Here is a 72,089-nt window from a genome sequence, read left to right as displayed (position 1 = left end):
TTCACTGGGAACTCCTCTTCAGTGGGAACTCCTCTTCAGTGGGACTCGTCTTCAGTGGGGACTCGTCTTCAGTGGGGACTCTCTTCAGTGGGGACTCTCTTCAGTGGGGACTCTCTTCAGTGGGAACTCCTCTTCAGTGGGAACTCCTCTTCAGTGGGACTCGTCTTCAGTGGGGACTCACTTCAGTGGGGACTCTCTTCAGTGCGGACTCTCTTCAGTGGGGACACATCTTCAGTGGGGACTCTCTTCAGTGGGAACTCCTCTTCAGTAGGACTCGTCTTCAGTGGGCTCTTCAGTGGGGACTCTCTTCAGTGGGGACTCCTCTTCAGTGAGACTCGTCTTCAGTGGGGACTCTCTTCAGTAGGACTCCTCTTCAGTGGGGACTCTCTTCAGTGGGCCACTGAAGATTTACATGCAGAAGTTTGATATCATTTTCTCCTAAACTCAAATTTTGCAAATCTAATAAGCTATTCATTTTTACTCAGCACAAGGTTTCAAGAACAGATCTAAAATTATCTCACTTCTCACAACATACTTGCAAATTGAAAGCAGCACGAATGAGCACATGTTTCTTAAGCCTAAAAGGAAAATGGGGGACTGAACAGAAACAGTAATGAACACGAAGTATTAAACCCATGGACACAGGAAGGGCCTTTGCCTTTGTACTTAGAATCATGCGTTAATATTAATTTAATTATTTCAGCATTTTGCACAAACGGCCAGCATTATCTATTTAATGGATTTAATTTTATTTCTGGCCAAATCGGGTCCTTTAATTAGAAAACATGTGGGTATCATTTTCATTACAGCATAAAAGCCTTTAATCTCAGCACCAGACTAATAACATGGTGCTGTTATTGGTGCAACATTCAAAATTCATCTGCAGACAAAGCATGCAGCTGAAATCTGCCACAGTATTAGGAAGTCTAAAGGAAGCACCTGAAATTATCAGAAATTATTTCAACTTAGTCTTTTTGGTATATTCACTTAGAGTTGAATTTGCTAAGAAATGGTGCAAGGAAGACTGGTGTCATAGTTTCAATCTCCATAGGCAAGATTTAGTTTCTCTGAATTAAAGAAAAGTCAAGCCCAGTGCTATAGCCATGTTGTAGCTTCAGAGGAAAAAAAAAAACTGAAGAAAATTTGTGCCTAATTTCACTTCTGTTTCTAATTAGGCTTTACTTCTCCCCGGTGGAAAACAAAAGAAGCAGTTGTTTCTGTAGAGGGCAGTTGACTTTGTCTTATTTGGGGACATTTGCAAGTGGCTTAGAGCTGTATCTAATAGAAAAAAATAATAGAGCTCTAATTTAGAAAAGCAATTTGTCTAACACTTTGGTGTACACAATAATTTTCAAAATACTTCATTGACTTTATATACTAACATTCTTAGTACCTCAAACCATTACTACAGTTTGGGTAAATGATGTCTAAAAATATACTGATATATTTTCAATCAAGCATCTCCTTTGCTGTGATTAATATCCTAAGTATGAAAGTTACTTTTATCAGAATGAGCAACCATGAAGTTCTCAGCACGACAACTCCATCACACTTGCTTCCCTCCAGGTTCAGAGACTGTCTTAGAAGAGGAGGTGGAAAGATGCTGGAAGACACATGTGCAGTGTCTTCTGGACATGACAGGACCTTTGCTTCCTTAAATCATAGCAGCTATAGCACAAGATCAAGAATGTCAACGTGCCAGCATGGAGTGGAGAGAAACGCATGATCCCCCCACCCCTAGCTATGGAATTATTAGCTGTTGGTTGCTGGGAGAAAAAGAGTTTTCTCCATAGATCAATCATATGCCAGTGTGTGGCCCCACATCCAAATTCATATGGGCAACACAAATTGAACTCAGTGGGTTAAAAAATAAAAAGAGGAGGATATGAAATTGAGGGGAATAACTCAGAGAGGAGTCGGAGAGAGCAAGAGGATGGTTGGAAAAGGTAGATGTGATCAAATACATTGTATATGTAGATGAAAGCATCTAGGAATAATAAATTATTCATTTTTCTTAACAATATCAAATCAGAATAAACATCTTTGTTGTAATGACAGTTTCTATCATTGCAACATATTAAGATTTAAAAGCCCACTATTTTCAAGATTCATACCAAGAAGTGGGATGGGGAATCCAGCTCAGTCCTATAGACTGTCAGCATCATGGCTATGTAAACACAGGAGCAGCACCAAGAATTTTCACATCAGAAGTGTGCATGAGCCAACATGAGAATGGTAACAAAGATAATTTGTGGTCCATAATCTTTGTTCATCCTAAAGCTACAGCATATTTCTGCTATAATACACTTAATTTTTTAATTAAGTCACTTGCTTGCCTTTTGTTAACATAAACTTATCTCAAAATGGAAACATTTCTCTCTGAAAATGGGAAATCAAACATTAGGTAGGCACATAGGAGTGAATGTGTGGGAAGTTATCACTGTTCATCTCTGATGGACCTAAGGTTGTCCCCTTTTCTGCGTTTTAAAAGTCACTTTACTAAGTAAACATCATTGCTTAAATAAGAATTCAAAGCAAGGTTTCAGCCACAGCAAGAAAAATTCATAATGAGTGACTACTCATTAAGTTCTTGGCCATGGTCAGGTGCATCTGCCTAGAAGTCATCCTTCAGGCTGTGTCTGCAGGGCTTTATTTTTCTGACTGGTCCTCAGTCTACAAGTGGAAGGTAATCCCTGTCATCCAGAATACACAAGCTTGGCTTTCACGGCCAAACTGCTTAGGAAGATTGCTGCCCAGGTCCAGCACACTCTCCTTTTCCTTATTCATTAATATTTATAATCTTTAAAAATACTTTCCCTATAGCAATTTTAAAATGACACTTAAAAATTTTGGTGTGCTAGTCTTTTATTTTCTAAGAATATGTGCATGTCAATTAACATTGCTTTTTTCTAGTATTTAACTTTGTTTTAGTTTTAACTTTATAAATTCAGTAGTTTACCAAGCTGACTAATAAATTAATACCCATGAAAAATGTCATTAACTGTATTGTGTATGTCTTCAATACTGCCTGATGCCTTGATTTCACTTTTCAGTTTAGTTCATGCTCTGTCTTCCATGTAATTATTGCATGTAATTCCTTACATTTAACAACAGTTTCCCTTATGGATACTTGGGTAGGCACCTTGACCCGCATTGCAATTGAAAACAGAAACAATTAGAACAAAAGAGGTTATTTTTATAAATATCTACTGTGCTATATTCAGGGATGGCTGAGCATTACTGTCTGTTTTCTTCCCGTTCTTCTCTAAACTTCAGCTGGACAAGTTTTCATCCCAAGTGCTACATTGAAACCTGCTGTCATTAAGTGCTCTGGAAATCTCCCTGGCTTAAAATTAGATGGAAGAGCCTCGTTTCTCTTCTTTCCTAACCAGCAGCAACACTCCACAGTTAAATGCTTTTTCATTTGCTGTGCACTGTTTCCACTTAGCCTCAGACCAATCACTCTCCACATTTCCCCACTCCTGCCTCACTTCTCTTTCTCCTTTTCTGGCTCTATTTCCCCTCCCAGCCATCTAAAGTTTGAGTCTATGTGACTGAGTTCACACATACCCATTTTCTTCCCAGATTAAATGCTTTTAATAGGTGTGGTGAGGGGTGTGTGTGTGTGTGTGTGTGTGTGTGTGTGTGTGTGTGTGTGTGTGTGCAGTCTATTACTCACTGGCTTCCTAATTGCTCTCCTTGCTTCCACTCTTCCCTTTTTGCCTCACATAGTGAAATTTAAAAAAAAAAAAAAAGAACACAAATGAAATCACTTTATGCCACATCTGTGGTCTTCCTTTACACGAGAATGAAATCTGGAGTCTTTGCATGTGTCATGATGACTCTGTGGTCTCACTTTCCTTCCACCCATCTCTAAGTCACTCTGCTCTACCTGTACTGGCTTCGTTGCTGTTCTAGATAAACTGATTCTGGGCTTCAGTGCTTGTCACTCTTCTGCTTGGAAGCATCTCCCTCACCACCATGGCCCTTTTACTCAGGACTCTGCTGAATGTCCTATCACTTTAATCATCCAACTAAAATATTTCCCACACTGCCATGATTCATGACTCTTACCCATGGGCCTTTTCCACTACCCTGAGTCATTCATTGTCATTTACTTGCCCTGGCTCTCCTTTGTAGAACATCAGTTCCTCAAAAACAGGGGTTACTACTGACTCATAGTCACGTCCTCATGTCTAAGCACACTAAATGACAAACAGTGGTCAGTAGATAGATACCTGTGAGTGGGTGTTTGAAACAAAACTGAATAAAATCAGTATAATTACTACTAATCCTGTCTTTAGCCAATTCTGATAAATAAAACCTTTCTGGGTTTTATTTTCATGCCTACTTAATTAATTTAATTTTTAGTAATAGGTTTCTTGCTCCAATTGATTAATTTTCATCAAACACATTTGTGGCCCATGTTCATTCTATAAAATTAGTGTTCTCCCTTAGCATCAAAACTACTTATGTTGGGAACTTTTAGCATTATCTTTACCTTGTAAGAATAAATTTCCCACCGGGCATTGGTGTTGCATGCCTATAATCCCAGCACTTGGAAGGCAGAGGCAGGTGAATCTCTGTGAGTTCGAGGCCAGCCTGGTCTCCAGAGTGAGTGCCAGGATAGACTCTAAAGCTACAGAGAAACCCTGTCTCGAAAAACCAAAAAAAAAAAAAAGAAAGAAAAGAAAAAAGGATTCCCTTGTCAAGAATGCATTGTTCAACAAAATTGAGATTTGAGTTTAGCTTCCTAATTTCCACTTTAGAATGTTTTACATACATCAAATACAAGTTTATTCTATGTTTTCATTTTATGAAAAGCTTTTCAGAATTTTTGAGCTCAAGTAACATTGTTTTAAACTTTGCAGTTGCTTTATAGAAATGTCTTAGGCTCTCTTGAGACCGTTGGGTAACTGAATCTATATTGAGTGAGCTCACTGAATGTGCATCCAATAATTTCACTAGATGCCTCTGAATGTCTAAAACTCAGATCTAGCTGCAGAGATTTTTAAAGAATCAAATCTGAATTTATCCTAATTCAGTATACTTAGCTTATATCTGAAGCCTTAGTCTAAGCGGTCTATGGGGGCTGAGACCAAAGACAAACACAGCTTTTGCCTCAGCAATCTCATTACCCTGGAGAATTTTATAGTAAGCAAAAGAACACGTAAAAATGAGTATTTTTATGCTTCAAAATTTAACCTTTGTCTTTTTCTGTTATATACCTGATATCATAGAATATGGATCTTTTTGTAATCTGGTTTTATTGTCCCATTTATTAGCTTCTATTATTTTATATTCTTCCCAACTCTCTTCATAGTTGCTACTAAAGACAAAAGCAGCAAACACTCTTGCTAAGAGTATCCCAGGAAAATCTTCATGTTTATGATTCTAGGTCCATTTCAGTGAAATGAACTACTAGTAATCTAAAGCTATTTATATTAGTCATGAAACATTACATGTAATTTAAAATATCTACCTATTTAAATTCATGGTACCAACCCTTTCTTTCACTAGGCAGTACCCTTTCCAGATCACTGGATCTGATTTGGAATTTAAAAAACATAAAACAAACAAACAGACAAACAAAACACAGATGGCACTGAGAATTGGTCCAGATGTTGCACTATACAATATCAGTCAGTGAACAAACCACATTTTATGCTGCTGATCTTGGGTAGGCAGTCAAACTCAGCTTTTAAAGCTAGAATATGTAAAAGCCCTTGAACTTGAGTCCCGCTTAGTACATTCTGCTCAAGCATCCTTGTGATTTGGGAATTTGGTTTTCATTATGGAAGCCCTATTTTCCTTTCTATAAGCATGCTCTAAATTTTATTTAAAGAAAGCTACCCGTAGCTCGGTGGATACTGACAAGAGCACTTTGAATACAATCTCCATTATTAGCCTTTGTGCTGTATGCCTCTAAATGAAGCATAGCATGACATAACAGGCAGATCAGCCACAATTAAGCCCCTGATTTAAAGGCAAGAAATGAGACGTTTTGACAGCTCGGAACATTATGTTTCATGGGCTCAGTACACAGTGTGGTAACACAGGTGTTCCTGTAATTGCAATACAAAGGGAAGATTTGGAGCTCTGTGGCCTTTTGGAGTCTCCTGCGTGATGATTTGTTATGATCAGGTGCTGGTATTGTATCTTTGTCATTAAGGGAAACACAACTGAAAACAGAGGTTGCGCTGACCTGATCTAAACCAAGGGTACCTTTGGGGCTTCTTTTCTGTGGGGCCCAAATATCTGTATATGTACCTGTCTTTCCACAAACATCAGTTAAAAAATATTTAGTGGCCTTTCAAACAAAAGATTCAAAAAATGTTTTAAAACATCTTCTTTGTATATTTGCCCCTCTCATATTAAAATGTATCCAGATTCTGTCGTTTTCTTAGCTAGTCTATGAAAAACGGTTTCCAGTGATGGCCCTGGCATGAGAAGGAACCTATTCCTTTCAGTAGAAGGAAAAAGAGGAGGCAGTGGAGGAGGAGAGGAAATGCGGCCTTTTGCAGCACATTGTGATCATTTTGCTTATAAACTACACGCCATTTGATGTTCCGTGATAGAAAGCAGTGGCTGTTCAGGGATCTCTGGGAATATGTTGGATCCCAAGAGCAGGGTTCTGGAAAGTACTGAGAAAACAGCAGATGAAAGTTAAATCTGTCGGGAGAATGCAAACGACACTCACAAAGTGCAGATGTGCACAATCCTGTCATCTACTGAGAGCGTCCATGTATAAACCGGGCAGAGATCTGCCTCTGAGCACAGAAGATCTGCCTCTGAGCACAGAAAGGCATCGAAGGAGCCCCAGAGCTGCCTCCACTTCCAGCTGTTCCTGCTGGAGGAAATGTGCAGTCAGGATTCACGGAACTGTCTTCATCTGCCCAGCACAGTGGCAGGCACACCAAGGACTAACTCTGTGCAAGAGTCCCTTGGCTTCTATGAGCCATAAACACAAGTGTTAGGGTAGCATTTTTAGTCCATACAGGAGAGTAATAACCTCAACTATACGCAACAGTTTTTTAAAGTCGTTGGCAATGTATCCACTGGTTATTTATGAGAATATACAAGACATTCCCATGTAATCTGGAACCACCCAGGTGTTCCTGTCTGTGGCTTGTATTTCTTGGGGATAGTTACAGGCTATGATGAAATCAGCACATTGTTGAGATAAGACAGACTGGCCATCACAATCCATATTCTTAAGTCACCCCCAACTCCTCCAACAGGTTATCTATCCATCAGCACTCGAGCCCTATGATTCACATAGCGCTCGTTCATATCAATCCAGGTAATGTTTGTAAGAGGAGTAAGCCTGGTGAGAACATCTACCCATTCTTATGGAGGGAAATTACCAATACGGAGCCAGGTAGAAATACAAGGGATTTTAATAGAGAAAAAGCCTTACTTACAGAGCGACCTGGCCAGCCCGGGCAGCAACAGTCTGTACAGCAAGCGGAAAACGAAACCGAAAGTGACCAGCCACCTGACAGCCTCCCACTCTACTTCACCCTGACCACGCCCTAGAGGACCTGTAGTCAGCCCCTAAGCAGGCGTGGCTACCGGTTCCCCTACAATTCCCCTTTTAGTCTAAAAAAGGTTTAAAACTTAACAGTGTAAAGTATCCAAAATTATGGTTATAGTTTTCTTCAGTTATTATAAAAGATAAGTTATCTTTCTGTTTATTTAGACAGAAAAGAGGAGATGATGGGGGAAGTACTTCTGTGTACGTTTATCTTACTAATTGTTTAATAAAGTTCTGTTTGGCCAATGAGGCAGCAAGTTAGACGGGACTAGGAGTCAAAGAGGATTCTGGGAAATGTAGTAGAGAAGTGGTGTTCCAGGCAGGAAATGACTTAGCAAGGAGACTCATATTTAAGCAAGGAGAAACAGGAAGTACCCTTTCTCCTTCGCCTCCTCCAACAGCAGGATGTGAGCCACCGGCAAGAGAGGGCGCCAGCAAAAGTCATCCTCTATAAGATAAGTCTTATAAAATATATAGATTTATGATAATGAAGACTGAACTAACAGATGAGAATCCTAGTCATTGGCCAAGCAACTTTGTACCTAATATGTCTCTGTATTATTTTGTCCATCCACACAGTGGGCAGAAATCGGGTTGCTGGCAGAGACCACCCACGTGGCAGTAGGGCTCGGGCGGCTTTGGCAGAAAGATTTATCATAACACATTCTGCTCAGTTTGTTTTAACCTTGAAATAATCTCCCTAATAAAAACAAAGCTTATGTTAACCACTGATGTATAGTAAGCCTATTTTATTAACTTACTGTGTGTGTGGTGATGGAAGGGTCTCTACTGATGTGAATTCAGACGAGTTTTTCACTTTCAGAGTGAATCTCAATTACAGAACATGAGGTACGCAGCAACAGGCTTCAATTAAACCATAAGGCACAGCAACATTTTACAACTGTTTCTTATGAATTGGAAAAGAGCCTTTATCGGACTCTTTAAGGGACTCTATATGAAGAAGACATTGTCTGCCCCTTATGGCAGTATTATCCTTTAAGGGGAACTTAAGCATGCCTCTCTGTCATTTCTACAGATGCTACCATTGTTCTGCACGGCTTCTCTGCCCCACAGGCATCATCTATGTACTTGGTATGCAAGTTGTCTATGGAATCTCTTTTTTTTTCACACAGAGACTTTGACAATGACCTAAACAGTAAGGATTTGGTGCATGTGAAATGATCAATGGAAGGTAGTTGTTATTAACAACCAATGCTAATTAAGCCTATTGAAACTTTTAAGTCCTGTGTATTCATGGCAGACCAAAAGCAGGCTTGAGTTTCTTGGTGCCCAAGCTCAGGAGTACATCATTTTTAAAGACAAAAACCATAATTGCATCAGTGCTCAAGGGGAGGAGGAGGGAGGTGTTACATTACTGAGGGATTTAGAGTTTCCTAGGAACATCTGCTTTGCAAGGCCCAGCAGTATCTTCCAGACACTGCATAATACGTTTGGACCATGATCAAGATCATGAATAGTCCCGGAAGCATCGACAAAGGTGAATGTGGCTGTTAAGGGTGGAAGGCTGAGAAGTGACCAGGCAGGCACGAAATAATGTTGGGACAAGTATGGCATTACCTTAGTCACTTCATAAGAGACACCCTGCCCCCTCACGATAAAGATTAAATTGGTGATTTTATCATATATTTGTCTATTGGATATTCCTAATCCTGAAGAATAACTTTAGAATAATTTCTGTGGTAGAATTATTTCACTGCCAACTTTTCTCTTACTGACTATAACTGTGGCCCATAGAAGCAGCACATAGGGAAGAAAGAATGCCAGCCAGAAGGATCACCCGGTACAAGAAGTGTTGAAACCCTTCTTTAAAACCTTGTGTTTCTTCAGCCCTAGGTGGGATGTCTCCACTAAATGCCTCCCATCTTGTCCCAGAGCTCATGGAACCCTGCAGAAGATGAGGTAGAAAGAGTGTGAAAGTCAGAGAGGAGAAAAGGCACCAGGAGACAAAGACCCTCTGACTCAACTGAGCAAAGTTCATATTATCTCACTGAGACCAAAACAGCAAGCGTGGGGCCTACCTACACATGGCTGTAGAAGGTCCTCAGCATACAGTTGATGGCTTCTAGTTTAGTGTTTTCATAGGATTCCTGAGTGTGTGAATGAGTGGAGCTCTGATTCTTGAGCCTTGTATTGGGGTCTTTTTCTTCTGTTGGGTTATGGTGTCCAACTTTGATATGATAGTGTTTGTTTTGCCTTAGCATAAAGAATGAGTGAATGAATGAAAATCTAGTCGCTAGGATAAAGTTAATAACTAAACTGTCATTTGTATCTGCTGAGAGAGGAAAATATTTTTGTTTGTTTTCCAATAGAGTGACACTGGATATATCCAGCACTCCAGGGCATCGCCCATGTTTGGGAGTAGTTGATGAACATAAAAGGGACTCCAGTTATTTTGTGTGTTTTTGTTTGGTTTGTGGGGGTGGTGTTTAGGCTGTTTGGGTATTGTCTTCTTGGTTTTGTCTTCTTGGTTGAAAGGATTGTATTGGGTTTTTGTTTTTATGAGAAAGAACTTAAAATTCGGTGTGTAAAGTGAGGAAGAATCTGGAAGGACTAGGGGGAGGGGACAAATATGATCAAAACACGTTTAAACTTAAAAATCGTTTTTTAGGTAACTAAAAATGTAATTAAAAATCAAACAGAAACACTCGTGACTTATCCATCAGCTTGGAGTTCAACAAACAGAGTAGTCAGAAGACACGTGGTGACATAAAAGCAATGGAATTCGTTCTGCTTCTCCACTGTCATCAGTAGCAGCTGAAAGCCAGAGTAAGCATCGCCCATCATAGCTTCACATCGCCCTAGGATAGCTACGCAGCGCCGCAGCTCAGCCCCTTAGGAGTCACCCATAGAGCACCTGACTGACCACTCTGCACTACTCTGCGCATGCCCAGGAGGAGGAAGTCACAACTGAGTTCTCCTGGTTTTGTCTCTTTCATGGAAGGAAGGCTCCTTCACAAAGTGGCATGAGTTTTCTCATCCCCTTACTAATTCCTTTTTCCACAGTAAGTGATACTTTAATTATTGAAATAAACAGGAGAAACAATCCACCTACAGTTTAGCTCCTTTTGGTCTAAATGCAGACACACGTATATAACCCTTTTTTTTAAATTCCATATCATTACTTTTCAGGATTTTGGTACTACATGGAGCAACAGTGAAGTTAGGTAGCTTAGAGTGGGACAGTTCCCTTTGATGACTCATTTCAAGATGCTAGTTTTACCTACAGTAGGGGTGTTTTTGTTCCTCTATTCCTTGAGGGTCTCATTCTTCATTTGGCTCAGAACACACAGAAAGATCAAGATTTCTATTTTGGTGGCACCTCAAAGACCACAAAACTATACTTGCTAAAAACTTTATGCTCCAACAGTTTCTGCCATCTGGAAGGTACTTCCCGGTTTTTCTCACCTTTTTCAGTATATGTGTATCAGTCAGGCTGGTTTCCTGGGGTTGTTTCTTGTTTTTTTGTTTGTTTGTTTTTTTTTTTTGAGTCTTAATTTCAACCATGGAATGTTTCACAGAGCAGCTGTGATATTTAAATAATGTAATATGTGTGAAAGCATTGTGCATGGAGCCAGAGCCATCAGCACAGTCTAGTTGTGACTTTCCTTTTTCCATTTTAGTCACTCAGGTCTACATTAATCTTCACTATACACTGCTTTCTTGAACATAAAGTAGTACAGATTTCTAGAAACCATTGTGATGGTATAGTTAACACTCATACAACTAACCATGCCCTTTGAGACAAAAATTTTCTTCTGAGAATCAATGCAGACGTTAAACCTAAACTTACAAATATTTACACACCCAGGTAGGTGTTATAAGATGGTTAATAAAGAAATGACTAAGAAAATTGTGGTATAACCACAGACTAAATCATTTCATACACAAAAAATCATACCACAGAGTTTTTAAAGATGACTCCAAGTCTGTCTATATCTCTCCATGATCTGACCTCAGGGTGACAAATTCTTTTCTTGCAAAGTAATGTGCGACTCTTTCTGCTGCTCCGGCTTGTGCTTTCCTAAATATCTCATTTTCCATTATCCAATTTAGGACTTTAAGATGTTTTCTGTCATCATAGTCCTCACTCATTATTGTCATCATCTTCAGCGTATTGCACATGCTGCTACATGCACAGGGATTGCTCTGTGAAGCTTTCCTCTAGACTTTACAACTCAAGGAATGAAGCCAATGAGTCTGCAGTGTGATTGAATTACTGTCCTGATATAGTGTGTAGAACAAAGGTCTAGCTGTCAAATTCATGCTTGCACACTGTCTAAATAAAGAAATGGACAACTAATAAATGACCTCCATTCAAGCTATATCTAAATCATCTATTTTTTGTTTCTCTCTAATCTAGGAGACCACAGTTCTCTGGATAACTTCCCCAATGTTTCTGATACTTTTGTTCCAGGAACTCATCACTCTCTCCCCACTTGGGAAGACTATGACATTATTTGTTCTAAAACTCTGAAGCAATGAATCTGAGGAGATGGCTCCGTGGCTAGAGTGATTGTTGTACAAGCAAGCAAACCCAAGTTGGAATCCCCAGAGCACACATGTGTCTATAATGTCAGCAGCATGTGTCTATAATGCCATTGATGATGAGATGAAGACAAGAAAATCTCTGGGGCTTGCTGTTCTAGTTTAAACAGAGAGCTCCAGTGAAAACCCCTGTCTCAAAAAAAGAAATAATGAAAGAAAGAAAAACAGAAAGAAAGAAAGAAAGAAAGAAAGAAAGAAAGAAAGAAAGAAAGAAAGAATGTAGAGAAAAATTTGAGTAGACACCTTTTGAGTAGACACATGATGTTAACTGTTAGCTTCCACATAGCTATACAAATATATGTTCACATATGGGGAGGAGGGAGCAGACTACCAGGAAATTATCAGGCCATGGGCAGGGAGATATTTCAGTGTAGCTGTGCTCACCATTTGTATTGACATAACACAAAACATTTCCTTTCCTTTGATGCCCATTCTGAAACCAACAAATGTCTTCTAAAATTTTACACACATCCATGCTCAAGATAAAGTGCTAAACAGTCAGATAATCAGCATCTATTTTTCTTTAGCATTAGCACGAACAAAATCGGTTACCCCAAGAAGTCGATGCTCAGGAATATAATGAGACATGTATTTGAAAACTAAAGGGATACGTCTTACAGTGTTGAGAAGGCTAAATAAATTAGCCTTAAAGTAGAAAACTTTAAAATCTTAATGATTCATTTCATCTATAGTGATACCATATTGAAATTAATTCTAGAACATTTTCAGTTTCTGTATATGTATCTACACATTGCCAACATGCATAATTAAACTATACAGAACAAAGCATAGAGTACAACAAATTGCATTAATTTTATTAACTATGAGCTATTATCTTTTTAAATCCTACTTGAGCCTCTTTCTATTATTGTTACACATATTCAAATCTAAAAAAATGTTGCAAAATACTATGATGATCACTAACACATAGGTTAGATCTGAGGTCTGTAGGGATAAGCCTGAGCAATTTTCTGCTTTCAGGTCAGACTCACCTTACTCTACAGCTAACCTTGCATTTATCATCATTTCTTTCAGAGAACTCTATTACTCATGAATGTTCAGGACTCTAGAAAACCTTTAAAGGACAATTCTAGAAAGCAGAATTTAGACCAAGCTAGTATTTGCTATGTCACTAGGGGTTTGTACAGGCTTAAGTAACTGACAAGTCACGTAAATATTTGTTGTTGAATTACATGAAAATTCAGTGAATATAAAAAGCTTTTAATCTAGTGATTCTAATCTAATGAATCTATCTAATGAAATATCTTCAAAGTCAACTTCATTCTAAATCAGAGGACCTGGATGACGGCGGTGAGCTTTATATGTGTTCTAAGTATTAATGAAAATGTTAACAAGATCCTCCTGGTGAAGAGATTCTCATGACAATCATTCTTTCCAAAGCAGCGAACATTTTTGTTTTTATGTTTTTATTTTGTTTGGTGGATTTTTTGTTTATTTTTAGTAAATTTTTATTTACATTGAAAACAATCTTATTTTATATATCAGTACCAGTTCCCTCTCCCTCCCACCTCCCATGCCCACCACTAACCCCCATCCCACCTCCCATCCACTCCCCAGGGAGGGTGAGACCAACAGGGAAGAATTTTTTTGAGACAAACTTTACTCACACTTTTTATCAGACTTTAAATCTTCCAAGAAGCCACAACTTTCAGTGATCCATAAAGAACGAGCTGAGATGAAACGTCACCTTTGGAGCAGAGTAATAGTAACCAAGCCAGATGCCATTTTGTTAATTTATATCAAGAAGTCCACCTGCTAAGGAAAGCAAGTGTGTAAATCCATTATTCAGGATTTGTCTAGCTGTGGGCATATGTGTCAACAGCGAAAGACAGAGTGTTGTGAGATTGGTTGGCAAATGTGAGAGCAGAAGAAAGATGGAGAGCCCTGTGATCTTTATACTGGCTTTACAAGCAATGACTACTGTATATAAGTTTGTATAGGCTGGTTTTTGGGTTTTTGAGACAATCTTCTTTCTGGCTCACATCTTAAAGGTGTATTTGTTATTTCTGTATAATTATAATTGTATCTTACTTTGAATGTAAGTTTTTCAGGTTTCTCCTTCAGACAAAATACAATGCCATAAATCATATTTTTGCCATAAGTAATATTTTTAATTTATTTGGTTTTTGGAATTTTTGTTTAATTTTCTGTAGGCACTATCCAGTAAAGTAACTGCTTGGTATTCCCTCGTATTCTATACATTCTTATTAGTGCTGATAATGTTGAAATCTTTCTGTAGATGGCTGATTGTTTTCATTATATCATTAATTCTTAATTTAAATGTCAGATAACCTTAAGTTGCAATAGAATTACAGATATTTTTCCCAGAAAAAAATGAATACAATGCATGTAAGCCACTTAAGGTGTTTGTTGGGAAACTTAAAATTTGTTCCTCCACTGCAGATCTCTCAAACTCTACTTTGTATGCCTAACCAGATCAAACCTATACTTTTTTTCAAAATGAGACAAAATTTAAAGACTCAAGAAGTCTAATATATAATTCAACGCATAATCTACCAAACAAACTGCAACCCTATACCTGAGCAGCCTAGAAAATTGAATGTAGACTCATGTCATGTACTAAAGAATTAGTTCTGTCCCCATTAAGCATAGGGATGAGTGAGACACCAAAGGCTTGATCTGAAACTACCAGCACAGAAGAGCTCTAGTTTTGAAATTCTCCAAGTTTTATTCAAAGGAAAAGTTTGGGCGCATGATGACTCACCTATCTTGTGACCCTAAAGAACAGAAATGGCAGGCCACACCCTGCTTTTAAAAATGAGAAACTAATACACATGAGATACACTGAGATATTTTAAACAGTCCTCGGACAATACATATCCTATTCCATTGTTCAAAATATAAAGCCAACTTTTAATTTAATAATTTCTTGAGATTTTCATACATCAGTATTTTATTTATAATTTCCCCTCCTGCTGTCAAACTCTTCCCATATCCCCCATTCCTCTCAAATCAATTTATTTATTGTTTATTTATTGCCTCTTATTTATTGTTGTTGCATATATTACACACACACACACACACACACACACACACACGTATGTATATACACACAGACACACCCATGTTGCCTTCTTTGCCTCTCAGAATTTGAGCATAAGTCCACATTGCTGAAGACATTTTGGACAAAGGTCTTGGAGGAGCCCAGCTAGAACTGACACAGAAGCCTCCTTGTAACAATAAGTCTTTCCACCAAAGCCACCCAAGGACTAGCTCTCATAGTACCCTATGGTGCTATACAAACTACCAGAGGAGGAAAGAAATCAGTAGTCCTCCCTAGCTGTAAAGCCAATGAACTTCAACAATACATGACTTGGAAGACTTCTCCAAAGGAGTACCAGTATCTTATGGGTAACAAACAGCCTTCAAATTGCATGTAAGGCCCACTCTACAGGAGGGAACTCATCTCCAGTACTGTAACCATAGACAACTACCCATGATTGCAGAGGTCCTCAAACCCCAGAAGAAAACTTAATACTGCTATTCTCCTAAGCCAATACCATTTCTACCTACATCCTAGATACAGTCTTCTTTTAGAAAGAACACAAAAGTCTTTATGCATGCAGTTGAAAACCAGTAAAAGTTATTATCCCATTACCGCTGAGGAAAAAGGAGTTTCAGATCTCTGTATCCAAGCAGGAGACTTCAAATCACCCACAAAAGTGTTCCTCAGGTAAGTTGGTTTTTAATTCCACACACAGATTCCTAGTTGGAGAAATGCACGTCCAGGAAAACTCTGACCTCCTTATTTGACTTGGACATGTGCTAATGTGTTAAATAGTCAATCAAAATAGACTCTAAATAACAACTAGTATGTTTGCACTCCCGGACACACAGATTGTGGCTGTCTCATTATAGGTAGCTCAGTAACGTGTAACTCACAAAATACATGAATGGAAGCTCAAACCATGCTGAGTTTTGTTACTGTTTGTTTCATTTCAGAACAAACATAGTCATTGTAAACAAAGTTTTTTCAAGTTTTGGGAACAACTTATCTATATGCTTTTGTTCATTTTCCTTCTATTTAAAAAAATATTTGTATTGTGTGACCATATCCCATATTAATTTTTAATATCTGACTTCAAAATGGTCAAAATAGTAACTTTCAGAAACATCACCAAATAGAGAAAATTATGAAATACATATTTCTCTCCACCAAATTAAAATGCATGACACAAAACAAGAAGTTTGGCCTTGAAAATGGTGTAGAAGGCAATGAAACCCACTTGTAAATGGTCTTTAGAGGGGTCTCTGTAGGTTTCTTCTGTGCATTCCTTAGCAAACAGTCTTATTTAGAGACATCAAGTGCTTGTGTCTGTCAGTCACAGCTATAACTCCCCATGTGTTTGTTTCTAAATTCTGTTGCCACTCTTGTTTCCAGGAAGTCAGAAATCTATATTCTTCATGCTCTCCATTTCTAATGTGTCCATCTGGCTTGCCATCCCTCCTGAGTTTGACTTGCTTACATTCCTTTTAACCATCTTCTAAGAAGAATCTCAAGTTACCCAGGCATCAAATTACCTTTTATTTAGGAATGGAAGGGTTCTGTTTACCCATGTTTCTATTAGATTGAAGTAAAAGGTTTTTTTTGTTTTTACTTATTAATTTAGGTGAAATATTTACAAGTTATAATGCCTCATATACCATGTCTTACATATTCTTGGGAAAATAAAGAAAATCGTGAGACAGATATAGTCAAAATGTTTAATCCATAAGAGCATTTTCTATGCTGCCTTAGTCACTAAAGTTATTTTTAGAACACTTTGGTGTAGCTGTACAAAGAGTCTTGGATAGTAGTTCAGATAAAATCTACAGTAGACCAAAATGCTTACGTTAGGACTCCAAATATGATGCAGCATCCTTTAGACATTGCCATGTTATTTTTAAAAATTGCCCAGCCTAGTATTTATCATTGTCAATATACTTGCAGGATTACATTTTTATTCAGTCATATGCATCTACCAGTGTGAATTACATTACAATGACATTCTCAGGTGCTTGTCAATGCTCAATAAAATAAGTCAACAGTGAATTAAAGATCTGGATATATAGTAGTTATTCTAAAATGCTGCACCGCAAACATATCAAACATCGAAGCTTATCTTTATTTATGTTCAAATGTATGGATCAAATGCTCTTTAAATTCCCTTTGAATTATCTCATATTTTCAAGCTATATCAGTGCCATTGTCACCTTAAGAAATGACTGCCTAAACTTGAACAGAATAAGAACAACTAGCAACACACTGCAGTGCACTGGAAAAAGCCCAGGAAGCTTTAATCCTACACAAGGAACTACAGGCAGCTAATAAATGCTGAGACTTGGAGAAATAGTCTTTCCCAGGGAAGATCACATCGTTCATTAGCCAATAACAAATGGTCAACCCTGGAAACATACAAACAAGTAGCATTATAAAGACTAAATAGGGTATATTTATGTATTTAGGCATATAAATGTATATACATATACATAATTACAACTTTTGAAAAAGAAGGCATGAATTTGAAAGAGATAAAGGAGGGCTATATGGAAGAGTTGGGAAGAATGAAGGCAAACATGGAAATAGTATAACTATTCTATAATCTAAAAATAAAAGAAACTAATTTTTAAACTCAATTTCAAATGAAGAGGTAGAAACGCTGGCTGAATTTCTGAACACATGATCATGTCTCCCATTACCATTAGTTTCAGAGTTAGTTTCATGACTGGTATTGTGGTTCAGAGTTAATGAGCAAAATTTCAGTAAAGAATAAACTAACTTAAAGCTGAATTAAAGGGTTTGCTAAGTATGTGTGTGTGCATTCTTGTATTTGAGACTTTAATGACTGCTTCTGTTAATGCAACATTGTCATGGAGTATGGGTGGCTTTCATAGCACTCCTGTCATTGCTATAATTAATTCGCACTTGGAACAGGAGCAACATTCATCACATTTTAGATAGGGCTCCAGCATACTGTGTCAGAACAGAAGGAAGGCGGTGATTGACAAAATGTTTATGTGACGGATACACTCACCATATAAATACACATTTGATGAACTCGAAAATTAGCTTGCTGTTTGGAACACTGATGCATATTTTAAAGAGCTTAACTTCACAGAGATGCAGTTTTCCACTGCTCATTTCAGCTACAAAGAGAGCAGTAACATAAAGTTCATATACCAAAACAAAATGATTTACTTTATTCATCCATTTCAAACAACTTAGGGGAGGGAGTAGCAGGAAGCTTAAGGCCAGGCCACTTAAATTCCAATAACATGCAAGGAATAGGTTTTATTTCAATCAAAGGAGAAGCCCAAATGTTTTTGTCTGGTAATGGTATCTTTGGACACTTTTTTTATTGAATCTCAGATATGTGTGCATAGTTTCAACTGTCTTAGTCTCCAGAATTAATGAAGCACACATACTAATTAAATGAACTACATCTCCAGTATACTTGCTTCTTTGTTTCCAATCCTGAATTCTGCTCCTGTTCACCCTAGCTTCCAAGAAATTACTGCACTTTGGTTCTACCTTATACAATGCTCAGTTGTCCTGCTCCTTAACCTTCATCCTTGCTAATCAGTGCTATGTAACAGTCTCTGAAATAAGAGGTTTGCCACAATAATTTCTCATGAATCTGTAGGCTTGTTGGGCCACGTTTATTTTCTCTCTGATGAGCATAACATGTGTGTGCATATCAGCTGAGGTCTGGCTGTTCTAACATAACTCAAACCACATGGTTTTTTTTGTGTGGTTGGACTTACAGGAGTAGCTAGGCCATGTGCCTCTCAAAATCCAGCAGCATATCTGGGCTTTCCCTTAGGACAGCTTGGACATGAAGGGCAAAATTGTTTTCAGGATGTCTTGAGATCCACATCTTGAATAGGCCCAGGAAAACCATGCATCTTGTGTGACCAAATCAAGTTTCAAGACTACCTTAGATTCAAGAATGAAAGAAACAGATCCAGAGAGAAGAGGCTAAAATGTTCCCCCTAAAAATCTCCTGATTAAAAAAAAAAAGAAAGAAAGAAAGACAGGCTAGAGAGATGGCTCAGTACTTAGGAGCACTTTCTGCTCTTGCAGAAGATCCAGGTTTGGTTCCCAGTATGCACATAAGGCATCTAATAACTTCCTATAACTCTAACTCAGGGGATCCAACACTCTTTTCTGGCTTCTGTGGGTACCCACATGCATGTTGCATATACATGTGAATACAGATGAATAAAAATGAACTTGAAAAATGAATTGGGAACACATTTTTGTTTGTCATTGAACCATATCCATTCACTATTATTTCAAAAAATATCTTCTCAATTACTTTTCATTGCCTATACTCCTGAAAGCAGAATCATTTTGACTAAATTCCTACAGACAGAGAAAGACAGGCAAACAAGTCAAGGAACAGAGTCAAAAGGTAGACTAGAGGTGGTCATATTTTCTGCTTTGTATGTGTGACTTCAATGTCAAAAAGCCCCAAGTAACTAAACCCTCTCCCAGCTAGCAGCTTCAAAATGACTCCATATCCTACAATTTATTCTTTGGATCACAGTCTTGGGTCTCTGGATTTTTTATTAGAAGAAAATGGAGAGTTTTTAGAAACAATCAGTGTTTCACAAGATAGCTTTCCTTTCTAAAGGAGTCTTGTTGGTGGAATTAAACAAGTAGACAAGAATATGCAATAAGAATTTGACACCAAACAAATAGACATGCAAATTTTTACTTCTGAAATTTACTGTTATATGACTTTAGCCAAATTGCCTAAACTCTAACTTCACACTGTATTATAGACTCATTATGAGATAATCATGGGATATTTTATGTAACATGAATACACATACCAAACACCAATCAAAATTTCCTTGTGTACTAATTCACATTTTGACAAAAATGAATGAACCTAAAAGGCAGGAACCCAGAGAGTTTTGGAGAATTTTGGCACAGAGCCTGCTCATCTCAAAGAGATTTGGAGGGCCTATATTTTAATTTCCTTGAGAAATAATTATTCATTATAAGTCAGATTTTAAAAACTAATATTTTCAGTGATATTTTCAAACTCATTTTTAATGAATTTTCTTTTATGCATAAGCTGTCAAAGTAGTCTTGGTTCCAGTTATTTAATACCATCTTTAATTTGCCATAAGGAAAACTATCCTAAGGCAAACACAGAACTTTCAATGAACCTGTCTGTGAGGGAATGCAAGGTTGGCTCGATGGTTATGACCACTGGCTGCTCTTTCAGAAGAGCCAGGATCAATTCCCAGCACCCACATAGAAGCTCATAAGCATCTGTACCCCCAGTACCAGAGGCTCCAATGACCTTTGAGAGCACTGCACACACCTGGTACATACACATACATACTTGTGAAGCCAATATACATACAGGAAAAATGCCCATACACATTGTGGGAGTTTGAATGTAATTGGCCCCATAATCTCAGAGGGAATGGCACTATTAAGAGGTATGGATTTGTTGCATGGCCTTGTTGGAGGAAGTGTGTCACTGTCCTTGTTGGAGGAAGTGTGTTACTGTGACATTAGTCTTTGTGGTTTCCTATGTTCAGGATTCCCAGGGTTCAGTCAACTTCCTATTGCACACACGCTATAGGATTCTCAGCTACTACTCCAGCACCACATCTGCCTGCCTCCATGCTCCCCTTCATGATGATAATGGACTGGACCTCTCAAACTGTGAGCCACCCCAATTAAATGTTCTCTTTATAAGTGTTTCCCGTGGTCATGGTGTCTTTTCACAGCAATAAAAATCCCAACTAAGACATACATAAAATAAGTATAAATGAATATTTTTAAGCTGACTGGAAAATGTGCAGTTTGTACTTTCACATTTTTAGGATCTCTCTCTGTGAGGTATGGGCTCTTGAGTTCCTTGATAATCCATGACAAAAATATACTGACAATATGTATAGCTAAAATGAATGGATAAATAATTTAATACTTCCAAAAGATGGTTTGCTATAAGGGAGGAAAGAACCGGTCTCTCGTTTATTCAAAAGATAATTTATTTGCATCTGCTGTACCCAGAAGGCAAAACTACATCATTGTTATATAAATGTAGAATGTATCTTTCATCATTCTACAGAAGTCTCAAGACTTCACATCCCTAGAGTCACGGTTAATTCTTGTAGCTCACAGATATTTTGAACTGGTTATACCCTCTATTCTGTAAGATGTTTTTCTTTCATTTATTCCAAATTGTTAATTTACACTGTTATTTATCTCCACTGTCAAGGTCACTGATACACAGTGAGGCTCCTTCCCTCTAAGCAGAGTGAAAGTCATCCCTGGAGAAGCAGTGCTTTGGAAACCTCATTTGGGGTGCTACTTCCCAAAAGGAAAATTGTTGAGAAAGGATCAACAATCTTTAATTCTATCAGAAATTTAATCTTGTAATGAGGCCTGAAAATTCCATTTTTGTTAATAGCAAGAGAATCAGCATGAAATGTGGTGAACAAACCGTTTCCACTGGCGGCTAACACAGTCACACTGAGTCACCACAGACTCAGCATAATAAAACTGATTTAATTACACTGAGGGGAAGACAGTGGGTATGGACTGGATTTGCTCAGTCAGCCAAATACAAAGAAGACACACAACTCAAACTCTCTATGGGGAAAGCAATGTGTTTTCTGCATTGAGCAGAAATATTCCTCTCTGGCTGTTCTATCAACAGGCATCCTAACAGGTAACAAGGTTATCCTTACTGAAAATCAACAGAAAATGATTAGCTGTTGTGTTCATTTCTTTGGGCCACTTATTAACACTCTCTTATCTTAATGGTTTCATCTGTTAAAACTGAGTATGTCCCCAAGGTGATGCCATTAGGAGGTAGTGGCCTGAGGACAATTACATGAGACAGAACCACAGAGAATGGAGTTAGCAACCTTATCAAGGGAATCCATGAGAGCATGTTTGCCTCTCCCACTATAAGAGAGCACAATAATAAATCAAGAATTACAAGTTGGGAAGCATCTGATTTCACCTGAGATTTTTCAGCCATTGTTTATAAGATATCTAGGTTATACAATTGGGCTGAAATCATTCTTGTGAATTACACTACAGTATCTGTTTCTTATAAGCTCCAGAGACATTTACCAAATACACGTAGGACATCCATTTCCCTATTTTCTTTTTTATTAATTCAGTGACAAATCCATTTAAAACAAGGTATATATATATATGTATGTATGTATGTATGTATGTATGTATGTATGTATATATAATTGAGTTATCAGGAAGAAAGGGGAAAGGGGGAGTGATATTATTATGTTTTTCCTAAAAATTTAAATGAGCAAATTGCCTAAGTAGACACTGCTTGAAACAAGGTATAAAAGCGATCAATAAGTATATAAAACAATGTCCAACATGGGCTGAAGAGATGGGTCAGCAAGCAAAGGAACTTGCCACCAAGTCTGACAACCTGAGTTCAGGCCCCAGAGGACACAAGGCAGAAAGACAGAATAGACCTGAAGTCATCCTCTGCCTTCCACACCCCTGCAAAAAACAAAAGTAATTCTTGATGGTGGGCATTCTTAAAATCATTTGACGTCACCTTCCAGATCAATACAAATGAAAACTATGCTGAATATTTTGTTCCTATTAATGTGGCTAGTATTGAAAGAGAAGCAAGAGAGTGGAGAAGAGGACATACACACACTGTTGGTGGAAATGAAAATTAGTATAGTATTTATGGGAAAAATGTGATGACGCTCCCTAAAGTTGTGGAATAATCTTTTTGTTCATTGTATATTTGTGACCAAACTGGTTTAATAAAAGGCTGAATGGCCAATAGCTAGGCAGGATTTTCAGAGCAGAGAGGATGCTGGGAAGAAGGGTGGAGATGTGAGAGTCACCATCCAGAGATGCAGAACAAGCGGTATGGACAGTACATAGACAGGGTGAACGAGCCTCGGGGCAGTGCAGAGATTAAAAGAAAGAGCATAAGTTATAGGGCTAGTTAGAAACAAGCCTAAGCTATCAGCCAAGCTTTCATAATTAATAAAAAGTCTCAATGTGGTTGTTTGGGAGCTGGCAGATGAGACAGAAAAATCCACCTACAACCTAAGTTAAAAGTCAAAGTAAAATAGTAATGCTACTGTGGCGCGTATAGTGAAATGAAAAGAAAGTGTTCAGCCTGCATTCACACGTTTATTGAAGTACTATTGACGATAGCCAAAACATGGAGTCAACGAAAGCACCCACCAACAAATGAGTGGACAAAGAAAATATGGAATATATACATGATGGAATGCTGAAAAATAGGGAGCTTTGTGTCACACATGACAATGTAGATGTACCTGGAAGACATTTTGGAGCTGAAACAATCCAACACACAAAAGTAAGCATTGCCTAATTTCACTCTTGTGGAATCTTCCAAAGATAAACTAACAGAAGTACTAGAATGCTGGTGAAGGGTTACTAGTTGATGGATCAAAGTATCAGACAACAGGGACAAATTCAAGAGCTCTACCACCTCCTGTTAATATAGTTAATCTCCATACAATAAACATGTGAGCTAATAAATGTGATCCTAATCCCACATTATATGTTATATTTCAAAGAATGATATAGTTAGTATGCAGTGATTTTTGTCAAATTATGAAATTAATAAAATACATAGAAAAGAAGGAGGTGGGGAGCAATAGCCCATCATGGAACCAGGAAACGTGAAACCCGCTGTGTGTCCTTCAAAGTCTGCTAATGGCCCTTCAGTACCTACCATTTTCTCATGTATAAAATGAATGGACTGGCTGCAATCCTGACAGCTCTGCTTCCAGGACAATAGTGCTGTAGTCTATCATTTACCAAGAATGTACAGGCTCCCTAAACCATAGCCTGGATGAACCAAAGCAAAGCCTGATTTTTTAAAGACTTGTTTGTTTGTTTGTTGTTTCTTCTAAACAAAATATAGTTACATCATCTTCCAGCTTCCGTTTTCTCCCCCCAACTCTCTCTATGCACCACCACCACCCCTGCTCACTCAAAAACTCACGACCTCTATGTATGGAACAACAAAGAAAAAGATTTTTTGAAATCTTTTAAGCCATAATTTTAATACAGTGAATCAATAAGAAACAAGAGGGCAGACAAAACTACACAGCTATATCTACTGTTCCACCTGAGAACCACTAGCAATTTGACTACAGACAGTTATGTGCACAAAAACGTACTTCAAAGGCATCCCGGTTACCATCCATGCTTCTATTCCTCACCCTTTAACTCTATCTAGATGAGACAAGATGTGTGAAAACTGGCCACTGTGTTTTGTCTTCTCCTGGCTTATATATTGTATTACTAGAACCTTATTACTTTACCCTTGCACTCCCATGGGATTAATGAAGCATTGCAATAGCCAATCATAACTAGCAGCTTACAATCTGGTGTCCTGTCGGGCTTATAATTATTTAAGACAGATCTACTAGTTTAGCAAACACCTTCATTGTGTTATTCTTGGAGCTGAAGAAGCTGTTCCTTATGCAATGCTTGTCTTGTTCCTGTAACTTCCTTCTTGGCCACTGCTTGTAGTAAACATCCTTTTGGCTCCATTTTAACAGAGCTTCCCACAGAAGGTCATTTATTAGGTAATCACTTGTCTGTGAAAAATCCTAATTACTCTATGTTTGTCGGAGGGAGGAGACAGCATTGCATTTGAATGAGAATGAGGAGCAGCCACACATTCAGACCAGCGGAACGGGGAAGTTTGTTAAATTGGCAGATTAAAAAAAGAAATTCTTTAGCAGGCTACAGTTTGGGAGTTTAAAGGAACTGATACACTATCAGCTATAATGAAGATAAAAACACAGAGTTTATGGTGTTATCAATTTTGGAGTTAAAGTAAATGAAAATTGATTTGTAAATGTTGTAGGGATGCTACTTTTTTTCTATGGAGTCTTAGTGCCCCCTGCTGACCCTCAAGAAATGTGCTTTTATCTGCCCCCCCATTCATGATGGATCCTGTTATTCTCTCTAGAGGGGCATTTCTCTGTTATGAAATAGGGGGCCTTTTCAACATGATAATCTGCCTCAGCAGTCCCATGACCTGATGGTATCTTCAACTTTCCACAATGGTTAGAGAAGCCTGACTTAGTGGTTGCTGGAAGAAGGGTTGTCATTTTTTCTAATGGTATAGCCATTATAAGCCCGGTGGGAGCTGGGCGGTGGTAGCAGACACCCACAACTAATCACTGAACTGAACTGGAATCCAGCTGCAGAAAAGGACAAGTGATGGGCAAAGTGGTACAGGCCAGGTTGGTGAAACCCACAGAAACAGCTGACATCAACAAGGGGGAGCTCTTGGTCCCCAGACTGATAGCTGGGATGCCAGCATGGGACTGATCCAGACCCCAGGAACATGGGTTTCAGGAGGAAACCTCAGAAATCTAGGGCACCTCCTGTACTAGATCAGTCCTTATCCCTAGCATAGGTGTGGACTTTGGGAGCCCAATGCACGTAGAGGAATACTCCCTGAGCCAAGACACACGGGGGTGGGCCTAGGCCCTATCCCAAAGGATAGGACAGACTCTGATGACCCCTATGGAAGGCCTCACCCTCCCTGGGAAGCAGAAAGGATATGGGATAGGTAGGGTGTTAGTTGGGACACGGGGGGAGGGTGGTGGGGGGGGCACGTGTAGGGGAGGAAAGGAGGGAGAGGGAACTGGGATTGTCATGTAAAACAACCTTGTTTCTAATTCAAATAAAAAAATCAACAGAAAAAAAAAGACAGGTGGGAAAAGGAAACAATTCAAAGGAGATATCAGATGAAAACAGGGAGTGAATGTAATCAAAATCCACTGCATGAGTCTATGAAATCGTCAAAAAAAAAAAAAGAAAAAGAAAAAGAAAAGCTGAATAGACACAAGCTGTAAGAGATCAATTCACAGGGTATGAAATCACTTAGTATCATAAGAAAATCCTGACAGGGGACAGAGGAAGAAGCCCTAGTGAAGGTTAGTTCACATCACCAAGTTTTCACAATGGTCCCCGTCACAGAGGGGCTCTGAATCCGATGCTTGCTAAACAAATATTTTTTCTGTTCACATCAGTTTATGAACAGACATGGGCACAAAAGACACCAAGATACAGCACATCTCTGAAGACTCTCACTAAAAATGCTAATTGTGATCACAATTTAGTCATCTTCTATTCATCATCTGTGTAGGGATTATTGCTATTCCCATCTGAAGACTGGGGGAAATGAGACTTTGAAAGCTAACCCTAATTTGGGATGAACAACCATTAATGGAGGATATTTCTACAAACTGAATGGAGGAAATATAATTTCCACATCTACTCCTTAGTTGTTAGATTATTATCAAAACAAATCAAAGACAGTTGTATTTTTCCATTTTCCCTTCAGCTGTTTCCTTTACTCTTATCAACCTAGTAAGCTTGACTATGTAACTACAACTTTAATAGTCACAGTCTTTCCACCTGCTAATTAAGTATTTTATCACATGTAATATGATGATGTAAACTCTTGAAACTTTGTTAACCTATTCCATATGATTATAAAGCAAATGAGCTGTGAGTGCATTTTACAGATGCCAACCAACATGACCATAGCACATACCTCAACCATTTTCTTTAAGGCTTTACAATGCCTAGTCACCATCTATCTACCCTAATGTCTCTATGGCCAGGTACCAGACAACCAAGGGAAGTTTCTGTGCTCTGGAGCTCACTGGAAATATTCAAAATAGCCAGTCCTAAATCTTACTGCTCTGCCTTGCCCATTTTACACTAAAGACATTTATCACAGACCATTTTCTGCCTCTATCACCTGAGCCACCCCATGTGACAAACCTGTGGAAACTGAGTGAGGAAATGATAAATTATTGGCCATCCAAGAGCACATACAACAACAATGAAAAGGCCTTTCACAAATACAATAAGCTTTTCTCATGAACTCAAAGCAACAAATGGCAGTTATCATAATTAAGAGTCCTCTTTGAGCTCTAATAAATAGCTATCAAAATGCCATTTCCCAAACCGCTATACCCAAACAGCTTCTGAGCCAAGACAACCCCAAACAGTCCACTCAAACAAGGCTGTCAGGGTTCAACAATGTTATGATGTTTCCAAGGTTAAAAAAGGCAAGAAGTCAATCAATCTAAGGGATGACAGGATTGAGAGGGGGCAAGTCAGACATTTCATTTTGTGTGTGTGTGCCTGACTGGTTTTGATATATCACATCAGGGTTTCCATTACTAAGGATCAAAAAAGCAACATAAATACTTGGTAAAATCCTACTGCTAAAGACAGTACACATGTTGGCTTCAGGATATAAGAAATCAGTCTTAAACTGATCAGGAAATGTCTCCCCTGCTTAATAACTTTCATAATGTCAGAAGGTGCTATGCAGTCTTCTGGATGAGGAAAAATATTGACAGTCTTATCTAGCACTAAACCCTATGTCCTGCAGTACTGATCCACCGGCCATGATAGACCTACTGGTACAATAGTGCCATGACTGTTGTGGGTAACTAACTGCTTTCTGATTAGATTTGAGGCCTGCTTCTCATGAAAGAGTTTCATTCCTGGTACTACAATTATGGTTAAAAGTCTATATCTGGGGAGATTCATAGGCCCTAGGGTAGGACTTGCTATTGCTATTTTGCTAAATTATCATGCTGTCTACATGCCTTTGAAGAATTTATATTTATATCCATAGATATGGGCTGCACTCAACCTTTGTCAAAGAAGCTTGTTTTGCAATGGACATCAGTCAATGGAGAGATGTATAACTGACCACAGTGCTAAGAACAAGATACTGAATGTTCAACTCTAAATGGGTTATCTACTTTACCTGCTCCCTTAACACACAATACCTAAGTTCAAGGAGCAAAATAGAAGAGAAGGTGGAGACAATACAAGATCCCAGGTATATCGAGGAACACTCTGAAAAGCTTTCTTCTTCATATGGCATGACTATGTTATTCATAAATTCACAGTAGCTATGGCTACCTGCACAAGGCCAACACAAGATCAAGCTAGTCAAAATTCCAACATAGATTGGTGGATGATCTCCAGGTCCCACCCTCTTGTGAGGAACTCTAGGCAGTGGATAGTTTCTAAGGGGAAGAGAATCCTCTTCTTTTTCTTGTTCTTTTACGTTTCTTTTTAAGATGTGACCTCTGGTAAGCTTTGCGTGCTCCAGTGAGTGGTCCCACATTCATGCACATATGGGCAGCACTAAATGGACTTAGTGGCTTATTTATTTAAAAGGCAGAGCATGACGTTGGGAGGGCACGAGGCATGTCTGGGGAGTTGTGGGGGAACTTAAAGGAAGAAAAGAGGTGGATATGATCATATTTCATCGCATGAAATTAACAAAAGTGCAGAAAATGTATAAAGGTATAATAGGAATTTTCCATCCAGATCAGTTGACTTAATACCCATCAGTGCAGTGTTGGGCTAACTCGCCTCACTTTTTAGATGTAAATATCAAGACAGAGATAGAAAGCTTTCATGTCACCTTCCAGGTTTGCACTTAGCACATCATATTCTATCCATTAGCCTCCAACATATCTACAAACAACTCAAACTCTTTAACAAAAGAACGACTACTTGAGGTGAGGTAATTCAAGTATTCCAATAGGCACTTGAATTTATGCATCACCTTATTTTTTGTAAAATAAACATTAGAATTTCAGTTAATTTCTGTCGTGAAATCCATGTTCAATTTTTCAGCTCAAACCAATGTCAAAATGAGTAGGTACCGGTCATCCTCCAGTATCTGTAAGAGTCATTTCCGGTATCCCCACCAGACAATGTTTACACTCGCTATAACGTATGCTCCTGCCCAGATCCCACAACAAAGATCCACCCTAACACTGACATGCCTTTAGGTTAGAATGAACAACCAAGTAGAAGGTAGAAAGAGAATACTATATGCTCGCATCTGAATTTCAGATAAACAGTAAATGATGTTTAAGATCAAGATTCCCCCATACAACATTTAGGTCATAATTATATCAAGCAATAGAATTCAGTATTTACTGAAAATAAAATTTTACTGCTTGAATTGTATTTTACCAGTTAACCTTTGCCCAAAATCTTCTAGTGAATCTGAATCCCTTTTGCAGTCATCAGGAGGAGAATGTGCAGAGGAAGAAGGCTGACGGATCTGTTAAAATACAAAAATGTTACAGAGCTCCTCTGGCCCACACAAGTGTCTGTTTTTACTGCCACAGCCCATCCTGGGTAGAACAAGAACATTATTGGGATGACATACAACCAGGTAAGTCCACGGGGTAGGGAAAAGAGAGATGATGTGGCCATTTACTTCTATCTCATTCTGCTTCTCAACAAGCTCCACTGGAGCTCATTTTTGGCATTTGATGCCTTTTCAATGACTGTGTATGAAGTTAAAAGGAAAATACCAAGGAGCAAAGGAGATAAAGATGGCTGGGCTAAAATAAGCCCCCAAACCACTAAGATGATTACAATGTCAAAATAGATTTTATTTGCTATATTTCTCTAATTTTACATCTTATTTGCTAATAATAAACAGTTACTTTGGGAAAACAGAGTTTCTTTTTGAGATTGCTGAGACAGGCTTATGTTTTCCCCACCATATTTCTAAATTCTTCCTGTGGTGGCCTTGGAGCCAATTTCTGTTTTAGACTCTCACTATATTATGATTCCCTGGTCCCACCAGATACGGAAGCATTCCTTTTGTCAGTGTTTTCCCCTGGGAATAATTCATTTTTAAAGAAAACCATAATTTATTTATCAGAATTCAGGCTGCTATTGCTACACGTTACTTGCAAATATTTTATGAAGTCCCTTTTTCCCCCCTTAACTCTGAAACTCATAACTTGCTTCAGTGAGGGCGAAAACTCTGACTGAAAGATGAAAATGACAAGGACAGTCTCACACCAAGCGTTAAAAAGGGCTCTGACTTGGGGAAATATTGGTGGTTTGGTGACATCCATCTGTATGTATTTCTAGAACAGCAAATATCACATTGTTCCACTTGCCGAAATGTCATAAATTTAAAGCTGGCTTCAAAAGAATACCATCAATGCTGGCTGTGAAATTCCCTTTGACTTAAGTGAGAGAACAATATTACATGCTCTCTTTTGTGCAAGAACTGCTATTATTAAAGCAATTTAAATCAATGTCAGTTTTTCTGGGCCAGTCATATACTCAGGAAGCCTGATTACAAGACTCGGAGCCAGTTGAGTCAATGAAGATACTCAAAAAGTGTCTGGAAGGAAGTATTGAGAGCATCCTATAACTGACTCTTACTCCTGCTTTTTATCATCCCCATCCAAGAAGGTCTTGGTCTAGGGTTGCTTTCATGTCTAAGAAAAACATTAACACAATATGACAATGACAGTATTGGGGACACACTTACTATAAAAGTAATTAAATAGAAATAAGATAATCAGAAAATCTAACACTAATGAGCAGATATGAGATATTAGCAGAATTAAGTAAGAACTCAATCATCATAAAAATTGATGAGCAAAGGAGGAACTATCATTTGAAATGGCTTGCCTGCTGGAATACAAGGAGGACAAGGTGACCTTGACACCCACTTCCACCTCTGTAGTACCATGATCATTAGGCAACCCTCGTCTTGCTTTCATGATCCATCAGTAGATGACAGAAAAAGTATTTACACTTCTGCTTCTGATATCATTTCAGCTTGATATATTTACCATATTGTTTGCTTCAGATAGTATTTAAGGTTGGGGTAATTTGTATTAATGTGGGTGACTTTAAAATTAAAGTCGAATAAGGATGTGCTAAATTAAACATGAATAAAACCATACTAAGGCACATGAAAACTAATCAGTTGACTAAAAGCGATTTTGAAAGCAGAAAAAGAAAGTGGTCCATTAGAGGCTAAAAATGATTCGATAATGGGGAACTATAGAGGCCAGGAACAAACCAAATGACATCTTCAAACTGCTGATAAGAAAACCCCTGACAGACAAACATGTATGTCCGGTAAACACATATTTCAAAATAAAAACAGATCTTAGCATAGAAAGCACTACCCATAGAGACATAAGTGACCTTGGGGCATTCTGTTAAGGGAAGCAAGCCAGAAGCAGAAAAATAAAATACCACAAGCTCTTACTTTGTGGAATTTATAATACTCAAACAAATGCACATCATAGGTCTCAACTTTAAAGTTCCCCTTTTAGCATTTAACAAATAAACAACAATAAATTAGAAAAAAATTGTAAAATATATTGATAACCTTACAAGCACACTGATGTGGGTACTTGTGACAAACTATATTTTTGAGGTGGCATGATGCAGTATCAGAATCATGTCAGCAACTGCATATTTCTATTCAAGTATTTCAAGAACATGTAGGGCATATTTAAGAATTAGAGGCTACTCAATATGACAAACAGGATCCAGATACTTCCAGAGCTCAGCCTCATTCACAGATGACAGACAGCAAGCAGGGACTTGGGCTCTGAGGTCAGATAGATTGAATAAAACCCTAGTTACATCACCTGGGGTGTAGTCCTTAATCTCCCACAAGCCTTCCCTTTCTCTTCTGAAAATTATAGATAATGATAGCACTTGTCTCATCAGGTTAAGCAAGATATTGACATCAGAGTGTTAGTCCTGTTGCTGTATGTTTGTCAAAAGCAAGAACTAAATTTTCTCTACATCCCTGTAAATAAATACATTTGATTTGGGAAGTGCAGATCAATCCAACTTGTGATGATCACAAGAAGCCTTTGAACATTGCTGAAGTCCCTGGAGATTTATCCTGCAAAGCTACCAAGATAAGATTGAAAAGTTCAAATCGCTACACCAGACCTGAACCCCCTATGGTTCAGGAGTCTTTGCTTACAAATATATATGCCTGAGCAAAGTTTTCAATTTGTTCCTTTTTAAAATTCATAGCTTCCCCTCCATTGCACCCAGATATTTCTTATTTCCCTTCTCTGGATTGACAACAAATATTGATTTTGATGGTGAGAGATTTCTCTCCAGAGAAGCCAAAGGAGTTTTTTTCCCCTTTCTAATAACGGCTTCTTTAAATGTCATTTAAGCTGTTTGGTTTTCTGGTCACTAGATGCATAGATAGATAGCAGAAAAAGAACCTAAAAGACTGACTGGAGTTGAGACCATCTGCCTCCTGATGCAATTGAAGATTGGAGTAATTCCTCTCTTCACTTACTTTGACTTCCAATTTCAACAAATCCAGTTTTAAAATAACTTATCTGCAATCTTACTTTTCAATAAATTATTCATAACTATATAAATGTAGGGTAAGTGTGACACATAATTTAGATGTAATTGTCATTGATACTAACCACAAAAATCTTCTAAGATGAGACAAAACTTAAGAGTACATTTGTTCCCATTTAGCATGCTCTTATCATAATGGGCTCAAGGAAGAATGTTTAACTTCTACTTTCATGGGGGGAAAATACAGTTGTTACATTGGGAGCAACCTCTTAAAGATTGCCACAAATCGTAAGGGTGTGATCTGCACAAATATTTCCTTTACATTACATTTGTTTCACAAAATTTCAAACCAGAGAAGTGAATCTTTTCACCCCATGAATATTAGGCTCACAGTAGAACTTTTCATTCCGGGAAGGTGAGGCTCACACTAGAAGGATATTGGCTGAGAATGCAGAGTTCTGGCCATCACAACGCCACCATTCAGGAAGTAAAACATCACAGCATAGCACCTGAGGCCCGGAACTTCCTCCTTGCCATCCATCACTGAATGTGTTCTGTACTTGCCTTAAAGAAATAGCTGCGTGGAAGAAAGAGGTTCAACCTCACACACACACACACACAAACACACACACACACACACACACGCACACGCACACGCACACGCACATGCACACGCGCAGAGAGGGGGGGGTCTATGTGAAGTGTGCTTTGTGGTTGTTTTCCTTCCTTGTGGAGGAGCACAGATCATGTCCCACCAGGAGAGGGAGTGGCCCATGCTGATGACCTGTGCCATTACAAGATGGCCCTGGGGGAAGCTACGAAGGTGAGGTTTCTAGTGTTTACTAAGAAAACCAATTGGCTGCCCAAACTCACACCGGATGAGGTCATCACACTAGCAGACTGTGCCCAAGAGGGGATAGGACACTAGATACATAATAGGAATACCTTTAAAATTATTGGGTGATTCTTTTCCCACCCTGTGTTTTTATTACTTTAAGAGGGCTTTGCTGTTGAACAATAAACGGGATCTTGCTTTACTTGACTCCCCTTTGCTTCTGATTGTCTCCAGGTTTCAGGGAGGCTGCAGGATGGGCAAACAATGCACTCCACTCTCTCCAATCTCAACGGGGGGAGGGGGCAGAGACCCCAACACTTCTTTTTACTATCAATAATTTCAAGACTCTGCTTCTCAATGCCAGCACCTAAACCATAACCAATTATTTTTATGAAAGGAAAGTGTGAAATGGAGAGGGACATGAATACAGTCCCCAAATTCTGTCATTTACCGGTGTTTTGCTGTTAAAACACCCTTCAGCATCCTTCCCAGATGCTAGCTTGGGTGTCTGCCAACCTAAGACTATGCTATTTCTATATAATTTCTCCCACATGTTAATAAATGGCCTGATAGTAATAAATGGCCTGAATGTATAGCATGAATATTTATATTTAATTTCAGTATGTCGTGTATATTAATTTATGTTAATTAGCATTAGTATATTAAAGAAAGCAAAGACAGCTTTAGCTCGTCAGTGAATTTCAGCTCTTGCTAAATGAAAAAGGGTGTCAAATACCCATGTTGAATTACTTAAAAATAAAAGGCTCATCTCCCTGCACTAGTAATGTACTTTATTGCATCCTGGATTTCACAGTCTAAAATGATTAGCAGCTCACCAAGAACTGTGAGAATTATTCAAAAGAACTGGAAAAGGGGAAACAGGATATAGTGTGAAAGTCATATAAAGAACATTGAATTATACTTAGGAACTTTGCTTCACAGAGCTCACAAAGGGGGGAGCCCATTGCTTTTTCTCTCAGCTCAATGAGAGGGATACTTTATCAAGCACTTCTGAAAGTAAGGCATCCTGCTGATTTTATTTTTGTTAAGCAAGGAACAAAGCATATTGCTTTATTAACAAGAATGCATTAAAGTCATGGACACCCAACACAGAAATCAACTGAAAAAAATCATAATTGCTCTATCTGACCACCCTAAAATGTCACTGGCTACAATTAATGTAGAGTTGAAAGACAACTGGCAGAAATATGACTAAAATTGCATGCCAGTGTGATCATGATTTGATTCTCCAATAACCATAATACTGTGATACTCTATTCATTGAATAGTGCATCTTCCTCTTGATACAGTAACATGGCAATTTTGGGAAATGACTTCTGGAAGTTTTAAGAGCTCTCTGAATCATGCAGTCAATCTAAGTTACTTTCCCCATTAGGACATACTGTGTGAAATCCATATTCAATCACCACTTTATTTAGCTAGATTGCAAATGGGAGTTTAAACAAGAAGCCATACAGCCCTTGTTTTTCCTGAGGAGATGAAAGAGTTTTAGAAAGCCTCAAATCACGCATGGCAGTCTGCAGTGACCAGATTATGGGTCTCAAATACAAGTCAGATTGACACCTGTGAACATAACTGTCCATTTGTTCCCATGGCTCCTGGCCATGACCCATCCCTTCCCAGTTCCACCCTCATGGGGTTGAAGCCATATGTGGGAATCCATCTCTTATGTATGAACTGTCTCTGCCATATAATATATACAAAAAGTGAGGCAATAAAGTGACTAGAGCATGATTTCTTCATTAGTAGGACTGACAATACAGTGTTGTGGTTGAAAATGTAGGCTCTGGATGCACACAAATTGAGGAATTGCCCCTGACACTTACTATGAAGCTGGTGACAAATACATTAACCTCTTTGCACTCAATTTCTTAACTTGCAAAATGAGAAAAGGCCGTCTTTTAGAGATCTTCTCACATTTCCCAAAGATGTACCCTCCTATCGTCCGCTGCACAGTGTGAGAGGCTTCAAGAATGTAAATGATGAGAATAAGAAACAAGGTTGAACAGAAGAAAGCACGTCTTAACTCCTCAACCTTGCAAACTCTTCCTTATTCTCTGTTCTGGTTTAGATCTTTCTTTAGAAGCCCACGAAAGTTTGTGTGTTTCAGGCCAGGACACCAATGCTTAGAAACTGATGACTCTACCTTCATTCCCAGTGAAGAAGGTTAACAGTCACATGTACTCTGTGGCCTTTTCCTCTCCCATATGTTGGCCTAGTCTTTTTTAAAGCAACACATATTAAATTACATATGAGGGTATTGTTTTGTGCTAACCTCCTTGATCCCCACAGACAGCATCAAGCCATATTCCTTAACCATGCTTTTCATCCAACTCAGCTTCCAAAACGGAGAAAAACTTTTTTAAATGGAGATTCACAACCAACCAATCGAAAAGGCTGCATTTACCTGAGTCAGGTATGAAAGAACACCTTTTTAACCCATTAGTTGCTAATATAGTAAGGAAGTCTCCTCTAACTCTTACCAGTAAACTACCAATCTGCTTGTGTTCTTCTTTCTGCTTTCTTGAATCCTTTCCTGTCTAGAAAACAAAACCGCAGCTCAGCTCACTGGAGCATTTGACTTTGTAGAACAAGGAATTCCTTCATTCTAGAATTGCAAAGAAAAGCCAAGCCAATTCTTCTACCTAAATGTATTGTCGTTATGTCTTTTGACATCTGCTATGCATAAAATAATTAATACTTTATTTGAACCATGATATATTTAATGATACTAAGAAATCAATAAAGAGATGATGAAATCTTTGACTAGGGTCATGGTCATCATGAAAATAGCAGCCACTGTGTGGAGAATGTGCTTTCTATGCAAATATATGTGAAGAACCCTCAACAGAACAAATGGCTAAGACAAGGTTTGGGGTTATTTTGTGTCTTGCAATACTATTGCATATGTAAATATCTATTGACCAGCAACCTGACTTGGAACAAAAGAATACAAAATTGCAACCTTGATACAAGGACAGAAGCATAGGACCCAAAAATAAACAAATAAATAAAGGGGAAGAATTATAGGGAGAAAATGCTTTACTGCTCACGGCCAACCCAAAACAAATGTATGGATTGTGAGAGAAAACGCCAAGGAGAGGAATTGTGATAGTGAAGGGGGTATTTATCTTTCCCTCTGCACATAGCCTCCTACGAAGCACAAAGCAGTGGATGTGAAAAATGAATTCCACATGGGAAGAAAGGACACCTGCTACAATCTTGCCCCTGGAGGAATTGAACATAAAAAGAAACTGTAGAAACAATGCCACCATGAATGCTTGAAATGAACGTGCCTTCCCATTCTCCTATCCCCATTCCTCTGCCTCCACTTCTGCCTTTCATGCCAACATCTTTATCAGCTTTTTGTTTTCATTCATGTAACAAAAGCCAAGGAAGAATAGTGAAAATGATTATGTAAATGCAAAAGAAAATGTCTATTTTTGACCAGAAATGACATTACTCTCTGCATTCCAACTGGATCTGATTCAAAGAGCAAGAGAAGAAGGAGGCGAGAGGAGTGAGCTTAATTGAAATATAAAATGAGAAAAGGATATAAACTGTGCTTTCTCTCTTCGACAGGAATGAAATTTACATTTTTTATTTAAAAAAAAAAACAGAACATCTAACATTTCAGCACACAGGCTGCTTCTGTTTTTGCCGCCATCATGAACAGCAATGTAGAGCAGAAGTTGCTTTTGGTTTGAAATATGGTAGACTGGGAAATATTTACCATCCACAAGCATATCCTGAAACTACCATTATACAGATTTGTTTAACCAGAAATTAGGAATTCTAAACGGTCCCCCGAGTCTGCTACAATCATTGACTCAGCTTCTACATTGCTAAACCACTTCCTATGCAAGAGTTAGTTCTGCTACATTAACTATGAAAGGTCATGCAAACCCAAACAGATTTTCCACTAGCCTTGTAATAGGTGTCCTAACCATGCTTCAGATCTACTGTGTTGAGGTAAGGATATGTACGTTTGGCACACATCTTCAATTTCAACACAGGGACAGTGAAGGCAAATAGATTTCTGTAAATACAAGGCCAACTTTGTCTTTGTATCTTGTTCCAGGACAGCCAGAGCTATATAATGAGACCCTGTCTTTTAAAAATAAGATAGTGAAATAAAATAAAAAAAATAAAGAAGCCAAGAGCCCAGGAACAATCAGCCCTCGTGTCTTCATATTTAAGAACATTATTGTATAGATTCCATTTGACTGATACCATATTTCAGATATCAAGAAATTGTTTCCATATGCAAACATCTTCTATAAACAACTAAAATACAATTATCAAAATGAGTAAATACCTTGTTCAGTAAACTTAGATCTTCACAAAGAAATAAGATAATGTTCAGGACATGACATTGTGCTAAAAGAAATACAAAAGGAATGGGCTGTTTCAAAGACGAAAGAGTTGAAACTATGCAAAAACTGATGGAGAGAAGCAAAAGAGTCCAGATCTTGAACTGAAATATTCTGGGCATGTAGGTCAGAATTTTGAAGGTTCCATTTGAGCAGTCTTTTAACAGTAAAGAAATATGAAAGACTAAAGCAAAGTTAGCAGTAGAGAAAACAGCAAGTGAATTGGTCCAAGAGCTCGGCCTGAGATAAGGTAGATGGGACTTGAAGATGAGCTTGCAGAAGCTAAAAAGAGTGCCTTCTGATCTTGTTTTTCTGCCTTTTTCTTTCCTGCCGCTCAAAAGTGCCGTGTGCTTGAATGAAGATATTCTTTTGTTGGTGGTGGTGTTGCTATTATTTTTATTGCTATTGGTATTAGTATCTTTGTTGTTGTTCTTGCTGTTGTAGAGACAGAGACCTCTGTACCTCAAGCTGGCCACAAATCAGCTATATGGCTAACGTTGTACCTGAGACCGACCCTAATCCTCCTGACTCTATGTCCCATGTGCTGAGATTAAATGAATACAGCAGAACATAAAGCTGAAGGATGCAGTCAGTGGAACTGTCCAGTGAAGACGGCCAGCTGAGTCTCAGAGAGCTGAAAAGTGAAGGAATGTCTTCATTCCAGTCACTTTTCCCACTGTCCCTCTTAACATTAGGAACTATTCCTTCCCCCTTATGCTTCCAGGCCTGAAGTAGGAACGGCCACCCACTATAAGACGCGTGATTTTGTACCGTGTAGTGCAGTAGCATGGTGTGCTTTCTCGACTCTAGCTGTTATATCTAGTCCCATACATAAATAACCGCCTTTTGTACCAAAGCTCTGACAATTCACTCACAATGAATGTGCCAACCTCATACTTGCCTAACCTCCAAACTTGCGTGTAGAATAGAGTCGTAATTTGCGGTTTGAGTCTCAAGAAGACAATGCACGTGAGATGACTCAATGTACACAGTAAGCACTCTATGATTATCATCTTTAGGAGAAATGATTGACTCACCAATGCACTGAACGTCACTTTAGTGGCATCAAGATTGATGCTTCACAGCTTTCTTGGTTACTGGGCAACAGCGGCCATGCCAAGATGCAGGGGTTTTTTGTTTGTTTGTTTGTTTGTTTTTTGTTTTTTGTTTTGCTTTACACTGTAAAAGGTAAATGTAGTCAAATAAAATAATGGACTCTCTGCTTCTTCATCTTCCCATGAAAATGCAGAATGGCATGTCGTGAATATGAATAAGATTAGCGTAGACAGTCTGATTAGGTTAGAGCAGGTGTGATTCCACACACAAAATGAAAGCTCATAAAGAACGAATGCTGTAAAATCAGTTTTTGCTTCATTTGTATCCACTTGATAAATGTTAAAAACAAAAATGTTTCAGTTAACCGAAAATTGCAAGCCAGTCACCAAACTGACAGGAAGAGTGGCTCAATTTCCTATACTGAAGTGCTTGTTTGTAAGGAGGCATTAAATATTTGTTTCTCCCAAAAAGGTGGAGATACTGAAATCTGTATGACCAAATATCAGATCTGAACATACACTACTATTTTAGTAAACACTTCATGCTTCTCAGAGAATATTCAAGTGCATTTTCTGATTAATTTGTTGTAAAATCAGGAAGACATTTTTGTTGGGAGAAGGATTATGCAGAGCCCAGTGGTTGACCTAAGCTGTCATTATTAGGGATCCAGATAGTTTGTTTTGTGAGATAAGATCTCCCACTGGGATCTGGAGCTCAAAGATTATACCAGGCTGAATAGGCCACAAGCCCCAGCAATTCTCCTGTCTCTATCTCCTACTGCTAAAACACTCCCAGCTTTGTTCACGGTGTTGGGGTACTCAGGTTTTCAGAGTGCACTAACAGTCATCTCCTGTGACTCTAAATGGGAAAATATTTAAACGAAGTTTAGGTTTCCTATAAACACAATGTATGTACATACTATTATCTAATTGGAATTGCCTCCAAGATCATAAGCTTTATGTTTACCTGGATAATCTCAGGAGAACTTTGGGCAGGAGTTGTGATTTTCTCAATAGGAACTGTCAGCTTGGAGTCACTCAGTTCAGGCCACACTCTTGGTTCCACAAGAGTTCCAGTCAGTGCATGTTTTTTTTTATGTTAATCACAGCAAAATAAGCAGCTGGTAAACTAGAAGCTTCGAGTTTTCATTTAACCTTGCCCCTTGCAGGAAAATTTAATCATCCTTACAAAATTGGACACTCCGTCTTGAAATTAACATGGCACTAAGTACAAAGTTAGAATTAGAGACTTGAAGTGTGTACTTTTCACAAAGTCCCCAAATTCACACCCTGTCATTTTTCCTTCTTACCTTGAGGGAAGAGTATCTCTATTTGTAAGGTAAAAGTTTCCTTGGGCGATAAATTTACTGGAGCCAGTAAGCAAAGCTATCGGAAGGTTTTTGTCAAATGGCAGATGTCAGAAGTCATCTGATGAGAGGCTGGCTGAAGCAGAACTGGGGAAAGAGAAAACATTTAACTTACATTGTCTATCCTGAGGCTCGAGAATTTTAAGTACAAACCTTCTAATCAATCACTTTGTTTTCCTTCTGCTATCATGGGTGTTCTTTAGAGTTATGGAAAATAATAGGAAAAAAAACTTCTTTTCTTCCCTTTCTTTACTTTACTTTACAACCTGGTCTCAGTTCCCACCCCCTCCTCTCCTCCAAGTCCCTCCCTGCACCCCACCCCCTCTGTTCCCATCCCCCAAAACACTCTTCCTCCATTTCTGTTCAGGAAACAGCAGGTCTCCCATGAATATCAACAAAAGATGGCATGCCAAGTTGCAGTAAGGCTAAGTACTTCCCCATGTGTTAAGCCTGGGCAAGGTGACCCAGTATGAGGAGGGGGGTCCCAGGTGCCAGTAAAAGAGTCAGAGACAGCCCCTGCTCCCACTGTGAGGAGTCCCAAAAGAGGACCAAGCTACACAACTATAACATATAGGCAGAGTAGCGAGGTCAGTCCCATGCAGGCCCCCAAGTTGTTGGTTCAGTCTCTGTGAACCCATATGAGCCCAGGTTAGTTCATTCTGCGCATTTTCTTGTGATGTCCTTGGCCCCTGTGGTTCCTACAATCCTTCCTCTCCCTCCTCTTCTGCAGGATTCCCTGAACTCTGCCTAATTTTTGGTGGTAAACATACTTCTTTTTTGTCCCACCAAAACCTGTTAGAATAAACCGCATTTCTGTGCTTATGAAACTTCCTTCTTTGGATAGGTAACTGGTTCCTCGCTATTCTCAACTTAGAATTGGTTTATTCTTCATTCATTCATCTTGAACATCCATTTATATAATGTTTAAGCATTAAAATAGCTTCAAAGGAAAGGATATGAAATTTTATTAAACAGACATGGATGGTTCTTTTCATGAAGAGTATTAATAGCCCCCGAGATGCAAACAGTATTGCCAAGCTAAGCAAAATAACCATTTACTCAGAGTTATATTGGGATTCTGAAAAAGAGGTAGGGAAAAAAATGGGCCCTCGCCCTTGCCATGCTTTTATTTAACCTAGTACTTATGCTGAGTGTAAAATAGACTATCAAAAACAAAAGGAATAGAAAGTGCCATGATACCAATATCAGACTCTGTGTGTTGTCAAATTCCTCCTGCGTGGGAGGTTAAAGCAATTGCAGCACTTCAGGGAGAAGCGTCCAAAGGGAATCTGACAAGGGCAGTTTTTCCAGATGAGGGCATTAATGCACATGCATTGTCTGTAGCCAGTAAGCTTGCAACACATCTTTTGGAAACACACTAAACTCGTCATTCTTCTCCAAACATTTTCCACTCACATTCTTTAAGAAATCCACTGCACTGGCTTTTGAGGCACCTAGAGCATTTAGGGTTAACTTCCCAAAGCCTGACAATTTTTAATGACCCAATTTCTAAGTGGAAAGTGAAGAAAAACAAATTTCACAACAAAATCCTGCAAGCACAAAAGCGATGACACTTCTAAAGTAAGCTCTCGCGAAGCTCCGGGGTATCCTTAATGCTCACAGATCTTGTCTTCTTATGGATTTAACAACTGTGCTTTAATCTGCTTAAGTTCTGGTACTCCTATCTTCTTCTATCCCTTTTGATAGAACTAAACAAGCTCCCGGAGACGGTGCTGTCCCTGAGATTGCAAATTAAGGAATTATGAATCAAAAGAAGATAAAGAAGACCTGTGACATTCATAACGTTTATAAATGGCCATCCTGGACTGGTTGAAAGTCACAGGTGGGCTCCATGGAAGAGAAAAGAATAAGATAAGAAAAACATATGACTCTCCATTCCAAAGGTAGAGAGTAGGAAGTAGGGGCTGGAGGAGAGGGAGGAGGCAGCTACCCTTGTGGACTAGCTCTTTTCCTCAGCCAGACTGAACAACTTGAGATATACCGTGCTCCCCGTTCCCCCATCATGGTTATCCCCCACCAATGAGTATATATTTCCCTTTTCTTTTTATTATTTCCTCTTTTCAATGATTTATTTAATTTTTATTTTATGTTCATTGGTGTTTTGCCTGCCTTCAGGTCTGTGTGAGTGTGTTGGATCCCCTGGAACTGGAGTTGCAGACAGTTTTGAGCTGCCCTGTGGGTGTTGGGAGTTTAACCTAGGTGCTCTGGAAGAGCAGCCAGTGCTCTTAACTGCCGAGCCATCTCTCCAGCCCCTTTTCAGTATTTTCAATCTGATCATAGCAGTATAATGAATATATTTTGTAATCCTGGAAAATATTTACACTGGTAAAGACAAACATCATGTTATTTACATTAATAGTAGGCCAACAGCTGTTACAAAAATGACCATGATTTATAATAATTTAATCCATATTTCTACAAAATAGAATTTTATTTTTAAATTACATTCAATGTCATGCTTAAGATAAGTGAATCGCATCAAAATGGCAATATTAAAGTATTACTCAACTTATTGTTCAAGTTTCTTATAGTTCTGTGCATCATTCAAAACTTCAGAAAATAATTTATTACCAGGAACAAAGTCTGAGCTTTTGAAACTACATACTGCAACTGAGGTCATTCAGGCTGTCTTGGAAGAGAAATGATGCTCAGATTTGTGTAAATTAGGTTTTCCAACAAGTATACTAGCTTCTTTGAAAATGAACAACCCATTTTGACAAATAGTGCATTTTATTAGAATATGGAACATTCAATAACAACAGTTGAACACGGCTCATTTATAGGCAACAGGTATGAGTACTAGAAAATTTGTAGCTTATCTGATCTACTTCCCTTGAGATACATGTGTATCTAATATGTATTTTCTTACTAAGTGTTGAAACATTTGTGAGGTCTCCGCTGCTGTATTATCCAATAAGCTAGCCACCAGATACACAGGATCAGCTACACATCAGTTTAAAATAATTAAGGTACATAGAATAGAACTAAATAAGTTTACAGCGGCAGTGTCCCTGAGGTTGCCAATTAAGATGTTATGATTCAAAAGAAGACAATGTGGCTAATGGACATTGTATGACATGGTCCATGTTTAGACACAGTCACAACACTTTGGCCAGGACTGGTGTACAGGTTCTCATTTCAAAACTGTAGTCCTTCAGCTTAATCTGGATTTCTGCTTGAAGCTTAAAATTGCAAAACAAGATTCTGTGATTATTTGTATCCACATTAGGCTTCTAGATGTGATGGTTCTCTCTGAGAATTGTGCTAAAATAAAGATACTGCTTCAGAATATCTGAGGTGGAACTCGACTCTAAAGTTCAAATCAGCTCCCAGGATTCAGTTCATAGGCCATATTTCAAGCAAGAATCTAGAGAAAATTAAAATGTGTGAGATCACATAGACATAGCTGAGGTACCAAGACCAATATATATCCATAAAATAGACCTCATGAAAAAAATATAACTTAAAACCACTCATTTTTTGGGGGGGTGGTCATTTAAAAGGTTTGTGCATCCAAATGTTGGAAGAGTCTGGGGTGAGAAAAAATTGCTTGCAGATGAAACTGTGTTTCCAAATATTAATCATTGAAATGAGAGGGTAGAAGATAGTGGGTATAAAAATTATAAATATGACTCAACAAATATTTATACAACTAAAATGAAGTAGTAAGTGGGCATGGTAAAAAACTGAAACATGATAGAAAGATGAATGACTGACCCTAAATTTTCCCTAGGACTTATCATTAGAAGCAACAATTTGGTGAAGAATACCTTGCTGCAGAAGATGAAGTAAGAATTGCCAAGAGAATAAAAAGGCTAAGTTGCCTGAGATGAAAGGAGCTGAGAATTTGAAGCTATGAGAGTACCTGAGAACCAGTCAAAAGGAAAAGATATAACAGGAAATGACTCAATGATTAAGAGAGATTACGGTGATATATTGTTCATGCTCTAATAAAGCTTGCCTCCAGATCAGAATGCAAATCTAGCCACAACCATGGAGGCCAGGCAGTGGTGGCACACACCTTTAATTCCAGCAGCCACACTATTTAGCCATGGAAGCCAGAAAGTGGTGGCACAGATCTTTAATCCCAGGATTCAGGAGACAGAGGCAGATGGATCTCTGTGAGTTCAAGGCCACCCAGGGCTACATGAGAGTGAATCAGTCTACAAGAGAAACAGCTCATGCCTTTCATCCCAGCACTAGCCAGGAACATACATAAGATAGGAGCAGGGTCTCAGAGCTGGCAATTAGTCTCCAGCCAGGTTGAGGATTTTGGTGGAGAGCATTGCAGTCTACGCAGTCTGAAGAGCAGTGCAGTTTGGAGATGTAATCAGAGGACATGATCACCCCTTCAGTCTGAGCATTGGGAGAGGTAAGAACTGTTTAGTGGCTGGCCACTTTGCTTCTCTGTTTTTCAGCTTTAACCCCAATATCTGTCTCTGGGTTTTTATTATTCATGCTACAAAGCTTCCTGCTTTTCCAGAGTACTTAACAAAATAGCGTCTGTGTGCTTCATTGGGGCAGAGAAGGGTGGTGGGACCAGTCAAGCCAGAAAAACCTCAAGTAACAAAATGGCACCAGCAACGTTTGGCATAAATTTCCACTTAAAACTCGACAAAATTTAAAAAGGGATAAAGAAAAAAATGAAGAACTTCCCAAGCTCTTCCTTGATTTCCTCAATGTAAGACACTTGCCCTCCCTACCAAAGGCAGAAAGTTATAGATCTTTTGATGAGACAGGATCTGAAGAGTCGAGCAAGCTGCCCCACCAGCCGGTGCTGCTGTTCCTCGGGGACCCATACGTCTTGCCTGCAGCCAGTGATTTTCCAAATGTGGCCATCGAAGGAGTTCTTCATGGAATATTTTACTCTCACCTGAAGCTCAGGTAGAAACCCTACCTGGCCGGATGAAGCTGAAGCAAGTTTCAATGTCAATGGCAAGAAAACTGATAGCTCTACCAACTTACCTGAAACTCCATGACACCATAGCTCTAGCTAGCGGGAAAATTCACAGTCCTAGCTTCCTTCAGAACAGGGGCGTTCTGAACAACTCTGGTGCCTTTTTTTCAGACCTTGACAATACTCATCTTTACGCCGTGAGGTTTTTTCTCAGAGGGGGATACTGTATTCAGGGGTGCTGGCACCAGAAGAGGGTCCTGGGACCCAGTGTGCTAAGTATGAGGAAAAAGCCACACTGGAAATTGAGTTGTGCTGATAATAGAATGCATTGAAGAATAGAATACATTTCGTTTCCATTACAGTGGAGTTGCCTCCCACCTGCAGGTTGGCCTCCAGCATCAGTGCTTGAGGTGAAATGGGGTGTTGGCACTATCCGTGAGAGTCCCCTAGAAAGACACTATGCGGGAAGTCTGGCCTCCCATTTTTAACTCTAGTGTTGGAAAGTACGAGTGCTCCTCTGAAGACCAGCTACACCCCTGATGAAGTCCCAGGGCCATTTCCTATAGAAAGTACACACTTTGAACACTAGAATCACACTGCAAAGTTCTTGATCCAGTTGGAGTCAGGTGTGAGCTGACAGTGGTTGCAACAGGAGCAGATAGACTGTTTGTGTCAGGGTTTCCTCCACGGTGTACATTATCAGGATATTACCACAGGCTTTTGTGTGGTTGTTCTTATAGGTTCCTTTTCACTGGCATCATGTATGGATTAATGTGAGTTTGGTGTTTGCTGCTGTCTCTCCACTGGATGTCACACAGATGGTCATCTTTTGCTCAGTGACAGAGCCCAGCGTGTGTCCCACCTGTGTGTATGTGCTGATGAACAACCTACTTGTGGTTATGGATTTTCATAAATTTAAATGTTGGAGAAAATATTGACAATTGAAAGTACCATGTCATGAATTTTTATTAGAGCCCAAACCTACAGATTGAAACCCTGCTGCAAACCTTTAAAAGATACATTTTTATGATTGATTGTGTAATTACATGTTAGGAATAAAGTAATCAAGTGTTATCAGCATAAAACATAACTAAATGGTGAAGTATTATAGATACTTTTTAATGTTTTTTTGTTACTAGCTATTTTGAGTTAAATAAAAACAAATAAAAAAAAAAGAATCTTCCTGACTCAGCATAAGTGGCAAAAAAAAAAAAAAATGCAAGGCTCTTTTAAGGGGCCCTGCTAACAATTCAGTGGTGTGTTCGAGCAGCTGGCAGTGGTAGTCACCACATCTCCAAGCCAGCAGCATGCTGTTTGATGGCAGCATAGACCAAGGTGGTGAGCACAACTCTCAGTCCTGGCAATAAATGTACCCTCCTCCATCTTGGAAAGACAGCTGCTAAAACAACCATGGCTTTTATTTTAGCAATTTTGTTTAGCAGATAAAAGACTCGTGGCCAGAAAAAAATAAAGATATACAGTAAAGACAGATTCAGAGGGAAAAAGTAAAACCTCTAAAGTTTACAATGTGTTTAAAAATGTACGTAGTCTTGGGAGAGAAAAAGAAACAGGATGAAGTGGTTTTAAAAAAAGAAAGAAAGAGAGTAGCTGGGTGTGGTAGCACATACCTTTAATCCCAGGACTCCGGAGGCAGAAGCAAGCAGATCTCTGTGATTTCAAGACCAGCCTGGTGTACAGAGTGAGTTCAAGGGTAGCCAAAGCTAAACAGACAAACCCTGTCTCAAAAAAGGAAAAAATAAAATTAAAAATGAATACAGTAATAAAAAATGGAAAGTACACAGAGAGTCTGGATACTGTATGCTATTAGATTGTCTTTAAATTGTTTTACTGATGAGGAAATAGGAACAATTGCTAAAAACAAAGGCTGCTGGATTATCCAACGTATATATTTTAAAAATGTTTTGACTTCGAAATTTAAGTATAAGGACAGGTTACTTGGGAAAAGAGTTTTTGCTTGTGTTTCCACAGAAAACATAAAGCATTCCTTCCAGAATAATATGGTTTGATGAAGCCTCCCTCCCCCGCACCCAAACCATGTCCCAGGAGCTCCAACATCTAAAATAGCTGAGACAATACAGCCTTACAGACTACAAAAACAAGGACCTGGCCAGGTTCTGTGTTTTTTCATGATTCCCATGGTATGGACAGCGCCCCCACCCAGCAGGAAGCAGTTTGGAATGCAAAACACACAAATTCCCAAATATTGTTTATAATTTTTTTCATTTAAATGGGATTGGTTATAAAATGTTTAATGATCACAACTAATCTCATTTTAGAGGTAAAGGGGGATTATGGCATAGAAATGAATACTTTGTCTTTGAATGGATTTTCAATAGATAGATAGTCTTCAAACCTTTCAAAGACTTACAGAAAATGGCATTTCTGGTTTCCAGTTTTTCATGGCAGTGAGACACAACTGCTTCTGGTTGTCAGAAAGGAGAATGGGCATCAAAGAAACTCATTCTGGAATTTGCTTTCTATATGGTGAGACTAGCCATTTGGGCAAGAAACCGTTCTTGCCTGAACTGTTTGACTGTTGCTGTATAAACTGGACATGGAGGACCCACAGGAAAGTGACTGCTAAACTTGCAAAACAAGATGGACAGTCCTGAAGGGTTCCTGCTTCACGGAAGAGTCTGCCAGACACTCTGCAGGACACAGAGAAAAATGACTGATAAACTCCCAGTACAGATGGGACAGTTTCAAGTTTCCTGCTTTGCTGAAAAGTCTGCCAGACACATTACGGCCTATGGGCTGAAGATGGGTGCTCCAACATTTGAAAAGAACTTCTGGTGCCTGACCAGGCAGCGAGTTGTCTCTGTCAATTCTAGAGTTTATATATTATCCTTCTGTGCTCTTTGATGGAGTTGAAGACAGACAGTTATATTTATTGTTTTCCTTAGTTATGATAATAGATAAGTTACATATAAGACTTTACATTCACAAAGATAAGATAGATGATAGAATATTTTCTTTAAATCTTACTAAATGTTAATGGACTAAATATTGTAACTATAGTTCTTACCAACTGTTTTGTTATATGTAAATATAATTTGACTATATTAAAGTTAAAACCTTTCATTTTATTTAGACAGAAAAGAGGAGATGGTGGGGGAGGTCCTTCAGTGTATATGTCTCTCTTACTGGTTAACAAATAAAGCACTGTTGGCCAACAGGGAAGCAAGATAGGTGGGACTAGGAGTCTAGGAGGATTCTGGGAAATGTAGTACAGACGAGTCGCTATGTGATCCCAGGAGGAGAGAATACACTAGTTTGTCGTTTTCGGTAAGATAAGACCTTGAGAAATATATATTTATATATATACATATGCATATATATATGTATATATATATATATATATCAGTTATGGATTAATACTTAAGACAGAGCTAGCAATAGAAGCCATAGACATTGGCCAACAGTATTGCTAAAACGGTGACGGGACCCAGGCAGGTATCCTGCAACACACATCAGGTGGCTCACAACTACATTTAACACCAGCTCAGGACACCTGGCAGCCTCCAGGCCTCTGTAGGCACTCGAGAGAGCATGTGCAGATATACTCATATACACAAATACAAATAAATCTTAAAAATAGAAAATACAAAAACAGGTCTTAATAGTTATAAGAATTCCCCCCAAAGTTGAAGAAACTTGGATGGGAAATCATGCAACATATAAAAGGAAAAAAATAGATAGCATAACTCTCCTTCATGATCCTATATTTTGAAAGCAAGCTATTAAAAGTCTACACAGAGGTAACTGGGATTGATATGTAAAATAAAATTGTTTCTAATTTAAATAAAATTTATAAAAAAAATTTGAAGACCCCCTATGGAAGGCCCCACCCTCCCTGGGGAGCAGAAAGGTTATGTGATAGGTAGCACATTAGTTGGGGTGGGAGGGCAGGGGAGGAGGAGAGGGAGAGGGACCTGGGATTGACATGTAAAATAATTTTCTTTCTAATTAAAAAAAAAAGGGAAAAAAGTATAGTGGGAAATTACCAATACGGAGTCAGGTAGAAATATAAGGGTATTTAATAGGGAAAAGCCTTACTTACAGAGGACCTAGCCAGCTGGCGTGGAGCAGTCTGTACAGCAAGAAACAAAGTGAAACCAAAAGCACAAATGCAGTCACATTACGTCACTCTGACCACGCCCTCACAAGTGTGGTCAGACACACCTGTAGCCAGCCCCTAAGTAGGCGTGGCTACAGCTTCCGCTAATGCTGCTGTTATTTTTGTTGAATAAACATACATGTCCATCGAATTGTCTTCTGAATACTTATGTTTTGGCCCCTAGATTAATGCTGCTCTCAGCTGTAGTCATAGAAACTTCTTTTTGCAATGGATGGTGGTTAGAGCAGAAATTAATAACTGGTCGAAGATCCGAGAACAAGTGACTGTTTAATACTCGGCTCTCAGTAAGACATATGCTCCAAGAACATTCTGAACGAGAAGATGGACAGAATGTAAGAAATGGAGACTGGGGAAAAGCCTTTGGGGATGCTGTCCTCCAGGTGTGAGGTGACTGTTGTATGCTTGAACCCTCAGCAACTGTGGATTATCCAAGGGAGTCAAGAGTAAGATTGGGCCTGTCAACCTTCATCATGGTGGGGAGAAGGGTCCATAAAGCTTGGCACCCCCAAGGAATTATAGTCCATTAATGGCTGCTGGGTGAAAGGGAGGACATTTTCTTCAGAGGTATAGCTACTGGAAAAACATCCAAGCTCCTCTAAGGAGTCCCTAGTCCAAGCTCCTATAAGCAACACTAAAGAAGGTCATCAAAGACAACAGGTGTGAAAGAAGGGGACCAGTTAGAAGGAGGAAGGGGATCAGCAGGGAGATACAAAGAAGAGTAATGGAAGATGAATAAAGATGAATACGAGCAAATGCTGTATATATGTATACTAAAATGTTACAAGGAAACTGATTATTATGCATTGTTAATATGAATAATAGTAATATGCTTTACCCCTGTTCTGGCTAGATTTCTGTCAACTGCACATAAGCTAAGAGTCATGAGATAGGAGAGAATCTCGAGTGAGGAAACCGCTGCATAAGACCCTGCTGTAGGCAAGACCACATAGCATTTTCTTAATTCATAATTGATGTGGGAGGGCTCAACCGGTGTGGGTGTGGCCACCGCTCTTCTGGCAGACCCGGGTTCTGTAAGGAAGCAGGTTGAGTAAGCCAAGATGAACGAGACAGTAGGAAGCACCCTTACATGGTCTCTGCATCAGCTCCTGCCTCCTGGTTGCCACCATGCTTGAGTTCCTGCCCTCACTGTTTGTGATGGTGAGCTTGATATGGAACTGTGAATGAAATAAACCCTTTCCTCCCCAAGTTGCTTTTGGCCATGCTGTTTCATCACAGCAATAGCAACCCTGATTAAAACAACGCCTGAGCTACAGCCGTAGTCCTAGTTAGAGATGCTCATCAAATGTCCATGGGTCCCTGCTGTCTGTGTGCATGCGCTCATTCTTTATTCCTGCACAGAACCTGCAGGTCCGGAGAAGCCAACTCTGCCACCCTCCAGCCCAGCTGCGGAAACTGATTATTTTTAGTTGAAACTAAATCCACTCTAGTTCGTCAGCCACTTTCAGTATTTCCTTGTGGTCAAATTTGAACTGTTCAGCTGGACTTGAAGCGCTCCCCTCCTCCCTCTGAACTGGGCCATGCAACTTATCAAAACGATACAAGTCTCTTTGGGATCCGTGCCATGAGGTGAATACAGCCAAGCAATGAGCAAGGAAAGGCAGCCAGGGCCACTGGTTGTTCATGTTCTGGACTTGCGATTATATGAGCCAATAAACTTTCTCGGGCTTTGAGCAATCTGAAATGAGTTTCCATTTGATTATTCCTGGAGGCATCCTAGCTGGTACTCACGCTTTTCTTACCCTTTTAAAATCTGGACCTCCAAGAACACTTTTGAGATTCAATCAACAATCGTTTCCTCGTTGTGTTGCCCTGCTGGGGATTGAAGATTTGTAGATAGAGACTTGATTGGGAATGCTTTCAATTCTACGGAAGCATCGAGTCTCCAGCGCACAGAAATTTCCTGGTGATGTGATATGGCAGGACGAGTAAGACTGCAGCTTCCCAGGACCACTGAAATATGTGTGCAACAGAACATTCTCTTCATGGAGGGAAATCTCAAAAGTAAAATACCCTACATCCTCCACCTGAGATTTTGTTAAATAATGAAATCAAGCGAGAATAAACACAGCTACAGCAGGCCTCAGCAAAACAGGGGTGAGTAAAGGGCTGATATGATTTATGTACACGCGGGGGTCTATGGAGAGCATGTTTGCAGCTCTCTGTTACAAAATTCTAGTCATCAAAACTAAGACACGGGCTACTTTGAATCCCAACTGCAGTGTTATTTTTTATTTTCTTTGTATACAGAACCACAATCTTCAAAATTAAGAAAATAAATTGAGGGAAAAGAAGTCTTGTGTGTTTCCTTGGTTTTGTTTGGCCACTATAAGAAAAATCAGTAGACTGGGTAATTTATAAGGAACAGAAATTCATTACTCACAGCCCTGGAAGTTGGCCAGTCCAAGACCAAGGTGCCAGCAGATTTGGTGCCTAGAGAAGAGACACTGGCTGCTTCACAGACAGCATTTTTCAGGCTTTGTTTTCCCATGATGGAAGAAGCAAACAAGATCCCTTGGGCCTGCCTTCATATGACACTGGTCTAACTTGAGAAGCCTCTATCCTAAGACCTCGCCAAATGGTCTACTGCTAAAAGCCAAGTGGGGTTAAGAATTACATTTCAACATAGGAATTTTAGAGGAACAAAATGCTTATCCCACAGCAATGGCACCCGACTTGGTCTTACCAGACTTTGCACTTCCCACACCCCACACCTTTCTGGATTAGACCCCTTTCCTCACACTTAATAACCAGTCCCAAGATAGTTGGACAGACAGAATCCCTGAGATTTTCAAGTAGACACCTGTGGCTGACAGAAAATGTCCCTTATGTGCTCTGCAAAAGGAGAAAACTGTCATCTGGGAGAAATAAAATGCAGCAAGGGGACAGGGCAGAAGAACAAAGAAACCCAAATTTTAGCCCCTTGTCTTTCTAGTATTGCTTCAAAGCAAGGCACATAATTTCTCTTCAAACTTACCTAGGGTACAAGAGTTTTAAAGGTCCAATGCAATACAATAAAATCATCTTAATGTAGTATATACTTCTACTTTAGATGGGTGGCATCCACCTCCAACATTTGATTTTGTACTAATATATCCTTTCAATCTATCTATCTATCTATCTATTTATCTATCTATCTATCTCTCGCACATGCGTTATTCTCTGTTGCTCTTTTACCGCCATCCTCATGAAATTTACATAAAGATGACTTGACGTTTAGAAAGAACTAACCAAGGGATTTTGAGGAGATTTACTTTGGCCTATGTAAGCCTGAGATTAGCACCATATAGTCTCAGTGATCTGCCCTTATAGTAGAGCAATGCTTCATGAGGGAAGACGTTCTCCACCTTGAAAATGGGCTCCGAATTATGATTCTCAGAGAGATAAGTTGACAGAACCATAGATGCTTCAGAACAAATACTTGTGTGTAGTTTCTATATATGTGTTTGCTCTCACAAATCCATAATAGTCAGGGACTTCCAGCCCTTATACAAAATATGAATGTGGTGAAGTATCTATTTCCTGTGATGGCTAATGACCAACATATACAAGATCTGGGTAGAAGCATCAACCGTTCCCATATAGTACACAGTGGTACACAGGGAGATGACTGTCAACACAATCTACATTCTGCCATTTTTGAGTTTTTTAGCAAGAGGCTTACAATGCAGGGGTGTGGAGAATTGACAGATTTTGCACATTTTAGTGCCTTTTTACAATGTTTGCTATGTTCAGCAAAATATAAGCTTTCAGATTTAAAATATGTTTTCTAGCTTATCCCACTGTGCAAATCAGTACATTAGGCAAGCCTAGCAGAAAACCATAAGTAGGCAAGCAGAAAAGCTGTGAGAGGCTCCCCTATTAAATGTGATGGGAAATAAGATTTAAATATTGGTTTGCCCACTAGTCAATGAACCAAAAGCAGCCTGGATACAGAGAGGGGAAAAAAGACACAAAACCAGGTCAACAGAGATGCATATGTGATTGTCCAATGTGGAAGAGCTTGTTCTAAAGAGTCTGAATTAAAACCTACTGCATGAAGCTTTCTTTCTGCACTAACCATGCTGTTCTACAACGCAGTGTTGTCGTGAGATAAACCACCATAGCAAATAAACCCATGGAGAGGATTTGCCTCTTGCTCAATAATAGCCTAAGCAGGTGTTCCTGGCTGGCATATAGCTCTTCTGGGCAGGGAAGCTAAAATCCAGGCTGCTATCACTGAAGACACTGTAGTCCAGTGAATTGTCTGTGTGTTTTGTTACCATTTGGATATGAAGTATCCCCCAAAGGCCCATATGGTGAAGGCTTGGTCTGCACTGTGGCAGTTTTGAAGGTGGTTATATCATGGGGCTTCTGCCTTCATCGGTGCATTCATGCACTGACAGATTCGTTGCTGACCAGACTACTGGGAGGCAGCAGAGACCACTGAGATCAAACCCAGTTAGAGAAAGGGATCCTTGGATGCTTGATCCTAGAATTGTACCTGATAACTAGTCTCCTCTGCTCTCCCCACTCACACCCGCTTACCCACTCTTCCTTCTTAGCTTATTCTTGCTATCCTTGGCCCTGACCCTGTCTCTGCCTCCCTGCTTCCTGGTTGTCCTAAGATGACCCATGTTCACTCACTACACCCTTCAACCGTGGCTTTTCTGCCTCACACGTGTTGAAGGGCTCGGTTATAGACTGAGACTTTGAACTGAAAGGAAACCTCCCCCTCTCAACTGTTTTCCTCAGGTTTCTTGTCTCAGCATTTAAAAGTTGTCAGACACATCCTCATTGTATAAACTACTGGCTTGCCCAGGACGAAACGGTACAAGGGAAAAGACAAGGAGGACACATGGTCATTGAGATGAGTGGTTGACTTGGGTACAAAGGTTTTCTACTCTCAAGCCATCAAGAACTCAGTGGCAACTAGATGTGAGCTCAGGTGGTTAGGACATGGTACCACCAGCTCAACCATAGCATCCCACTAGATTGCAGGAGTTGGAGGATGGGGTTTTTTTACTGAGTGCCAAGGAAAAGAAGTGATTCAGTGCCCCCCAAATAGTGGAAGTGAGAGGGTGTGAATATTATTCATCACATACACAAAACAAAAATAATAATAATAGCAACTCTTGCAAACTGAATTGCTGGATTATAATTGTATGAATACATCAAAAGAAAGTTGAACTAGGTATGATGCAGGGTAGTGAGTGTTTTGCTATAATTGCCATTAATCATTTTGCTGTCCCACCAGAAAGACATTAGTTTGAGAAGACAAGTAGCAATACATTTCAGGACACTAATCTCATGACCTTCAGGCACCATCACCAAAACATGAGTAAATGTGATTTAAAATATAGAAAAGGGAAACAGGGCACTTAGGATATGAATGCAAATCTCATCACTGAATTATTGTATTAAGTGGTAACTCATGTTAATTCCACTTTCTCATCTTTAACAACATACTGAGAATGTTGTCTCCCAATTTGCTGTGACTATTTTTTTTAACAATCAGAAGTCATATTTGATAAAATAGAGAAACATTTTGAAATGGTATAGGACTAAGTAGGCTTTTATGATGTATATTCAGATTACTTATTTACTTGGGCTTGTATTTTTCTTTTAATTTAAATAATAATTTAAGGGGCTAGAGAGCTAGCTCAATGGATAATATGGTTAAAACTGGAAAAAATAGTTCATAAGATTACTATATGCATTGTGTTAATTACTTTCTCTGTGTGTGACCAGATAACTGCCAAAACAACCTGAGGGTCTGTTATACATGGCAATTTCAGAAGAAGCAGTCTATGGGGTGGGAAAAGCAAGGCTGTGGGAGTTTGAGGCAGCTGGTCACATTGCATCCACCATCAGGTAAGAGTGACAAATACTGATGCCCAGGTTTCTTTCTTCTTTTTATCCTGTCCGGAGAATCTTACTGCCCACACTTAGAATGACTCTTCCCTTCTAAGTTAATCTGAAGATTAACTTAGAGAATCCCTCATAGACAGGTTGAATGGTTTGTCTCCATGGTATCTCTAAACTCCATCAACCTGACAAGGTTAAGCATCACACGTACCGTAGGCTAACATGCCGTGGGGAGACGGCTCACTGCTAAAGGTGCCCACCAATACTTCAATCGTGACAATACCTACGTTGTACTGATTTACTGTGAGGTCCAATTGATGACTTGTGGGTTTGACTTTGTTTTAAGCACATGGGCTTATGAAGAACTTCTGAAACTGGGATGAAATTTCAAACAGCCTCTGACTCTTTGCCCTGCCCCTCCGCCCTGGCTGGCCTCTCAAACCGCTACCAGCAAACTTCCAGCCCACTCTCTGCAGTACCCGGGCTATAAACTGGCAGGACAGGGTCGGGGTCAGGAAAGGATGGAAATCCCTTTACACCTTGAATACGTTATCCATTTTTCCTTGCATCTTAGTAAGGTCCTCATTTGGGAGAAACTTTATTCATACAATTAAAGAAAAAAAAAGATTCACTAGTATAAAAGGAGGCATTTCTCTTAGAAGAGGCACAGAGAAATTGCATTTCATTGCAATGCTCCTCAGTCACATGAACACATGAAGCATCTCTGTGGTCTCTGTGACCCCCACTCTCACTCCTCACTGCTCCTCATCGCCCGGACAGCTCCAACACTCCCCACACCACTACTATTCCCCAGTTCTCACACCTTTCTTAGGATACCTCACTTGTTCTAGCTACACCCAATCTGACCACGTGGGGGCACAAAAGTAAGCCTACATTGTACATACATACATACATACATACATACATACATACATACATAGATACATAGATACATACTACATACATGCATGCATGCATCCTTTCCCATATGCTTTAAAGAAAAATAAGGACAGTTTAAACTGCACCACGGGAGCACCTTGCACGCCTCTGGCTGTGAACATCCTTACAGAGCATGGGGGCAGTGCACTGAGTTCTTGTTGAGTAAGTCTGGCACTGGAGCTTTAGAATCTGTTAGGTTCCAGAACCCACCACCCTTCCTGTTGTTCAGTGACCTCATGACTTGTGGTAGGAACTTAAAATAGAATCACCTGACCTATTAAATTTTGGGTGACAAATATAATGTGCAGACTCACTGTGAACCAAGCCTTAGTGTGAGATCGCCCTGTAGAACCTGCGGGGAAAGGAAATGTGAGACAAGAAAAAACGGGGGAAAAAATTCTACCCTAAGGAAAATTTTCCCAGAACATAGCTCCACTGAATCACTTCATGGGCTTGGGGCAGGTTTTGTACAATGACCTGAGGAGAAGCAAGGCATCATGGGTCCTCTATAGTTTCTAGAGGTAGAGATCATCAGCAGTAATGATTTCACAGCCTTGGTGGCTACATAGTGTTGGCTTTCGGGTTTTTATCAATGAAGTGATGACAGTTGTTATCCAAGCAGTGTCCTGAAGAGATTATAGGTGGCAGTGTGATCAGCGACGCCTAGCGTGAACCCTCCCTACCCATCCTGGAAGAGCTGTTAGGAGCACAGGGTTAGAACCCGTGCTTCTTACGCCTTTCATGTCTAGCTCTCTAACACTGGCTCCACTTTGCCTCAGAAGGAATCCAGAATATTTTAGTGTAAATTTGTCTGAATCATGGTGATAAATAATGTCTAAGTGTTGCAGAGAATACTAAAGCAAGACAGAGACAGTATGCCTGCTTGTAGCGCCAAGTTCATGGCTACTTGTTCTGAGTTCAGTATCCTTGAAGAATACATAAGCAGCTTTGCAGGCAAGCTGCAAATGTTTATGAAGACTTCTTTAAAAGAAAAACATAGCCCTAACAATTAACAAGGCAGTTTTATTGTGAAAGATGGTATCAGCACAGGGGAGAAACTGACAAGGAATAAGAATGTGGTTTTCAGAGTTTTCAAACACACGGAACACTTCAGATCTCACTTACCCACCCCTGAAAATTATGATTTCAGCAATATGCTGTGCACAAATAGCTAAACTCTAAACATTCGATCAACTGAATCTTCTCTCAACTCTAAGTCCAAATTTCTTCAGGACAACTTTTCCATATGCTGTTTTTAATAACAATTCAGTTTGTCTTATCACTCAATTATGAGAAAGAAGGCTGAAAGGGAGGCTAAGTAGGAATAAAGAAAAAAAAGACAGGGGATATAGTCAGTGAGAGAAGTCCCAAGTGAATGTGATTATTTCCACAAGCAAAGCTGTGTCAAGGACCATAACTCAACCCAATGGCAGCAACAAAGCCTTCCCCAGTGATGCCCAGGGGGATGGCAAAGCCTTCCTCTGATCGGAGTGTGGATGTTGAGAGTGGGCACAGAAAATGTCCACCATAGCGTTCTCCCCCGTCCCGGGTTAACCTCCTGAAGACAGAGATGAGCTAACCATGCCTCAGTGATTCAGCTCTGTGCTAAGCCCCTCCCTGTTCAGCTGAACACAATAAACAAGCTGAACTGCAAGGGTGTGAGGCTTCTCCATCTCAGGACCCGGACCATCTTATCCGGGGTGATATGTCCTGTATTTGTCTTTTCTTTACTCCCTTGCCTCCACAGTGAGATGGAGTCCTTGGATACAGGGAAAGACCACAACAGAATCGGGAGGGAGGGTGGGAGATAAGGGAGGGAGGGAGAGAGAGAGGGAGGGAGAAATGAAGTTTTCTTAAGAGATAGTTACATATTTGTTGCATTTCCAAAATAACTGTTAAAACAATTCACCCCTGTAGTCTATGTAAATGATCTGGTACATATAAACACATGCATATAAATATGCATGTCCTTTTATCTTGCAAAAAGTTATGCATTTTAAGAAGTAAGCTTACCTCCCAAATATTTGCCTTGTTAATATTACTAGAGAAATAATTAAATTTGCTCAATAAAAATGTCATAAATCGATCCGAACTCGGCAACGAGATCCAGCACACCCAGACACTGCTGAGGACCTACCTGGTGGCAGTTCTTCCTCCATCCACCAGCCCAGGGAGGCCAGGGGCTGTTTCCAGTTCCAGTTAAGTGACCCTGCTCAGAAACATCTGATGCCAGGGGTCTGCTCACCTGATCCGAACTCAGCAGCAGGATCCAATGCACCAGGACACTGTCAAGGCCCCAGCGACAGTTCTGCCTCTGCATGTTTCTCAAAGTAGCAACCACATATGTGGGTGGCTACCAAGTGCTGCAGTTTAAGACCCTACACATTTTCTTAGATCTCTGCCAATGCTCCATACTTACACAGGACCAAATATTAAACTTGTATAGAAGCAAAATTCAGCTTTCAGGAGCTCACAATGGATCTCTTTAAAAAAAGTGCTGAAGCTTTTCATGTGGAGACCAAAGAAGAGCCAAAACTCACTTTCTCTAATTGTTTCCTCTTCTCGAGGCAGCTGGAAGACTGAACAAACAAGAAAATGTTCACAAAAGGGACTGTTGTTTTTAATGTTCCCAAGATGCTTTAGTGTCAGAGGTGGTGGAAAGGGCTAAGCAGGGAAGAAGGGGAAGGAGGTGGTATTTTTATTTTAATTTAATTAATTTTATTTTATTTTAATTTTAAATATGGATGTTTCATCTGAATAAATATCTGTGTACAGCTTCCATGCCTGGTAACCCTGGAGGCCAGAAAAGAACATTGGCTCCTCTAGGAACTGAAGTTATAGACAATTGCAAGTTCCTATGTGGGTGCTAAGACTTAAACCTAGGTTCTCTGAAAAAAACAAAATACATTCCCTGAACCACTGAGCCATCTCTCTAGCACCTAAAAACATAAGTTTTAGCATGAGTGGATAATCCTCCTCCAAGAAGCAATGAGTTTTTAATAAAAATTCCAGTGCTAGGTGAGACATCTGAGATGCCTTCTTAAATGTGTGGATCAAGGAGTCCACAGAAGCCCTAAGAACAACAAAGACTATTACCATTGTTCCTTGCAGGGAAATGCAAATCAAAACAACTCTGAGATACCATCTCACTCCTGTCAGAATGGCTAAAATCAAAAACACCAACTACAGTTTATGCTGGAAAGGATGTGGAGAAAGGGGAACACTCCTCCACTGCTGGTGGGAGTGCCAACTCATACAGCCACTTTGGAAATCAGTTTGGCGGTTCCTCAGGAAAATGAAAATCAATCTACCACAAGATCAAGCAATTCCACTCTTAGGCATATATCCAAAAGAAGCACATTCATAAAACAAGGACATATGTTCAACCATATTCATGGCAGCATTATTTGTAATAGCCAGAAACTGGAAGCAACCTAGATGCCCCTCAACTGACAAATGGATGGAGAAAATGTGGTACATTTACACAATGGAGTACTACTCAGCGGGGGAGGGGGGGACACTGGGGCGGGGAGGGGGATGACAATGGAATCTTGAGATTCACAGGTAAATGGATGGAATTAGAAGAAACCATTCTGAGCGAGGTAACCCAGTCACAAAAAGATAAAAAATGATGTGTACTCACTCAGATATGAATTTTAGATCTAGAGCAAACAAAGTGGCAGCCTACAATCCACAACGCCAGAGAATCTAGGAAACAAGAAGGTCCCTAAGAGAGACATACATGGTCCCCCAGAGAAGGGGAAAGGGACAGGATCTCCTAAGCTAATGGGGAGCATGGGGAAGGGGAGAGGGAGTGAGAAGAAAGAGATGGGGAGAAGAGGAGGGGAGAGGAGGACATGAGGGAATAGGAAAATCTAGTCAGGGGAAGAATAGAGGAGAGCAAGAAAAGAGATACCTTTATAGAGGGAGCCATTATAGGTTTAAAGAGAATTCTGGCACTAGGGAAATATCCAGAGATCTACAAGGTTGACCCCAACTAACAATTTAAGCAATAGTGGAGAGGCTACCTTAAATGCCCTTCTCTGATAATGAGATTGATGACTACCTTATATGCTATCCTAGTGCCTTCATCCAGTAGCTTATGGAAGCAAACACAGACACCCACAGATAAGCACTGAGCTGAACTCTGGAATCCAGTTGCAGAGAGGGAGGAGTGATGAGCAAAAGGGTCAAGACCAGGCTGGAGAAACCCATAGAAACAGCTGACCTGAACAAGCGGGAGAGCTCATGGACCCCAGACTGATAGCTGGGAAACCAGCATAGGACTGTTCCAGAACCCCTGAAGGAGGAAGTCAGTTTGGAGGTATGGACAATCTATGGGGTCACTGGTAGTGCATCAGTATTTATCCCTAGTACACAAATGAACTTTAGGAGCCCTCAACACATACAGGGATACTCTCTCAGTCTAGTCACACTGGGGAGGGTCTAAGCCCTGCTCCAAATGATATGACAGACTTATAAGATCCCCCATGAAAGGGCCTCACCCTCCCTGGGGAGTGGAAAGGGGGTGGGATAGAGGGTCAGTTGGGGGCAGAGGTGGATGGGAGGGAAAGGGAACTGAGATTGACATGTAATAGAAGCTTGTTTCTAATTTAAATTTAAAAAAGAAAAAGAAAAAAGAACGGGATGATATCACCCTATTGTGTAAGATGGCACACACTTTGGTAAATAATACATAGAAAACTCTAGCAGGAACCAGGCTGGAAGCATCATATCTACTGGATAGATTTCATAAAGGTGCTGGGGAAGAACAGTTACTGGCATTCTTACTTGACTGTGACTCCAGTGCACTGTGATAATAATGTCCCAGAACAGATATGTCGTCTGGTGCATTCGTGACATGACTCTTATGGTGCTGACCAACTGCTTTATACTTGAATTTCATAACCCCACCATAGAAGAAAACTCACATCTGGTACTATAAGCATGGTCAAGAGCCCATGACTGGAATAGTTATAAGTCCTAGGAAGAAACTTACTACTGAATGAATGCTGGAAATATAAAAGCTGGGTAAACGATCAGGAAATACAGATGCAAACATAACCAACAGAATACAAGAGATGGAAGAGAGAATCTAAGGAGTTGAAAATACACTAGGAGAAATAGAGCCATCAACCAAAGAAAATCTTAAGTCCACCAAATCCCTATCACAAAATATCCAGGAAATATGGGATACCATGAAAAAGACCAAACCTAAGAATGATAGGTACAGAAGAAGGTGAAGAAATCCAACTCAAAGGCACAGAAAACATATTCAACAAAAACATAGAAGAAAACTTTCCCAACCTAAATAAAGACATGCCAATGAAAATACAAAAAGCCTACAGAACACCAAATAGACCTAACCAAAAAAAGGGTCTCCTTGCCACATAATAATTAAAACACCAAACCTACAGAATAAAGAGAAAATATTAAGAGCAGCAAAGAGAAAAGGTCAAGTAACATACAAAGGCAAACCTATCAGAATTAAACCTGACTTTTCCATGGAAACTCTGAAAGCCAGAAGGTCCTGGATAGATATTCTACCTATACTAAGAGACCAAGAATGCCATCCCAGACTACTATACCCAGCAAAGCTTTCAATTAATATAGATGGAAAAAACAAGATATTCCATGACAAAACCAGATTCAAACAATACATATCCACCAATCCAGCCCTACAGAAAGTTCTGAAGGAAAACTGCAATCCAAGGAAGTTAACTACAACCAGAAAAATATAGCCAGTAGATAATCCCGCTTTACCAACAGCCAAAAGGAAAAAGGGATAGAATACCGCACATAATTTAGCCACCAATCAAAAACAAAAAGGAATGAGCAATCAATTGTCTTTAATATCCCTCAACATTAATGGTCTTAACTCACCTATAAAAAGACACAGATTAGCAGAATGGGTAAGAAGACAGAATCCATCCTTCTGCTGCATACAAGAAACACACCTCAACTTCAAAGACAGAGGGTATCTAAGAATTAAAGATTGGGAAAAGAGTTTCCAATCAAATGGACCTAAGAAACAAGCGGGGATAGCAATCCTAATATCCAATAAATTGGACTTTAAAATCAATCAAAAGAGATGAAGAAGGTCACTTCCTACTCATCACAGGAGAAATCCATCAGGACGAAGTCTCAATTCTGAACATTTGTGCCCCAAATACAAAGGCATCCACGTTTGTAAAAGAAACATTAATAAAACTCAAATCACACATAAAACCACACACACTTATAGTGGGAGACTTCAACACCCCACTCTCACCACTGGACAGGAACACCAGACAGAAACTTAACAAAGAAACAAAGAAACTAATAGAAGTTATGGTGCAACTGGACTTAACAAATATCTATAGAACATTCCATCCAAATACAAAACAATTTACCTTCTTCACAGCACCACCTGGAACCTTCTCTAAAATCGATACTTGGCAACATAGCAAACCTCAACGGGTACAAAAAAATTGAAATAACCCCCTGTATCTTATCAGATCACCATGCTTTAAAGTTACAATTCAACAACAACACGAATTACAGAAAACCAACAAAGTCTTGGACATTAAGTAACAATTGCACAATTCCTGGGTTGAAGAAGAAATAAAAAACGATATGAAAGATTTCCTAGAATTCAATAAGAATTCAGACACAACATACCCATGGGACACTTTGAAAGCAGTGCTAAGAGGAAAGTTCATAGCACTAAATGCCCACATGAAGAAACAGGAGAATAATCACACTAGAGAATTGACAGAACACCTGAAAGCTTTAGAACACAAAGAAGCCAATATACCCCAGAGGAGCAGACACCAAAATAATCAAATTGAGAACTGAAATCAAAAAAATAGAAACTAGGAGAACAATACAAAGAATCAATATAACAAAGAGTTGGTTCTTCAAGAAAATCAACAACATAGACAAACCTTTATCCAAACTTACCAAACAGCAGAGAGTGAACAGGCAAATTAATAAAATCAGGAATGAAAGGGGGGACAAACCCCTGAAGAAGGGGAAAGGGTCACCATGCTCTGAGCAAACTGAGAACATGGGAAGAGGGGGAGGGAACTACGAGAATGAGAAGGGAAGAAGAGGAAGGATGCAGAGATGATGAGGAAGCAGAAAGGTTGAGTCAGGTGTAGATTAGAAGAAAGGATATGTGACAGGTAGGATTTTAGTTAGGGGGTGGTAGAGGAGGAAGGGAGGGAGAAGGGAACTGGGATGTCATGTAATTCAATCTTATTTGTAGGGAGACACTGTAGCTCCGCCTCTGAGTAGCCGGACAGGTGTGCTGAAACACACCCATGAGGGCGTGGTGAGGGGGAAGTCTAAGGTGACATAGGAAGGCTTCTTAAGGGACCGAGGACACGTGGACCTTCCCTTCTTCTTGCCCTGCTCCCTGCTCCCTCCTCGCTCTGGCCTGGCTGCCTTGCTGCCCTGGCACGCTTTGGACTGCGCTTGCCTGGTGCATCCGAATAAAGAAACCTTAGCCCTATTGATTGCTGATTGATCACTCCACCCTTGTTTGTAATTCAAATATATAAAAAATAAAAAACTAAAAAAAAGGGTGGGACATAACAACATACACAGGGGAAATCCAGAGAATCATCAGGTCATACTTCAAAAACTATATTCCTCAAAATCAAAAATCTAAAGGAAATGGACAATTTTCTGGACGGATTTCACTTACCAAAATTAAATCAACAACAGATGAGCAACTTAAATAGACCTATAACCCCTAATGAAATAGAAGCAGTCATCAGAAGTCTCCCAACCAAAGAAAGCCCAGGGCCAGATGGCTTCAGTGCAGAATTCTACCAGAAATTCAAGGGACAGCTAATATACCAATTCTCCTGAAAGTATTCCACACAATAGAAGCAGAAGGGTCATTGCCAAACTCTTCAATAACCTTGGTAACCAAGCCACACAAAGATATAAGTAAGAAAAAGAACTGCAGACCAATATCCCTCATGAAGGTTGATGCTAAAATACTGGCAAATCTAATCCAAGAACACATCAGAGAAATCATCCATCATGATCAATTAGGCTTCATCCCAGGGATGCAAAGATGGTTCAACATTCGAAAATCCATCAATGTAATCAACCATATAAATAGATTGAGAAAGAAAAACCACATGATCATCTCACTAGATGCTGAAAAAGCCTTTGACAAAATCCAACACCCCTTCATGATACAGGTCTTGGAGAGATCAGGGATAACAAGAACATATCTTAACATAATAAAAGCAATATACAGCAAGCCGACAGCCAACATCAAATTAAATGGAGAGAAACTCAATTCAATTCCTCTAAAATCAGGGACAAGACAAGGCTGTTCACTCTCTCCATACCTCTTCAGTATTGACCTTGAAGTTCTAGCTAGAGCAATAAGACAACAAAAGGAGATCAAGGGAATACAAATCAGAAAGGAAGAAGTCAAACTCTCACTATTTGCAGATTATACGATAGTGTATGTAACGGACCCCAAAAACTCTACCAGGGAACTCCAACAGCTGATAAACACCTTCAGCAAAGTGGCAGGATACAAGATTAACTCAAAACATCTGTAGCCCTACTATATACTGATGACACATTGTTGGAGAAAGAAATCAGAGAAACATCACCCTTTACAATTTCCACAAACAACACTAAATACTTTGGGGTAAAACTAACCAAAAAAAAGTGAAAGACCAGTACCATAAGAATTTTGAGTCTCTAAAGAACGAAATTAAAGAAGATACCAGAAAATGGAAAGATTTCCCATGCTCTTGGATAGGTAGGATCAACATAGTAAAAATGGCAATCTTGCCAAAAGCATTCTACAGATTCAATGCAATCCCCATCAAACCCAACACAATTCTTCACAGACCTTGAAAAAACAATTCTCAAATTTATGGGGAAACAAAAGACCCAAGATAGCCAAAACAACCCTGTACAATAAAGGAACTTCTGGAGGCATCACTATCCCTGACTTCAAGCTCTATTACAGAGCTATAGTCCTGAAAACAGCTTGGTATTGGCACAAAAAATAGACAGGTAGACCAATGGAATAGAGTTGAAAACCCTGATATTAACCCACACACCTACGAACACCTGATTTTTGACAAACAATCCAAATCTATGCGATGGAACAAAGAGAACATCTTCAACAAATGGTGCTGGCATAACTGGATGTGGACATGTAGAAACCTACAGATAGACCCAAGCCTATTGCCATGCACAAAACTTAAGTCAAAATGGCTCAAAGCCACACTGAACCTACTAGAAGATAAAGTGGGAAATACCCTTGAATTAATTGGTACAGGAGACCAATTCCTGAACATTGCACTAGTGAAACAGACACTGAGATCAACAATTGATAAATGGGACCTCCTGAAACTGAGAAGCTTCTGTAAGGCAAAGGACACAGTCAGCAAGACAAAACGACAGCCCACAGACTGGGAAAAGATATTCACCAACCCCACATCTGACAGAGGGCTGATCTCCAAAATATACAAAGAACTCAAGAAGCTAGTCTCCAAAACACCAAACAATCCAATTAAAAGTGGGGTACAGAACTAAATAGTCAATTCTCAATAGAGGAATCTAAAATGGCTGAAAGACACACGAGAAAGTGTTCAACATCCTTAGCCATCAGGGAAATGCAAATCAAAACAACTCTGAGATACCATCTTACAACTCTCAGAATGGCTAAAATCAAAACACCAATGACAGTTTATGCTGGAGAGGATGTGGAGAAAGGTGAACACTTCTCCACTTCTGGTGGGAGTGCCAACTTGTACAGCCACTTTGGAAATCAGTATGGTGACTCCTCAAGAAAATGGGAATCAGTCTACCCACAAGATCCGGCAATCCCACCCTTAGGCATATACCCAAAAGAAGCACATTCATACTACAAGGACACCTGTTCAACGATGTTCATAGCAGCACTATTTGTAATAGCCAGAAACTGGAAGCAGCCTAGATGCCCCTCAACCAAAGAATGGATAGAGAAAATGTGGTACATTTACACAATGGAGTTCTACTCATTGGAAAAAAACAATGGAATTGTTTTTTGAGAATTTTAGACATAGAGTAAAGAATTACCATCCTACAATCCACACTGCCAGAGAAGCTAGTAAACAAGGAGGACCCTAAGAGAGACATACATGGTGCTCTGGAGAAGGCAAAGGAGTCAAGATCCCCTGAGCAAATTGGGAGCATGGGAAGAGGGGGGAGGGACCTAGGAGAATGAAAAGGGGAGAAGATGAGGGTTGCTGAGGACATGAGGGAGCAGAAAGGTTGAGTCAAGTGAAGAATAGAAGAAAACAAGAAAGGAGATACCATAATAGAGGGAGACATTATAGTTTTAAAGAGAAATCAGGCACTAGGGAAATGTCTGGAGATCTACAAAGATGACACCAGCTAACAATCGAAGCAACAGAGGAGAGGCTACCTTAAATGCCCTCTCCAGATAATGAGATTGATGACTGACTTATATGCCATCCTAGTGCCTTCATCCAGTAGCTGATGGAAGCAGACACAGACACCCACAACTAATCACTGAACTGAACTGGAATCCAGATGCAGAGAAGGATGAGTGAAGAACAAAGGGGTCCAGACCTGGCTGGTGGAACCCACAGAAACAGCTGACCTGAACAAGGGGGGTTGCTCATGGAACCCAGACTTATAGCTGGGATACCAGCATGGAACTGATCCAGACCCCAGGAACATGGGTTTCAGTGAGGAAACCCTCATTTACAGGACCTCCTGTAGTAGTTCAGTACTTATCCCTAGCATAGGTGTGGACTTTAGGAGCCCAATCCACATAGAGGAATACTCCCTGAGCCAAGACACACAGGGGTGGGCCCTGTCCTAAAGGATACAATAGACTCTGATGATACCCTATGGAAGGCTTCACCATCCAGGGGGAGCAGAAAGGATATGTGATAGGTAGGGTTTTAGTTGGGGGAAGGACGGGAGGGAGAAGGGAACTGGGATTGTCATGTAAAACAATCTTGTTTCTAATTCAAATGAAAACCTTCTGGAAAGACAAAAAAATGTCATATTATCTTCAGATATAAAGCACAAAAATTGTAATGAAGAGTGCTAAGAAAAAATCATCTTGCTGAAATACATGGCTCTGATCTTTGAGAACATGAGCGAACATAATAGAATTAACACAAAGCCTCTCTGTGTTACAATGTTAAGAAGATGCAGGTAATTCCTTTGTCAGGATTCTCAAAAAAGAAAGAGTACGCCCTTACAGGCTTTCTGATTCATTACCACAGGACTCAAAAGGGACATCTGCCGAGCACTAAATATACACTGGATACTGTGCAAGTGTCTTGAGCATCTCACTTAGTATCTTCAAACAGTGAAGGGTGATGGTAGAACTGTTCCCACTTTGTGAAGAAGGGATTCCTAAAGACTGGACCATCCTGTCAGTGCAAGGTGCAGGTGTGGATCAAGTCTCAGTAACGCCTCGTGTATCTGATCTGTGGGCAAAATGGATCCAGCACCTGATGTGGCAGTCCAACCAGTGACACTGTGTGCAGAAGTGTGGGTCCACATACACAAGGTGTATCCCTGTACCCCTTTCCACCGCTACTTAAAGCCACCCACTCACTGATGTTATACAATGGGGGTCACACCTGAGTTTGTGAAATAACATGAACACTTAATTTCCCTCACAAACCAAACTAAAGTGTAACCATGATCTGAAGGCAAGATCTGTGACTTCACTTTAAATATGTCCTCTCAGTGCAGGGTCTACTTAAAATAGATAGAGGGCACTGGACTTCAGAAAAGGGAGGGGCGAGGGGCGAGGGTTGTGTGTCCCCAACACAATGCTGAGAAACAAAACTAGAATTGACTAAATTTCACCAATCAACTAAACAATTCACACAAAAAAAGATCAATTTAACTTTGCCTCCACAATTGTGCCTGTCAGCATTTCATCATGGGTAGGCGTAGCCTATATAGCCTACCTTGAACTAAAAGCTTCCTGTCCTTGCTTCCCAAACGCTAAGCTTACAAGCCTGCACCCCACAACAGACCTCAGCCTTTGGATCAGTTATTCCTTCTGAATTTAATATGCTTTGCCTTTACTTAGTTTTTAGTTTTGTCTCAGTGATATCCAATTTTTTAAGTATGTTATTATGTATTGCTGAAAATTATATTCAAATCAATTCCATTTGCTTGTCATTCATCATAAACTGTTTTTCCTCTCTGAATGAATGTTTTTCCTTAATTCTATAATAGTTGAGGTGATCGTCTGTCAGGAATTTAATATTTCAGTGGTGAGTAGCAAGTGTTACTCTGCTTCTTTCTACCCCTAGGTCTTTATTTCAATTAGTATAATATGCTCATTAAATTAAGACATCTATTATGGTGCCAGTGCTCATATAACAGACAGGAAAATGTCTCATATGGGTCAATCGAAATCATTTTGCTAAATTAACATTGCAGCCTTTTATAAGAGGGCCTTACTAGATGCCGTTATTAGCAGAGATGGGGCACAAATTGAAGTGAGATTTTTATGGCTTGCATACTCTGAGTAGATCTTCAACGGACAGATTTGTATAGCTAGCAGCTGGGCTTTCACAATATACCTTACTTGTGTATCCATAGGGTTGTGGATGGAGTTTTTGTCAGGCTCCAAAATTAGTGCACAGAGACCTAATATTAATTATAAATACTTAGTCAATAGCTTAGGCTTGCTTTTAGCCAGCTCTGTGATTTAAATTAACCAGTTTCTATTCACTGATGCACTGCCATAGTGGATCGTAGCTTGTTACCTAATTTTGTACATGTCCTGCTCCTTTTGCATCTGGCTGGAGACTCCTCTGACTCTGCCTTTCTTCTTCCCTTCTTCTTCCCAGCATTTTCTCTGTCCCCCAAAACCCAACCCAGCCATCATCCAAACAGCTTCTTATTAACAATGAGAGCCATGCATGTTTACAGTATACAAAGGTTGTTCCACAGTGTAGGCTCATTCATGCCTGTTTGCCTTACTCAGTATATAATAAAACATAAAGAGAAGTGTTCAGCAACTTGAGAGATATATGCTACTTGATATTATTTTATCTGAATTTCTTCAAAGTTCTCAGTATTTTTGTAGTCAAATATATGCATAAATAAAACATCTGTGAGATAATCTATGCTGCAAACCCCCACAGTAAAGGTATTAAGAGGCAGACCCTTTACGAGATTATTATATCAGGAGAATACTTATGAGTAGAATTAGTGTAATACATTTAGTAACAGGGAATCAAGGGAGTTTTGTCAGCACTTTCATTGCAAGGACACATGTATAAGGTGTTGTCCACAGGTCCTCACCACACACCAAATTTTTTCTCATCCTCCTTGATCTTTTCTCATCCATCAGAATTGCGAGCAGTCAGTTTCTACCATTTATCAGCCACCAGGTCTATGCCACTTTGGTCTAGCAGCCCACAGACATGAAGATGCTCTTCTAACTTTCATGAATATTCTACTTTTATCTTATATAATCCTCAATCAAGACACTGGGCTGCAGTCTGCCGTGACAACATTGTATGCTGTCCGTTGGCTCACTTGTCAAGAATTAGTAACAGAAGTAAAACTAATTAATAATTGTGGTTAACTACATCCTGTGCTCTGGTCTCTCTTCTACTTTCTTACTAGACACACGTGCAAAGTTTCTACACCCCAATAAGCCTCTACACCAATGCAGCAATCAAAATCAAACCAAATTAGAAAAAGCCAATATATAATGGATACAACTCTCCTGGATGGTCTGGCAGCCCCTCCAGAGAGAAGATGGGAAAGAAAGACCAGAAAACCACACATCTATTTTCTGGGAGCAGATTAAATACCCTGTGGGAATGGTCTTGAGCATCTCTGGGGGAGGAGTCATCATTTGACTGGCTTTCTGAGATGCAGAAGGGTTTGGAGGGAGATAGGGGAAGGGGATTTGGGTGGAATTTCCACCATAACATTCCAGACTCACTGCATATAGGGATGCCAGGGCCTGGCACCATAACATCCCCGACTCACTGCATATAGGGATGCCAGGGATGCCAGGGCTGGGGCGAAGCTTCCATTGTAATGATATGGCCTTGAATGTGTCACAAATCCTCTTATTTTTAACCAACACTAAAATCTATACTGCTTCACTTGACATCATGACTACTTAATGTATTACTGAAGAAACATATGGCAAAGGCTTTGAACAAGCAAAAGACTTTATTTGTGTGGTGATCGATCTGTATATCCTATCTCTACCTAGTTTGACCACTTGTTGGCTACCAATATTCTTCTCTCTTTGTTTACCAGTTCTTTTACCTTCATGAAAGCAAGAGTTCAATCATGTCTGCCATTCATGCAAAGCTTCTGTGATTCTGTGCTCTGGAAGCTCACAATGGGCTTAAACCCTGCAGTTTTATGAGTCAGATACTCATATAGCTCCGTTCTCATGTATCTCAATGCTGACAGACATCTTGAAGCTAGGGATAGAGGTGACCATGAGTGCAAAATGGGAAGGGCTTGAGATGCTACTTTCATAAGCAGGTGTTTTCTAAATTAATAATCTAGCCCTGTTTTGATGGCTTTTGCCTATCCGTTACTGGTTATCTTTCTTTTTTAAAAAAGGTGTAGGTAGGACTTGGGAAAATGTCCAAAGAATCTGATGAAATATCAAGAAGAAATAAATAAAATATTCTAAGACTTTCTTGTTCTTACCATACATAGTACTTATTGCCAATTTAAAATTATTAATTTAAGACAATATTTTATGTTGCTCACCAGTGTGAATAAAGTTAGCTAAATGGTCAATGTGAAGACAAGGGATGAGCCCCAGGATCTACTTAGGCCAATAACTGGAACCAAGTTATCCTTTTAGGAAGAGAACTGAGAACCAATGCTTCAACACATAGGGAACTCTGAACTTAACCAGAGGTTCTGAGCCTCTACCTGACATAGGAGTTGCCCCACCCACCTGGAACATAGAAAAGGAAACAATCTCAGAGCAAACACATAATCTCAGCAGTGAAAAGTTCATCAACCAAGTTTTCCCTCAGTGACCAACAGCACATTTCCATTCACACAGCTGAAAATCTTACAAACTCCTAGAAATCCAAAGGTCTGTGTTCACTTATTCTCCCCATAAAAATGTATAAAGGACTTGCTACTTGTCAAATATTGTACTCAGTGCTGAGGATAAATCATGACTGAAATATGTTCTTGAAGAAAGCAAACTCTCTCTCCACACAATGAAATATGGCAGTTACATGTGTACTTATGATGGGTTCCCTGTAAAATTTTTTAAAAACTCCAAAGTTTCATGGCAATTAACAAAAGTCACTTTATGTTTTCACATTTCATTCTGTGATTAATATTATAAGATGCCACAACTAAAAATAAATATACCCAGGTCACATAAAAAAAAAAAGACAGGAAAGGAAGTTCTTAAAACAAGAGAAGAGAGTACAGGAATTGGGACTTCCCATAAAACTGTCACACGTAGTCACATATTGTGTGAATCTATTCAGAAAATGTTCTTGAAATGACAAAATTATACAGATGGAAAAAAATTGTGGTTCCTGGGTGTTAATGATAGTGGGGACAGGGTGATGGGAGGAAGGACTCTTATTAAGAGATAGAAAAAATGTGACCTCCACGGTGATTCTGGTTCTATACCTTAATCATGATGGGTTTTATTTAAACCCATGTGTGTAAGGGAGAAAAGCTCCCTAGGGGTCAGTACAGGACAGTATTCGCTACTTACATCAAATATTTCATTCTAAAATTAAATGTCTTCTATCCTTTCGCCAAACGCAAGGGAAAAGTTTGGAGCATCCCAGAAGCATACTGTGGAGAAACAGGCAAGACAGGCAGAGCTGAGAAGCAGGGTAGGACAGGGGGAGGCACGGGACATCTCAGAGAGGAGATGTGGCAAGGGAAAGGAGAAGGAATACATCTCCTTCCTTTAGTCCTTTGCTCAAAAATTGTTTGGTTTTCTAGGGAGTATGAGGTCTATTTTTGAATGCTAGGATGCATCAGTAATATTGGGTGTATGTTGGAGCTTTCAGTCGGGATGAAGAGAGCAGATACCCTTTGCTAGTGGTCGCCAGGAGCCAGGGTCAAAAGCCAAGGGCATCCGTTGAGTTTCGAGTGACTGGTAAGTAGGTCTCTGTGAGGAAGGGGTCGTCACCCAAGCTCTGTCACGCAGAGGAGGAACACAGTAGGTCCGAGGAGGAATCTGTCAACAGGATTTTTGGACAGTTA

The 72,089-nt window shown here is 39.6% G+C and overlaps 1 long non-coding RNA gene across 1 annotated transcript; it reads right to left on the bottom strand.

Moving 5' to 3' along the window:
• Positions 1-29,173: 29,173 nt before the first annotated feature.
• Positions 29,174-46,565, bottom strand: LOC107980044. The gene is made up of 3 exons (XR_003484938.2): positions 46,507-46,565; positions 39,904-40,047; positions 29,174-29,265 (listed from the first exon to the last, which is right to left on the bottom strand). It is a non-coding gene; the product is annotated as an uncharacterized LOC107980044 (long non-coding RNA).
• Positions 46,566-72,089: the final 25,524 nt, after the last annotated feature.

The sequence above is a fragment of the Cricetulus griseus genome, chromosome 4, assembly GCF_003668045.3.
Source record: "Cricetulus griseus strain 17A/GY chromosome 4, alternate assembly CriGri-PICRH-1.0, whole genome shotgun sequence".
NCBI lineage: Eukaryota > Metazoa > Chordata > Mammalia > Rodentia > Cricetidae > Cricetulus > Cricetulus griseus.
This window is presented reverse-complemented; position numbering and strand designations above follow the sequence as displayed.